This window comes from Festucalex cinctus, chromosome 12, assembly GCF_051991245.1.
Source record: "Festucalex cinctus isolate MCC-2025b chromosome 12, RoL_Fcin_1.0, whole genome shotgun sequence".
In the NCBI taxonomy this organism is placed as follows: Eukaryota; Metazoa; Chordata; class Actinopteri; order Syngnathiformes; family Syngnathidae; genus Festucalex; species Festucalex cinctus.
This window is the reverse complement of record NC_135422.1, coordinates 12,626,211-12,693,859: the sequence shown is the minus strand read 5'-3', so window position 1 is coordinate 12,693,859 and position 67,649 is coordinate 12,626,211. Positions and strand designations below refer to the sequence as shown.

The window sequence follows — 67,649 nt, the reverse complement described above, 5'->3', positions numbered from 1 at the left end:
AAATGTGGTCTCCAGACGATTGCAATGCTTTCTTTCCCAGCATACATTGTGAATCCCTTTCAGATGGTGGCATCTGGATCTGGATCAGTCCCGAAGAGTCGGGGGGAGTGGCACTGGCAAATTAAATTAGGACTTCCACAGATGGACCTCTGCGACTGCATGTTTCTTATTGTCGTTCGCCGTGTTCCTGCGAGGAATGTCGTCCGGCCTACCCCGCAATCAAGGCGATACGATTTCCGCTGTGTTTGATTTATCTGTCTGTCCGTCTTCTGGTCCTGTTCAGGGTTGTGGGAAAAGCCGAAGCCTATTCTAGATGACTGTGTGTACAAGGTAGGACTACACCCTGGATTGGTTGCCAGGAGTCACTCAAGTGGGAATCGTGTAGCATTACACTAACAGTGACATTCAACAAAACAAAGTCATACTTGGTCCTGCTGTTTTGTCCATGAACACCAAGTTAAAGTCCTAAACTTTAGTCAAGCAAGTCCCAAGCCCCAAAATACGCAACCCAAGTCTGACTCGAGACAACTTGAGTCCCGCACTTCTGGTTTCAGCACTTAGTTCTTTCCCCATCGCTTCCTTCCTTCTGCTCTGCACAGTTGAAAAGTTTGACATATTTGAGCATTCGTACAATCCGATGGACGCATCGATAGTTCGGGAAGGCATGTATTTGACCAAACCAGGTGGCGTAGACTTTTGGAATTGTTCCGTAAACCAAGTAGCGAGGCCTCTTGACCAGAACCCGCCTTTAATTCTTTCACCAAGTCCTTCCGCACAATCCGGGACAAAACCCAGACTCCTCATAGAAATACTTTGGAAAAGTCCCTGTTGGCTTTTTAGGGAGAGAGTGCTTTCCAAGGCGTATGTAAGGTCGTGTGTGCAATGGGTTTTTTTTGGCGGGGGGGTTTATGGCCTCTTTTGTGTCCTGTGATGAAACATCTGTGCGCAAGACTGCAGTTTGAGAGCAGCGGGTGCATGCTTGTCTCATGTGTACGAGGTGCGGCCCCAGCTGTTTACATCTTGCACCGAGCCTGCACTTGTGTTTTCTCATTCTGCAGTCCTCGCTGCTTTTGCCATTCTTGGGAGTAACGTGTCACCAAAGTGACTACAGTGAAAACGTTTTGGCAATTATGTCATCTCAGTAACGCATGTTATGATACTTCTTTTTTTTTTTCCAGACGTTCAATGATTGAATGTACTGTATAGGGGTCTCACAGGAATTTAAAATTAAATTGCCAAGGTCTCAGACAATTTTTAAAATTAGATTGAGGGCAGCAATAAAACGGCTGCTGCTGCAAAGTGGAGACTCTGGCATATTACTGCAGTATTATATTGCAGTGTTGGAGTTGAAACATACCATAACAACAGTGCTTTTTTATCCTAGAGGAGACTGAGGGCAGCAAGAAAATGTGAATCTATAGCAAAGTAGTGACTGTGGAGAATTCTACAGTAGTCTAGAATTAAGGACTTAATTATATGTGTTTATTTTGCGTAGATTCTACAAATCTTATCCACGAGGAGACTGAGGGCACATGGAAAAAAGGGTGCTGCAGCTCAGTGGAGAATGTCATCATATTCCAGTGTTGGAGTTGAAGCATGACCACAGTGCTTTTCTTTTCTTTTTTCTTTTTTTTTTTTTAATTACTTAAAATTTAATCCGAAATGAGACTGAGGGCAGCAAGAAAATTTGCTACTGCAGAAAAGTTGAGGCTGTGGAGAATTATACAGCAGTCTGGAACTATAGACTTTAGCATACATGTTTATTTTGCATCACTTATACAAATACTATCCATAAGGAGACTGAGGGCACAAAAAAAAAAAAGGTCAGCTGCAGCAAATTGGAGACTGTGGAGTATAATATCATAGTGTCTATTGCAAAAACGTAAGCATTTTTATTTATTTTAGTAAATTAAAAACTATACATCTGAGAGGAGACTGAGGGCAACAAAGGAACAGAACACTGCAGCCAAGGGGACATTAACACATTTTGGATTAGCATGCGCCTCCGCCTATAGGGAGTTGCGGCATCTCTGTGTGTGTGTGTGTATGATGAATCGCGAGCACCTGCACATCTCACGGAAAGATGGAAAGATGGCGAAAACGAGGGGAGAAGTGGGGGCTTGCGTTTTTGTGGAATTGGCAAGGACAGGACTCACCTGCTACAAGGCAGACCAATAAAAAAAATCCTCTCTTCCCTTTGTGCGGTCCATCCCTCACTCCCTATCAGCTGCTATCAGGTTTGCACTCAGACACACACACACACACACTACACAGCCAGCTGTACTGCCTTTACTCAACATGTTTGTCTCAATAATGTGGAAGATCTCTGGGAGAACGGGGAATGCTCTGCGATTGGTTGGATTTTTAGTCACTGATTGTGCAATCACGTCATTGATTCAAGCAACATCACTGATTGGGCGTTCTTACTTGCATTACCCAATGTTTGGTAAGAAGAAATGATAATCTTGCACGATTGAAGTTGTAATGTTCAGTAAAAAAAATAAAAATAAAAAAATGCTACGAGAATAAATTTGCAGTAAATTATAGCAAAAAGTCATAATTGTAAATAAGAAAAAAATGTAATGTTAAGTGAAATAAGACCATAATTTTTTTTTAAATCGATATCTTGAGAAAAAAAAGTGTAATATTACAGAGGGGCGCTTTAATATCACATGAGAAAAGTCATACCATTTCGAGAGCTGTCTTTTTGTTTAGAGAAAAAGTTATGATGTTATTAAAAAAAAAAACCCTAATGATGTGAGGAAAAACTCTTAACAGAAAGAAATCCTAATGTTGCATGAAATAAGTTAAGCACATTATAATGTTACGATAACAAAAAAAAGTGGAAGGACAGCTGTCAACACGTTAATATGTATAGGGGTGTGAATCTGTTCTCTAAAAGACGGTTTTATGGGTACGAATCGTATACGATTGAAGGACAGTTCATGTTAAAAGTTAGAAGCATTCAGTTTGATTCAATGGGATTCAGATTCAATTTGATATGGTACGGCACAGTTCGAGAGGGTATGATGCAACTAGAAAATTTTCCGTGGAAATTTTGGATGTGACTGCGGACTCTTGCAAGGTGGAAATCTGCATGCACTGAACAGTTTGCCAAATCCTGTTGAAATCAAGTCACTTCCTGTTGAAATCAGGGCACTTCCTGTTGAAATCAGGTCAGTTCTGGATCACTTCCTGTTGAAATCACATCACTGTTGAAATCAGGTCACTTCTGGGTCGCCTCCTGTTGAAACAGGTCACTTCCTGTTGATTTTAGGCCACTTCCGGGTCACTTCCTGTTGAAATCAGGTCACTTCCGGGTCACTTCCTTTTTGAAATCAAGTCACTTCCTGTTGAAATCAGGTCAGTTCCGTGTCACTTCCAGTTGAAATCAGGTAACTTCCTGTTGAAATCAGGTAACTTCCTGTTGAAATCAGGTCACTTCTGGGTCACTTCCTATAGAAATCAAGTCACTTCTTGTTGGAATCATGTCAATCTATAGGTGCTTGATTTGTGGAGCTTTCCCCCGCCCCTCTTCTCCATTCATTCTCATTGGACTTTTTGGTGTGTGTTTTTTTTTTTTAGAATGGTAACTCGGAATTTCGGAAAAAAATAATTCCCCGCCGAGTGAGATTTAGACGCATCTTTTAATACCTCATTTGTGCCGGTACGTTCAGTGGTTCGTGCCGCGTTTTGTCTGAAAATTTCCGGTAAATAAAGAAAAATTAATAAACGCTGTTTTCTAGGGTAGTAATATGTGCCGGCTTTGCTCCACAGCACCGCAGCAGTCACATAATGAGTTCTTGTCATTTTACAATAAGAAATAACTTATCAATGCGTTTCTCGATATATTTTAAAGTGGAACGACTTGGTTCGATTTGATACACCCCATCTACTAAACCAATTTTCCAATTCAAAGTGATTAATTTTTTTGTTACACTCCTACTAATATACTATGCTAATATGGACTTCAAACTCTGGATTCTAGACATACTCCGAAGCAAAGGTCAGACTGGATGGATGGTCCGACGGGAGCGGGAACTAAAACGAGAAGGAGACGAGGATGATGAAGGTAGAGCGTGAGACGGTGGAGAAAGCGCGAGAGGTCACGGATTGTTTTACAAACAGAATTCCTTTAATTAATCACCTTGTTTGAACAGCTGGACCGCTCAAGACAGGTCGTAACGAGATCCCGGCGTGGAAGTGCGGATTACCGACGCGCGTTGGCCGGAAAAATATTAGCTGTCAAACGCTGCGGCCCGAGACGCACGGGAGAAGGCCCCCGTTTCCTGGTGGTGAGAGAGCTGCAGACAAAAATGGAGGTGCGATGGAGGTGGGGTGCGCGAACATGGCTCCCAAGGGCGTCCCTCAGGGCGCAACCTGATGTAGCACTCTGGGAAAGGGGGTTCACACGCAGGGTCAGGCTTGGGATTGGAAAGTTGCGGAGACCCCCGTGGTAGCGTTCATGTACAGGGAGCATATAAACAACCTCCTGTCAACGGGACTTGAAGTATATGTTTATTATTGATGAGGATTGACATCATACTCGAGAAGCCGTCTCTGGAATACTTTGCTGCTTTTTTTGTTGTTGTATATATTCATTTGGTCATTTGGCACACTGGTTTCATTCACAAATCGCCTGAGTATTGACACGTTTTGTTGAGTGAATGTTGTTGGGCTGAAGAGAGAATGTGGGCAGCAAGAAGTGAAGACTGTGGCATAAACTGCAGCATTCAAAGCTTGATGTTTATTTCTATAAATTGTACCTGAGATTTGAGACAGGGCAGCTGCAGAGAATAATGTCGCAATTACCAATACTAATGATTTTAGCACATGATTATTTTCAGATTGTCTTCAATTTTTATCCAAGAAGAGACTTAGGGCAAAAGGAAAACGGACCATTTGTGTATGTATTTTTTTTTTGTCATTTCTTCAAATTTGATCAAAGAAGAAATTAAGGGCGACAGGAAAATCGACTATTGCAGCAAAGCGGAGACTGTGGAAGCGAATATTGCCGCATCAAGGGCTAAGGATGTGAGTGCGTGTTTATTTTTCATCATTTAATCAAATGTTGTCCAAGAAAAGACTAAGGGTAGCAAGAAACGGGGCAAATGTAGGGAAGTGGAGACTACAGAGTATAATGCCACAGTGTCCAGGAATAAGAATATTAGAGCATTACTATTTTTCATCCTCCTCCTCATATTTATCCAAGAGGAGACTAAGGGCAACAAGAAAATTCAGCACTGCAGCAAAGGATAGACTGTGGAGTTTAATACTGCCAGGCTCAGGATCTGTGTGCATTTTTTATGTTTTTAATTTTTCAAAATTTTATCCAAAAGGAGACTGTGGGTAACAAGAAAATTGACCACTGCAATAAAACATAGACTGTGGATATAAATATATGTATTTAATACTTTGCGGTGGACTACTGGTTCGCACATCTGCCTCAGAGTTCTGAGGTCGTGGGTTTGAATCCGGGCTTGTCTGTGTGGAGTTTTCATGTTTTCCCTGTGATTGTGTGAGTTTTCTCCGGGTAGTACGGTTTCCCGCCACATTCCAAACATTCATAGGTTTAATTGAACCCTCTAAATTGTCCAAAGGTGTGATTGTGAGTGTGAACGGTTGTTCAGCCAATGTTGCATCAAGTGTTTGATTGTCAAAGTGTATTTACACATACATTTAAGAAGATAACCACACGCCCAACACACACACCACTAATATGTCAGAAGGGTTAGGGTTAGGGTTGACCTTGCACTTCATTCCCCTTGACCATGATGTCATTACTAAAGCACTTAATTTGTCAGTGAATGGAGCACAACCGCAACAATGACAGCAGTCTGATTTTCTGAAAAACAAGACCTCGTCTTCTCAACATCTGCTGCTTGAGGAGTCGAGGGCCATAAAGTTTGGATGCTGACTTGTTCTGTCTGTTTCTCTCTCTCTCTCTCTCTCTCTCTCTCTCTCTCTCTCTCTCTCTCTCTCTCTCTCTCTCACTCGCCGCGTGTCTCCGAGCAGCGGGATAGCGACCGCTCGCTCGCTGAACCGTGATCCACTTCAAAGTGAATGCGAACGAGTTGAAGGAGTGTTTTAGAAGCGTGATGTATAGCGGGCCGGACCACAGGGGTCACACCTTAGTGTGCCCACTGAGGGCTTTAAAGGACCCATGTCTTCCTCACACAGAAACACAGACAGACGCACATACACAAATCAAATTTACTCAACAGTAGATGGGTGAGGCTGCAACGCATTTTTGGACGCACACAATGTGATGGATGTTTTTTTTTTTTTTTTTTTTTTTTTTGGGGTGTTTGGCCCCATTTTAAATCCATCTACGTTACTAGCCTCATCCTAGCTAAGTGCTAAGCTAGTTCAAGGTCCAGCGTTCAAGTTTGCAAAATTCTTTTCGTTTGTTGCTAGCACAGCACATTGGGGGGGGGGTGTTTCTCTATTGAGCTTCTTTTTTTTTTGTAGTGCTATCTTTAATATGTGCAGCACTTTGGGCAGAGTTTACTGTATTTTAAATGTTCTATTTAAAATAAAGCTTGACCTATCCACCTACGTACCTATCTATGACAAGTAAGAGTGACTAAATAAACAAAATAACAAATGAATATGTAAATTAAAAATAAATAAACAAATAAAATCAATATCCATCTATTTTCTTGAGCGCTTATTCCTCACAAGGGTCGCGAGGAGTGCTGGAGCCTATCTCAGCTGGCTTTGGGCAGTAGGCAGGGTACACCCTGAACTGGTTGCCAGCCAATCGCAGTAAAATCAATATAATTAAGTAAAAAAAAAAAAAAAGACTAAATAATTAACTGGAGAAAAAAAAAAAGACTAGTTTTATCGACCAAATTAAAAATGAAAATAAACGGATACTTGACTCAGTGAACAACTTACAGCAGTGAAAAGTTAATATTTTGTCCAGAATGAATTTTCTAGCTTCATTATTTTTCATGTGCAATTAATACCTTTAAAAAGTAATTTTTCTACTTGCTGTCGACTGATGATGACATCACCAGTGCTGAGGAAGTAGGTAACGGCCAATCATGGCTCAGCTGTTTTCTGGGTTTGGTCAGTAAACTGAGCCATGATTGGTCATCAACTACTTAGCACAGGTGATGTCATCATCAGTCGACAGCAAGTAGAAAAATTACTTTTTAAAGGTATTAATTGTACATGAAAAACAATGAAGTTACTACATTAATTCTAGACAAAAGTTTAACTTTTTACTGCTGAAAATGGCTCATTGAGTCAAGTATCCCTTTAAATAACCAGCAAAAAAGGCTCTTTTAAAAAGCTTAATATGTACAAGAAATGATTAGTACTATCGACTCGTATAATTGACAAACCAAAAATAAAAAATAACTTTAAATAATCTAATAAGTCCAAAAAATAACTAGTACTATTGACTAAATACAAATGAAAAAAATAACCTCTAAATAACTTAATAGGTTAAAAAAAAAGAAAAAAAAAAGAGAGAGACTCGTATAACTGACTAAATAAATAAGTAAAAAAAAGTGAGGAAATTGACTAAATAAATTAATACAGCATATAAATAACTGTAATTTTCAATCTAGCTCAATTTTTACTTCTTTTTTTTGTGTGTGAAGTTGTTCGCGATTTCCCATCAAAGTCACACATCTACTGCTAAAAATGTTGTATCTGCAGCAGTCGAGGTGTATCGGACCATCTAATCAGGCCTCCAAATGTTCTGTGGGAAAAATCGTAAACCTCATAACAAGTGCAATTTCGCCTGATGTGTTTGTTTGTATACGCGAATCTCACTCACTGCTGCTGCATGCACTTAGCAAGCATGTTTCTTGCACATGTTGTTGCAATGCACTAAAAGTATATGATCGGTATAGACTTACACAGCCGGGCGGTCCCTCCGGGCTCATGACTGCAGGTCTTAACTACCCGGGACCACATGTTCATGAGCTCACTCTGCAATGTGCCCGCACCGTTGGCTAAATTGGCTAAACGTATGCAGTTGTGTATGGCCATGCCAAAAGCAACACACAGCCTCTTGACAATCATTCAACTGGAAGAGGTTGATTCAAGCTTATAGGATACGAAATCTGGACCAAATGAGCTGGAATATTTGTACTCTCTGCTTGCTGGCTTAAACTGGGAAAATACACAATACAAGTGACTGGAATATTGCCCACTGGAATGACCATTTGCCGTGAAAAAAACATCACCAGAAGAGTGATGCCATTACAGTTATCCTCCACTTATTTGCAGTTCAACATTCACAAATTTACCTATTGGTGTTTTTTTCCCTCCTACGAAAACAACCCTCAGCATATTTTTAGTGCTCTTTCTGAAATGCCCAAGATGTTACCAAAGCCAAGTATGCTGCCAAGAAATGAAATAAATTATGTTGAAATGAGACATCTGGACTTACGGAAAGTTTGTTTTTTTTCCCCAAAAATGAAATAATCTTTATACTGTTTAACTTTATGAGAAATGTAAAATGAATTTAAAATGATGTTACAGTAAACTGATTTTGGTTTAGATTTTTATTAGCTATTAATAAAGGCAATTATGAGCAATTTTATGGAACAATACCACAATATCAACAATGAGTTTATTTTATAGCACATTAAGTACTGAGCATTTTGTCAATGATGACTGAGCCACAGCTCTCTTTGTGACGTTGACACTTTTATTTTGGTAACTTCCTCTTTTATTTGTTCCTTTTCCGTTCAGTTAAGAACGTTCTGTCACTCGTACAGTACAGACACGTTTCTTTTCCATTTTTTATTTATTTTCCTATGACTAGAAGCTACACTTTTAATACATAAAATCTATGTAAGGTGGAGCTCACTATAAATTTGACAAATAATGGGCTGTGGCAAGGGAGCATTTGTGGACTAAAGTGACTTCCATTTGCTGTTTTTGTGAGTGATGTCGTACATTTAAGTCCACCTGTGTGCGCTGTTTGACTAGTAGTAACCTCGGATGAAGCTGTAGTTGCTACGCTAGTGTTAGCGCTAGCTAAGCGAGTGAGACTGGCTACTTCCGCTTGTCACCTGATCAAAAGGTGCGTTTTCATATTTCGTTTTCCACATGACATTTGATAATGAAGAAAAACATGTTACAGTAGCAAATGTATGTTTGTATGACAGTTAGTCATTGGCTAAATAATGCTAAAATATGTGTTAATGTTTGACTGTGACAAAGCTTCACTTTCCAGCAAATCTCATGAGATTTCAGTAATTGTTCCACTCAAAAAATGTTCGATTAAAATGGCTGTATTCTTTTTTTTAAATAATTTTTAATTCATTTTTAATTGTTAAATACATTTTAATTAATCCCTGTCCATTATCTGTCTGTCACTGTTTTACTTTATTCTAGTCTTATTATACAGACAATAGATAACGTTTGACTATTTGTTGCGAATTTGACACACGCCTGATTATTGTATGTTTAGTGCCTCTTTTCTTTCTCCATTACCAGGTGGTTAAAACAGGACTTCACTGCTTCGCTCCAAACACCCGTAAGTGGCGGCCATTTCCTCCTATGCTGCTTTTGTACATCACTCATATCTCACTCACCTGAAACACATGCTTTGATTGTCCCCCTCAACCCAGATCCAGACGCACAAAAGCTGTGCTGTTGCATCCGGCCACCAGAGGAGGCAGACAATGTGCCCCCATCACCACCTGGTTACCTCCACTGGCTTGGGACCAAAGCCTCCGGATGTTGCATGGACACAATGAGGCAAGCAGGCAAACTGATGTGATGATAGCATGCAAAGCCTCCTCTTTCATTTGGATGATGCATTTGGGAGATACAAAGAGAATTATTTTATTATTTCTACCTACATTGAAATGCACGGAAGACGTCAATGAATGAGCTCATTGGAGGAAACTTTGTATGAAAGAATTATTCTGTTTGGAGGAACTAAACATGAAATACATTTCTGGATGTTGTTAGGGGTAGAACGGCACACCAAAAACACTAGTTTGGCACATATCTTGTATTTAAGGTTCGGTACATTTTTAGTGCAGCAAAGTAACAAAATGCAAATAATAAAATATTTGGTGGAAACAGAAACAGAGTAATATGTAAAAAAAAAAATAGTAGTGATGGGGTGGTGTTGTTTGGGGGTTGCAGAAGGAACAATTTGACGGTTGATGGACTTTGTCTGAAATGAATGCCCCTTCAGAAACGATCATCCATTTGCGGAAGAAAGATTTTTTTTTTTTTTGTGTCTGCCCATTGAATCTTTTTTTTTTGTCTGTAGATGGAGGGAGGCTGTGATTAAGGCCCAAGCCCCCCATCTCGTCAGCTCCCCTTTTGCACACCACTGCTTCAATGTCAATTTGCCAAAACCTGGAAAGCCACTTTTGTCTCCACAAGGGGGCGTAAATTCCCCACGCATATTCCAATGATCTGCAAATTACGCCAATATAAAACCAAATCACACACCATTTTTTCGGAGGGATTGGTGCGTTGCCAGCCCTGAGAACGTCACCCTGTGTGGCCCAACAAAACGCATATATCAAAAACCGCTACTGCCTGTGAATTTTTATTTGCTAACAGAAATGCAAATATCATGCAAGTAGCCTTTCCAGTGGCATTTGTTGCATCAGAATAACCTTCAGGCCTCAAATTATTTCCGAGAAGAACCAGCCTTGAAAAACACACACACAGAGAGTTCCCACCCCCAGCAGAGCAGGCCCCGGTCCCTAACAAGCGGCTGACACATCAAAGCGGCTCGTCCAGGAGGGAAGTCCGTCCGGGAGGGTCTGGGGGAATCACGGGAGACAAAGGAAGCGATTAAGAGATAAGGATCACTCCAAGATATGACATTTCATCCTGGCCAGATCCGGTAGACATGTTGTATTCAGGGAGCAGAAGGAGGAGGAGGAGGAGGAGGAGGGGAGGGTGCCATCGCTTCCCCCTTCCATCCACATGCTTTTAGACAACACTAGCCAAGAAGACCCAAACTAAAACCTCAACTTTTTCCCTTAGATAGAATTTAACTACACACAATAGGGGTGAATTTGAGTAAAAAACAAACAAACAAAAAAAACCAAACGTTCCTCTGTGGGCCTAATTGCCTCGGCGTCGGCTTACGTCTCCGGTTTCACGCTGTCGCTTTCAGCCAGGGGCGCAACCCACCTGAGATCCTCACACAAAAGGGTCGGGCTCGGAACACAGAGGGAGTTTGTTTGCAAATAAACACGGCTGCGCCCCAAACATCGCCTCACCTCTTTTGTTATATGAATAGCTGTCGGCCTGTGTCAATCATTAGTTGAATGTGTCACACTGTATCACAAATTCCATCTTGTTTGACACTTATTACGACTTACAGCTTGTCTCATTAGGGGTCATCACAGTGAGTCACAAGTTTATTGACCACCCATTTTGTTTTGTTTTTGTTTTTTTATTCAGGCAGTGGCTGATTATTGGGGCGCTGGTTGTGAATTGAACCTGCACCGTTTCCACAAAAGCCAACTGCATGTAAGTCTATCATTACATAACAGTATCGTTAGTCTTCTTCAGTTTTGTTCTTCAGTAAGTATGCAAAAACATTTTTTGCAATTCTGAAACTCATTTCTAGTTTCATGATTTTGCGTTGTTAGTTTTATTTATTTATTTTTGTTATAATATTTATTTATTTTTAAGCTGTAGTTCCATTATTTCGATGGGGAAAATATATTATATTTAAAATATAAAATATATTATGTGGTACTTAGACAGCCTTAGATAAATCAAAAGACGAGGATAAATAGTGTTGAGTATGCTCGAGTAAGTGCTGAGGGGTCCGTCGCAGGTCCACACCTGTCGAGTGGGCGAGGCCAACGCTCTATATAGAGCTTCGTAGCGCCCTTCATCTTTTCATAAGCCGTATCTAATGAAACCACGCGGTGTCCGAGCAAAGAAGAATAGAAAGACCCACCGCGGGGGGACACCCTGCCCTGCCCAAAATTACACCTCGCGCCCGTCCGCACAAAAGAAGCGAATTCCGTCGGCGCAGCGATAGAAACACTTGACATCAAATTTTCAACTGCCGCCGCAGTGGAAATTTCCACTACGGGGTCCTTGTGTGGGGTGTGTGTGTGGGGTGTGTGTGTGTGTGGGGGGGGGGGATAATCACACACAATCAAGCACCCCCCCTCTCCCTGCCAGCGCTTCCTTTTTGAACTTTATTTGGGAACAGTTGTCAAGATGGAAATATCTAATACTCTTCCTAATCACTCAGACAGCAATTACGGTTATTAAGCTTTCATTGAAAGCCCCCAACCCCCCCACACACCCCAAGTCTTGTGTGTGTGTTTTCTCACACATTTTGACAGGCCCCATTACAGTTTACACTTGCTTTTTGTACAGTGTAACCTTGTAACTTGACCACCATGTGTTCCAGGATATTCCACTTCACCGCCATCACTAAGTTATATACGCTCTACGGAAGCGATTTCCAACATCTAAGGGAAATGATCCAATTTTATTTAATTGGTCCAAAAATTATTAGATATTTTCCACATGCCACATTAATGGTGGAAAAAGTTTTGAATTGATCTATCTTGGTCTTTTTTTTAAATTTTTTAAATTTTTTTTACTGTATATCATAGAGACCTGGCATTTGGAAAAGGGGTGTGGAGGCTTTTTATATCCACTCTAGGCACTAAATATAACAAACAATATCAACAGTAACTTCGATTTTGCGTGAGATAACCCACTCAGCCAGGTCAAACGTTTATGAGAACCCCCCCGTGGCTGCCATGTGCTGGTGTGTGTGTGTGTGTGTGTGTGTGTGTGTGTGTGTGTGTGTGTATGATGACTGGCTGGGGGTTAGATGAGCGTAGGGGGTGTTGTCACAATCAAAGGTGCCACCCAGGTAACCCCTACAGACGGACAACGAGATGGCTCTAAAGTTTCAGGCCTGTGCCCGAGTGCGTTTCTGTGAAAACGATACACGGATTAGTGTAGTTGTTTTGTTTTGTTTTTTTGTTTTTTTGTGCGTGAAGTCTGAGCGGGTTGAAGAGCAGCCGTTTGTTGTCTTGTTTTGCATTCTGTACGCTTGGTAACATGAATCGAATGTGATAATTGATGGTGGCATTTTGCGGTTGCTTGTGTCCAGGGCAGGATTTATAATAGTTTTGAAATTTTCATTTTAGTTAGTTTTTCTTTCATTTTGAGGTTTTTTTTTTTTTTTTGGTTGGTTGGTTTTAATTAGTTTTCTGGGTGGTTCTGTTCGTGTTTTATTAGTTTGAGTTATTTAAAAAAAAAAATGCTTAATTTTAGTTTTACAACGGCTTCTCTTTAGTGCTTCAACTTCCTCAATGGATTTTTCCACTATTCTAGTACTAATGTTTAGTATCATAAGCTATGTAAATTGTTGCCCATTCGGCATCCACTGCAGCCTGGTCATCCTGGGAGGGGGATTACCACATCTGCGGCCCCTTCTCAAGGTTTCTTTTTTTTTTTTTTTTTTTTTTCCCCTGATTTTTATTTTTTTGGGGGGAGTTTTTCCTTGCCCTTTTGTGGTTTGATCAGGGGATGTCGTTACTATTTGTCAACTGTGGGCATGTGAAGCCCTGTGAGACCTTTGTGTGATTAAGGGCTATATAAATAAACTTGACTTGACTTTTAGTGAGTTTCAGCATTAGTTTCTTTGTTTTAAGTGTATTACTTATGCACAATATTTGATAAACACAATGGTAAAACAGGTTAACAACTAGGCTAAGTGCAATTTCTGGAGAAATTGCATAGGAATGCTGAAAGCTGAATGCAAGATTTGAATGCATGTGGAATGCTAATGAAGTAAATTGGGGGATAAATTATGAAATTGTAACCTCCCGGTTACTGGACAATGCACTTTACCAACTATGCCACCGAGCAGTATCAGACACCTGGTAATGATGATAAGTTATATGTATGGAAGTGGGCGTGGAAAGTGATACTTGGGAAAAAGTTCAATGTCTGTCCCATTGAAAATGAATGGGGAAAAGCTGATATTAAACATTAAATTGTGCAAATACTGTAAGTCATGTGGAATCAGACGATATATATATAGCCCGGGAGGCCTGAATTTTTTAAGCTAGTTGAAATTTGAACAGTGTAAATTGGAAGCATTATGTGGGAGTTGTTACACGCCAAAAAAAGTGTGGAGAATAAAAATCACAATAAAAAAATCACAATAACATATGTGGGAATGCTTCAGCATTCCCACATATGTTATTGTGAAATCTTACCTAGTGTTGCATTTTGTCTGAGTTAAATAAAAAAAGCATGCGAGCCGAGCCATTGGAGCCAAAATTATTATTCCAATTAATATCAAAATAAATATGCTTAAAGTCACATTTAAAATCATCCTCAAAGGCTTATGTATTAAATTAATTACCAAACACTAAAATGAAGGATGTTTTCACTGTAATTATAGTGAAGCATATTAATGGTCCAGGGGCGGAGTTAATGGTGGCCACCCAGGAGAAGATTGTAATAGATGTGATATTGTGGTGTAGAGTAGAAACATTTTAGAATTGTGAACAATTAAGACATTGTTGTGTCATTTTGTTTCTTAGATATGATTCAAATTGGCCATATGCAAAAAGGCGTCGGATGTCGGCGACAATTGATCACTCTGATTGGCTGTTAGCTAGCCAATCTGTGCATGACAGAGAACTACGGGAATACAAAAAGCAAATCAGGCAAAATCTGCAAATAATTTATGCCCATTCAATCTCAAGTACCTCAAGGTACCGCTGTACGTTTTTCATTTACTATACTCTGAAAAAACACAATTTTGTGCCATGACGTTTTTACCCCAAATAGTTGCACATTTGTCATCAGACGAAACACTTGACTGAAACCACTTAGTGGTGTTGTGTCACCATATCAAGAGGACAATCACGTGACTCATGGCTTGTGCCCCCCGGCTCAAACCAGGTCAGTCCGGATCATCTCCCTTTGTTCCTGTCGGGAGGTTTACTATCGAATAAACACTCGGCTTTTTACGGTGGGACGTCCCAAGTCAAAAAGCTTTTTGAAGACTTCACCCGGTCAATTAGGTGAGCAGTGTCAATAGACCCCGCTGCATAATGACTCACCCGTTATGGCGTGCGAACGAGCAATTACAGGAGACTGAGGGCCACGTCACAAAGGAATGACAAAGCCCTCGATCTGTTTTGAAGGACTCCTACTGCAATCAAGCCCCCCACCCTCTTAATTCTCCCCACACACACTGTCGTGCTCGTCTTTCGAGTTCCTGAATTCTTGGCAATCACGTGGCTGATGACACTTTGGGACTGGAGCCGTCATGTTGCTAAATGTGATGAATGTTCCGTGGGTGCTTTTAAATGCAACAAGGGCAGTGTTTGAAAGCACGTTTTGGCCTCCAAAACAACAGGTGGCGCTAGAAGATCCTAACTATGTGACCGTTTCAAATAACTAATAAGTCTGAAGAAAGTAAAATAGCAAAATATCAGCACCAATAGAAATAAATACCTCTGGAAAAAAAAGCGAAAAATCATACAATGCCATGTCGTTGTATCCATTTGTTAACGAGAACGCTCCTTTCTTGTTTTTGGAGAATTGACTCAAATAGGGCTGCAACTAGCAGTTATTTTTTCAATTAATTGATGGATTGGATAAAAAGACTTTACCCTCCATTCCTTTATTCAAAACAGGACATCATTTCAAATTGACAAAATAGAAAACGTCGTACATAAATTGATTATGATTCAGTTGTTGGATCGGTCTGTAAAATGTCATGAAATAGGCAAAGAAAAATGTTGATGGTTTTCCAAAGTAAAAGCAGATTGTTCTTTTTTAATTGAAAAGATTAGAGATCAAAGATCAGTCTGCTTTCAGCTACAGCAATCTGGAACTATTTGCTGGTGAAAGACTGAAATTCGACTCTACATTTGCTTTTCGGACCTGCGGACTGGTTTTGAATCATGGAGCCCCGTATTAGTGTTTGTTCGCTTTCTTGTATCTGAAATAAGTGATGTCAGGAAAAAAACATTTGAACATGATTGGAAGGAGCACACCTCTAGTAATTTCTTTATCAGGATTTGGACTAAAATGTAATAATTTGGGTGATTATCTCATTTGCTCCCAAAAACGTATAAATACGTTCTATTTTAAATTTTGCCATGCTCCCAAAGACATATTTATACGTTTTGTTTTTTAATTATGCTAGAGCATACAGAAGGCTTTGATGCAGCCTCTGAACTGAACGGTTGAAGCAATGGTAATTATTACAAAATCGGCCAGCAGGCGGCAGCAGAGTATAAGAGATCAACCAGGGCCACATTTCCCCCACAGTTTTAAACAGATTTGTGAATAATAATGAAACTTAGCTATATTCTAATGCTAATTGCTGCAAAACGGAAACAGATAGAAATATACTTTTTCCTGATTAAAGAAGAGACGCTAATCTTTCTGTTGGTAGGTTCCCTGTTTTTATACTAATAGAATACAATGTTTTGTGTTCCTTGCAAAGTCAGTCAAAATCCAGTAAAACAGCTGGGAGTGAAGGTGGTTGCTTCAGTGAAAATGGCTGAGAGTGAATTGAGTTAATTGAGTTATTGATTAATTTGTATTTACTTGTCAGAATGATTTATTTTTATTTTTTTCTTGCCCGAGTGTGTCCCCGCTGCTAAAACTAAGCTAATTACTGAACCATAAGGTTTTTGTTTTGTTTTGGGGGGGTTTTTCAGCGTACCATGACACGTCATAGTTTTTAGGGATGAAAAACAGACATTTTGGGTGGACGGAAACCCAAAGCACATTTGAAACATACCTGCATTTGGTAAACTCAATGATCTTACATAAACTTCCCACTCCGGGCTTTGAAATGAACATGCATGTCGTCTTTGTGTGCGGAGTAGCAGGATAATGAACAGGCAGACAATTACCATAACTAGCTGATGTTATCGCCACTTCAGGGGTTGGAGGGCTTGGGGGGAGCATTTGAAATGTTGTAATTGCACTGTCAACCACCCAACTGCTCCAAATGCCGAGCTTGTTCCCGGACACATTACCATGTATGTTCCTCCTCCCACTTTTTTTTTTCCTTCCTTCGGCCTTTAGCCACTTCAAAATGAAATTCTTCTTCTTCTTCTCCCTCCTTTTTCTCTCATTTTGACACTGATATGCAAGGCATCAAAGGGACGCCCAGTGGCCATTAGATGCCCCCCGCCCCCAGCCCCCACCCTAGAGACTCCCTGCATGTGCTCTAGGTGTAAAATCTAACAAACATAGCTTGGTATTAGCAAAACTCAACTCATTGACAAAAGCCTGTCAGTGAAATAATTTGCATCTCTCTAGTGACAGGAGAAAACATGGATGTGCGACGTTAAATGCACTTTGCAACTTAATGTGGAGCAAAATTCTTTTTTTTTTTTCTCTCTCAAACCCACCACAAAAGTACTCAAACAAAAAAAGGACAAACCGTCTACTGAATAAAACCATTAAAAAAAAAAGAAGAAAAAAAAGAGAGAGCGACGATGATGACGTTGACGTGGGAATGCTGCAGAATAAAAAATACTGAGCTCTCATTAAAAAATCTAATAAAATAAAATGAAAATGTTTCAGTGTTCAATAAATTTTAGTACATGTAAAGATTGAGATGTATGCTTTTAATGTTTTAAATTGTGTGTGTTTTTATTTTACCAAAGCACAATGTTATGTTGCTTTTGGAATTTGGAGATACTGTACATTGTTTCCATGCTTTAAATGTTGTCAATTTACATTTTTTTACCTAAAACTCAACATATTTTGTTGCTTTTGACAAAAATATCTTTTTAACATGTCTAAAATGTATGTGACTCCTGTGGGGTCACTTGTATTTTTCATAAATTCATCATCACATGTTAGTTGCAACAAGAGAAAAATACTGTCTGCTTAAGATCATACCACACAAATAATTATGTCTTCATGTTTTTATTATACACACAATTTTCACAGCACACTGCAATAATCAGCTAACCTTGGCGCTCTTATATCAAGCCATACAGTCTTAATGATCTTGTTTTGAGAATAATATAATATGCAAGAGCAGAATTTCCAAGATTATTAATATTGTTTTAAGATAATTTGTCTCTTATTTCTCACTTAGTTTGTAAATCCTAAACTTTGTAGATTTTCATCCACAATAAGGCAAAGTGCTGTAAGAGTCTCTGTTTGATCCCATAGTTATACGTTTTAAGAGAATTTTTAGCTGTAAAAACTTATTTTAAGACCTCCTCGTAACAAGTTTTTGTGACATTCACGGTGTTGTGTGGAAAAAGCGTATGCATCTTTGGATGTGAGCCTCTTAACAGCAATTACCTCAACCAAATGTTTTCTGTAGTTGCAGATCCAAACTGCACAACTGTCAGAAAGAATGTTGAACCTTTTACATTTTTGACAAAACTTTCTCAGTTCGGTCATATTCTTGTGTACTTTCTTCTGCTGAAGTCATTCAGTTGTTGATTTAATTCTGTCCTTTGGTTTCGGGCCTGCTGCATCACTTACTGTATCTTCTGCCAACCTTCAACTGGCAATCAGATGTTATGAACAACTGAGAAATTTTCAGTTGTTGATCCAGTCCAGGTCCTGAAGTGACAAAGCGTCCCCAAACCATCTTGTACTGCCATACTGCAGAGTTGGGAGACTTGAGTCGGTATGTAACAAATTCTATGACTTGCTTGGCAAAAACTTCGATTCAAAGGCTGATTCGTTGAGCAAGTGTCACAGAGTAAGATTCCAGCATTATATTTTGATGAATCCAATAAATATACAAGAGCAACTTGAAAGGTTTAAAACTCAATGATAAGAAACACAGCAGCTATGACATTTGCCATCATCTGTCAGATGCAGGTAAGCTAGCCGAGTGAACTGTGAAGATAAGCTAGCTAAATTAGCTTGACATCCATCAATAGTTCGTCACGTATTAACTAAATTTAATGTCAGTAATGCATTTAATGTAGAAGACAGTAAAGTGGTAGATTAGATATCATTGAGAATAATCTTGGAATCTTTTTTTTTTTTTTTTTTTTTTACATCGTTACAGAGATTCCACTTTAATTATGCAATCATTTCATACTGTTAAGTTGCTGTTTGTTTTAATTTTTAGATATTTAAATGTTCATGTAGAATGTTCCTCCATGTACTGTGATATATATTTTTTAAAGTCTTTCGCCGACACGCTTGGGGATTCTTCATCTCATTGAACAGTCTTTTCACGACTACCAGCGTAGCAAGACTGTTGAACTTCCTCCATTTGTAGAAATTCTTCTGAGAGCTCTTTGGTGTGCAACAGACAATGCTTATTGAGCATCGCAAACTGAGGTTTGCTTTTATTGGGTAGGACAGCTTTAACCAACACCTCCAATCTTGTCACATTGATTGCACTCTAGGTTGGCTGACGCCAATTAGCTCTTGCAGAAGTCATTAGTTCAGCGGCCCGCATACATTTTTTAACCTGCTAAAATAAAATGAAAACATAATTATTTCTGTGGTATTTATTTAAGACCGATACGTTTTTCTATTGCTGTAACTTGAAGATCACATCACATTTTTATGACCAATTTATGCAGAAATCCAGGTTATTATTAAGGGTTCACATACAGTACTTGATTTAAAAGAAAGCCCCGCAAACTTTCCACAGATTCTGCTTTTCTTGGGCAATGGCATGTGTTCACATTAAGATGTTGTTATCTAATGAAAATCTAGTATTAACATATTTTGTGAGTTCATATTTTTATCCAATTTCAGCACAAAAAAAAGAAAGAAAACTTCAAATCATAAATTTTGGAGAGATTATCGTTATCTTTTCACTGCAGTAATACCAGGACTTCCTTACGTTTTATTTGGATTTCAGCAACTCATTGCTGTATTTTAATTGACAGTATCGGGAGCGGCATGGCTCAGTGGTAGAGTGGTCTCCCAACCATGAGATTGTGACTTCGATCTTCAGCCCTTGTGAACATGTCGACGTGTCCTTGAGCAAGTCACTGAACTCAGATTTGCATCACAGCACCCAACCACTGGTATGTGAATGCGAGGCTTTGTACGGCTTTGGGCACCAGATGGTGTAGATAAAGCACTATTGTATTATTTTTAGACATTTTTATAAAATAGTTTTTGTAAATTTAATGTATTATTCTTAACATTTTGTCCTCTCTCTCAAATGCTCCAGTAGTGTGTTCAAAATAAAACTTGTGAACATTATTAATGGTAATTATGCAAATTTTGTTTCAAAAGTTCTGTAAAAAGTGTTGAGTATGTATTGGTATTCTCACGCATTTCAGTGAGTGGTTGGTTGGTGATCAAAACAAAGTGAAGCGGTGGCCGATGACATGATGTACACGACCCCACTTCAAAACAATGCAGAGCTGCCGGCAGTGTACCACCCCCCCAACCCCATTAGCCCCCCCTTTTCCAGCAGCAGTTCAAAGGAGCTGCTCTCTGCAAACATTATCATATAATTTGGGCCAGCCGTCGGCTTGTAAATAAGTGATGTCGAGGGCCCATTGTGTGATGGGGGCACAGGTTGGAGACAGGCGTCTTTGCTGTTGCCGGCACGAGACAAAGGCAGGAGACAGAGCGTCTAACCTTTTGATTCTTCAGAGGATCACGTCAGCCCGGGACACATCGTCCGCAATCATGTCCCTAACGCGGGGATTGGAGTAGGAAGAGAGTGGGGGGCGGGTACAATGTCGATAAGGGAAGGAAAAATGGGACTTCATGAAATGTGAATTATTGAAGAGGGGATAGGAAATAAAAAAGTAGCTGTAAGCGATCATCAAACAGGCACACAATTTCTTGGCAAATCGCTTTTTGATTGTTTTCTTTAGCATTCAATCATATACAGTATAATAAAATATATTGTCACAGCACAAGGAAAAAATTAGGGATGTTAGAAGATTAACATTTTTAATCGTAATTAATTGCATGACGTAGTGAACTCACAATTAATCGCAAATTTTATATCGAAGTATAAGAATTTCTAAGTTGTCACTCTTGTTAACATAAACGTGGGACAAATGTGAAACTAATAGAAATATGGCTGCATCTTTTAATCATTGATACAGTAAATCATAAAATTGAGCTAAAATTAAAAAAGATGTACTGTACTGTACTGTAAAAAATAAGTGTAATATTAATTTGAGTTTAGATTATTTGTCTGCCACTAGATAGCATAATTGCATTTGTAAGATGTTGGTGACAGCTCAGTGCATTTTTCTTTTCATATTAAGAGCTAGCTAATCTTTAACATGAAGTAACTTGTGAAGTTCTGCACATTTTTAAAATTGTAAGATACAACTTGACCCCAGTCTCCACAAATATATGCATTAGTATTAAATGTATTACTGCTAAATTTTTACATGGACATATGTGCTGCATTGTGACTGGAAGTTCCCCAGTACAGGCTTTCCAAATAAGGGGCGGTCATCATGTGTTGAAAGAATTGCCACTAAATTAAAGGAACTTTAAATTAACTCATAATTAACGCACTAATTTTGACACCCCTAGAAAAAATAAATGTCAATCTCCAAATATGTGATTTTTAAAAAAACAAAACAAAAAACTTTCCTTTGTGTTTTGGATCAAAATTCACAAAATTTGGCATGTCAGGTTTTTCAGTGCAGTGCCACATTTTTTAGTATGTTTTTAAAAGAAAAAAAATGAATAAATTCGGAAATATGTTTTTCATTGTAGGATTCTAATATGGGTCTTCTCAAAATGTTCTTTAGGAAAAAAATGCACATGATGGTGAAAACAATAAATATTACCAGTAAATAAACTCCTTTGATTCTTTTTTTTCATCTTTACTATTTTATCAATAAAAAACGTATACAATCTAATGTACATGATGAAAAGTTGTACAGCTTTTTTTTCAATGTTAAAATAAGGACTCAATTTATTTTTTAATATGTCGATATAAATATATATATATTTTGTCAAAATATATGATCATATTATCAAAGAAACAAAAAAAGTGAGACAAACGTACACCTCAACGTAAAAGTTATAAATAAGCGTCCACGTGAATTTTTTTTGTAGCGATTTGTTTTGTCCAAGTTAGCCGGGTTAGCTTGCGCTTTAGCGGCAGCCGCAGCCCTCCACCACCATTTCCTGGTAGTTTTTCAGCACCACCTTGTCGTTTTCATCCAAGTAGAGCATGGAGATGGCGCTGAGCTCGGTGGGCACGCAGCAGGCTTTGGGAATGTTGTTGTTCACAGAGTTCACTAGTGTCTGAACAATGGCGTGGTTGGTGGAGTTGAGGTGGTCCGCCAGCGGGAAGGGACACTCCCCGTGGCAATAGTAGGCCTGGTAGCCAGGGGGCGCCACTATCCAGTCATTCCAGCCCACGTCGCTGAAGTCGACGTAGAGCGCGTGGCGCCGGCAGTTGCGGTTGCGCTTCCGTCCCCGCGGCTTGGGGCTGCGCTTGGTCCGCTTGGTCAACGGGTGACCTTTGCCGTCGTGGCCGAACGTCACCAAGAGGGGGCGCAGCTGCTCCCAGTCCTCGCCGGGCTCCCGGTGGAGCGAGCGGCTGACGCGGACGTGCTCCCCCCTGTGGCGCGGCGTCTCGTCTAGGTGCAGGACCTCGACGGCCAGTCCGTGGTTGGGGCGGCGCTCGCGAGTCCAGCGCAAAACGGCGGGGCTGACGTCGAAGCTCTCCCAGCGCGACGTGTTGTGCCGCACCAGCCGCGTGTCCAGGAGCTGCGTAATGAGCTGGCCGGGCCGCGGCGCCTTCAGCACCTCGTACACGTTGATCCGATGGAGGCCCGTCTTGTCGTCGTCGCCGCCGACCGCTTCGGCTATCTGATGTCGGTAGATGCGCAGTTCAGCCGAGGAGAGCAGCTCGTCCTCGGGAATGCTGCTGAGGTTGAACAGGAAACGAAAGGGCGTGGCCTCACCGTCATCCAACTCGTGCACTCTCTCCATGTGCTCTGAAAGGGAACAAGATGAAAGTTGTTAGGAATTTAAAGTCGACTCCCGCTATTCGCATGTGTTAGGGACTAGGAGTGACGTTATAAAGATATTGCGATAAATCGTGATACTTTGTCTCCTGATAGATTATCGATACGTCTATGCAAGTATCGCGATATTTGTAATTAATATTCAGCCACTATAATGGCTCCATTGTTCATTACTTATTGAGCAATTACTTGGCGGGCCACTAAGGGGAGCGATTCATAAGAGCGGCGGGTAAATGTATGGAAGTCTTCAGGCGAAGAAGACTCATGAGCTTACTTTTACTTGTGTTCATCTATCCAGCAACTGACTCAGTTTTGCATACGTTTCTATGAAAAATTTGTATTTATATCTTCAATTTTAACATTTAAAAAACAATCAATTTCTGGAAAATAGTAAGATACAAAAAATTTGGCTTGTAAAAATCTGTTTTCTTAAGAATGTATGGGAAAATGAGATATTAAAATAATCGATTCATGTTTTTTTAATCGATATCAGGCTCAAAGGAAAATCGATTCAATATCACTACGCCTTTTTAATGTTTTATTTTGTAGACAGGGTTTAATATAGTTACAGTACAGTGCTGTTGTTTCTCTATGTCTACTTGTCTTTGCATGGTAGTAGTAATACATTTGTACAATACGTGATAGTAATCGTGGATGCACTATATTTGCAGATTTCAAAATGGATCGTTGGGCTTTCGGTAATAGTGACCCGGGTAGTCCATATAGCACCCTGGCCCAGCGGGAATTCACCACAATTTGTCGATTACTCACTCTAGGCCTGAATCTATAGGCAGTTATGAACATTTTTTCAGTTACAACAGTTCATAGTTAGCATTAACTCCAATCCTCTCTGTGTTTTGTACATTGAAAAGTTATTGACAGCTGCCAAACAAGAAATAGCACTCGCACAAACATAAAGCACTTGACAATGTGAATGTTCCAAAATAAGCTTTGATAATGTTCCACTCCACACCTCTAGGTGGCAACAATGCACATTATAAGTGGTTGACAACTAACAAAGAAGAAGTAACGATCGTATTCCGTCAGTTTTTAAAATTTCCAAGTGCATGTAGGCTAATGACTCAAATCCCGTTCATTTCAAAGGAGAAACTTGATTAAAAATGCAAACAAACTTTGTTATGAGCTTGCTCACCGAAATGAATTCAACTTGCAAGCCAAGCTAACAACTGTGTAGGCTACTTCTTTTCCCAAAGTAACTCGTGGACTCGTTTGCCTTTCTCTGGGCACTTTGCTGAAACACGCATCCCGAAGAGGGTGGTGATTAACGTACCACAGCTACAGTATAAACACAGTGGAGGCTCCCTGTTCCGCGCTCACTCTGCACATTTCTGGCGAGATCGCCGTTGTTGAGGTGGGGGGTGGGGAAGGAATGTTGTGTCTACTATTTTCCTGCGCAATCCACGCCTGTTATTTCGCACCCAGAACCTAATCTTACCCAGGTGGTTCTGATTATTAAAACTCGCTGTGGTTCTGATTAGCTCTGCACTGCTGGTTGTTCGCTTGAAATGTATTTGTCAGTGTATTATTATTATTATTATTTATTTATTTTAAATCAGCTGAGTCGGATGTTCCCGGAGAATGAAGTGGATGGATGAAATGAAAAATCGCACAATGAAGGAGACCTGAAAGTGAGCACTCCCAATCAAATAAACTCCAAGCATGTTATGAACATAGTTTAGAGCCTTAAAATAAATAAATAAATAAATAAATAAATAAATAAATTCTTAGACTGTGTAGTATAAACTCTTCTGACATGCATTACATTACATGTACATATATTTTCACCTGATATCCATTGAATTTCAAATTCAATTTCCGCTAAATATTATATATACCTGATTATTTTCTATAGCTAAAGTTTACCTGCCTTATTTTGGTAGAAGTTAGCATATTTTCTCAGGGAGATTTGCATACTTTTTACTATCTTTTTATTAGGGGTGTTAAAAAAAAATCGATTCGGCGATATATCGCGATACTACATCGCGCGATTCTCGAATCGATTCAATAATAGGCAAAATCGATTTTTTTATTTTTTTATTTTTTATTTTTTTATTTTTTTTTTTAGGATTCACACCTTAAGCATGGAAGAATGTTATATGAACGGAACATTAAGCCTTAATATTTTATTTTAATGCTGTTTAAACATGAAACAGATTACAACCTCTATAAGACTGAAATTTCAGATAAATAAATAATACATTTTCATATAAATCTTACACTCTACAAGCTTACTGATTAGTATTTTCTAAATTTGAATGAAAAAAAATCGCAACAATCGACTTATAAATCCGTATCGGGATTAATCGGTATCGAATCGAATCGTGACCTGTGAATCGTGATACGAATCGAATCGTCAGGTACGAGGCAATTCACACCCCTACTTTTTATACTTACACAGTATCTCAAAAAGTGAGTAAACCCGGCATATTTCTATCACACTAACGAGTCACATGACACTGGTGAGGGAAAACTTAAAAACGACTAACTGCTCAATTTGGACATTTTCACTTTTGTTGCCAGGGGTTTTGCTATAAACGGCTATATTTTGAGTTATTTTGATAGACCAATAAATTTTCACAGTTATATAAGCTATACACTACTTTTCATTGCGTCAAAGTGTCATCTCTTCAGCGTTGTCCCATGAAAACGTATAATTAAATATCTGCAGAACTGTGAGAGGTGTTCTCACTTTTGTATGTGCAGTACACGTTTATGTTTCTAAGATCAACACACTTGTTTCCCCTTTGGATCATTCGTTCCTTGACCCTTAAGGATTTACCCGACTGGTTTAAAGCTTTCCAACCACAGTTTACCTCCAGCAGCTCAGTCAACCACGAGTGCCTTCAACATTAATCGAAAGCCGCCCGCCTTGGTCACCGCAACTACGTCCCGTCCCCTGCGTCGCACGGGCCTCTGAAGCACTTTTTTCCATCCCTCTGCTCTCGGGCACCCACATTGTTAGCAGTGGCTGTCTTTATTTAGAACGCGGCAGAGTAGCATTAAAGATAATTGCATGTTGAGGAAGGTCCTTTTTTTTTTCTAGAGGGAAAAAAAAAAAAAAAAGTCCATCGCCACATAAACTGGAGAGTTGCAGTCCAGTTTTCCGAGTTGCTCCCTGCAGGATGCGGTTAGACGTAGACGTCGGTAATATGAAGGTAGGCTTTTTGCTAAAGCTGTTAACCAAACCGTTTAGTCCAATGAGGTTCTTGAGTTTTTCAAGCAGGTTTTCGCAGCTCATCTGGCAGCGTTTGGTGACTTTCACATTCAAATCTGGGTGAATGCCAGGTAGGGGGTTAATCTTTTGCGCATATTTTAGGCGGCACTCAAGCATACTTTCGGCAAACTGTCTTACTTTCTGGACCAGATTCATTTTGAGAATTTTCTTTTTTTTCCCATTCAGCCACTGTATTATACCTTTCATTTACAAATTTATTCCTAAAATACTTAGCTTTTTTTTTTTTTTTTATCTGAGCATCAAAACAAAGGCAAACAAATCTTGTTAATGGGTAGTGAACAGAAAGTAGCTGAAAGTTTGTTTTGTGAGATTAAAAAGAATACATCGCAACATTTGGAGATACTAAAATGATTTTACAACAAGTCAGGGAATGTTTGGTGACTTTTAAGTTCAACTTTGAATGAATGTTATTTTCCTCCACATATTTTAGGTGGCACCCGTTTATACCTTGAACAAACTGTAGTATAGACTTATATGTACCATTATTCATGACTCGTTATCGCCATAAGGCACCTTTGAGATTTAACCAAAAAAAAGGTCTTTTCTTTTTTTCTTTTTTTCTTTTTTTTCTTGCCCACACAAAAATTGGTCAAGCTCCTACACTCTTTTTCAATGAATTACCAAGGCAATGAAGTTACACAAATCAAAATAAGTGAGCTTGCGACAGGGTTGACAATCACAGTGTGGACATATCTGGCTAATGTTAGCATTTAATGAACACACGGTGGACCTTCACTTAAAAAACGAGGCACTGTTTCAGCCTCCACTGCAGAATGACACTAAATGTCATTAAATGTCAGTAAAAAGATAAGAGGGTTTCTTAAAATGACAGTTCCCCCATAATGACAGGGTGGACAGCAACTCCAGGGACACGTGCAAAATGTTCTGTATGTTTATTAAAATAGAATTACTGATCAAGATTACTTGTTTTTTATCAAATAACTTTGTGTGCACATTAAAACCATGTTTAACAATTTAGCAGAGCAGTGTGTGGAAAAAGCCAAACTAACCTACATTCGATAAAAAAGAATTGTATAAAAAGAAGAAAACACATCTTAAGAAACTTATCTTTATACTGGTATGCATGCAAACGTTTAGCCACTTATGATAAGACCTCAGAGTTTCATACTCTACTACATTCTCATGATGACTCAGTAATCCTGATAAGGACACCAAATGCACTTTATAGTCATATTGACTCTGTTACATTTATTAAAACAAAATGAGATCTTTAAAGCAGACCAAACCTTGAGGTAAAGACAACAAATGGAACAAAAAATGGTGTCTTTACACCAAAAATGTACAAAATAACTTTTTGGTTTGAAAAAGTGAGGGAAAAAATGCTAAATTTGGATATACTTTTTAAAAAATAAAGTAATGGATCACAAAACACCGGTGATATACATTTAAGATGAGGCCGAGCCCATCTCCTTTTAAGATGGAATGCTGATCTTTCTGGGCGTGGTTTTGCCATTAAAAAAACGGATAATATGAAGATGATATGGATTTTCCTGAAGATTTTAACCAAGCACTTTATTCTAGGACCTTGTTTTGAGATTTTCTAGCACATTTTTGTAGCTTGTCAGGCATTGTTTGATGATTACATCCTGAAAGATCTTTGCTTATAGTGAGACAGGTGGAGCCCTCATCCTCCAATTGTTTATTTATTTATTTATTTATTTATTTATTTATTTTTACTGCTACAGCGCTAGCCAACTCTGAGGAAATCCCAACTCCCTACTACACAGTAAATTCTGTAGAGTATATTTGACTCTAGAGTGGGACTAAATCGACTCAGTTTTAGAGTAATATTTATACTTGGAAGAGATTAAAATAAAGAATAAAAAAAAAAAAAAAGTCACTCAAGTGTTGAGGAACAAACTCACAACCTTCATCTTGGATGACTGCCACACTGCCACCTGAGCTATGCCCCTCCTACTGTTTGCTTATATCCAAGATGAGACCAAAAATATTTTTGCTTTTGGAGTTCTGAAGACTCCAGCTTACACAAGCAATATAAAAACACGCAGCAGGAGATGCGTGGCTCAAGGAGTAGATGGGGTGTCTCCCAAGCTGAAGGTCGTGGGTTCGTTCCTCAACCCTGGAGTGAGTTTTATTTTAGTTATTTTTCTTCAATTCTTTATTTTACCCTCTTCCGTGTAATTATTACTCCAAAACAGAGTTTATTTGGCCCGATTCTAAATAGAGTCAAATTTACTCTCCAGAATTAACACATTCCACAACCATCCTTACCCTCATGGTGGAAGCCCCTCACAGTGTTGGCTCGGCTTGCCGACCTTTCCGGGTACTCGAAGGCGATTCCGTCGCCGGCCCCGGACTCCTCTCCCTCGCCGGACTGCAGCCGATACAGGTCCAGCAGGTATCGCGGCACGGCGGCGGCCGAGCGGCTGGGCCGGGGCCGCCTCTTGAGGCCGAACATGTGCAGCAGGGTGGCCTCAAAGTCCCGCAGCATTTCATGGCTCTGAGCGTCCGAACGACCCTGCAGGCCCGGCACTTTCTTTTTTCCTTCTTCAGGTATCAGACTGGCATGGTTGCTCTCTCCCAGCAGGACTTGGCATATGAAAAGGACCATCAGCATTCGATTACCAGGAATCATGATGTCTCTGGCGGGACACAGGTTAGAAGATTAGAAATCGAACTTTGACCCGCCCAGGACTTCATAAACGCCCACTTAATTGGCTTGAATGATCCAGTCTGGCTTGTTTACAGTAAAGAAGACCCTCTCATATCACTTGCATTTTATCTTTGTGACATACTTCATATGTAAGCTCAAATCTAATTTTAGATGGGATTTTTTTCATATTTTTTTTGGAATGGGATACTTCTACCAAAGGTTGGGTTAATTATTTGGCTCAGCAGTTTTGGTTGAAGATTGGTATTGGGCGGGCTGAAGAGTAGTGTTAATTTTATCAACCATTTTTTTAAATTTAGTCTCAGTTCAGTCAACCTCATCCCGTTTTTATTTAGTCAACTTTTAAGTCAAGCATTTTAGTCTTCATTTTAGCCCAAAGAATACATACTGTAATAATATTTGTCTAGTTTTAGTCAGGGCGGCACGGTAGTCGAGTGGTTAGCACGTCCGCTTCCCAGTTCTGAGGTCTCCGGTTCGAGTCCAGGCTCGGACCTTCCTGGGTGGAGTTTGCATGTTCTCCCCGTGCCCGCGTGGGTCTTCTCCGGGTACTCCGGTCTCCTCCCACATTCCAAAGACATGCATGGCAGGTTAATTGGGCGCTCCGAATTGTCCTGAGGTGTGCGTGTGAGTGTGGATGGTTGTTCGTCTCTGTGTGCCCTGCGATTGGTTGGCAACCAGTCCAGGGTGTCCCCCGCCTACTGCCCAGAGCCAGCTGAGATAGGCGCCAGCAGCCCCCGCGACTCTTGTGAGGAATAAGCGGTCAAGAAAATGGATGGATGGATGGATAGTTTTAGTCAACAAAAACGTTAGTATAATTTTAGTCAGGACATTCATTTTATCCTTTTACAAAGAAAATTTCCATCTGATCTAAAACTATTTCACATGAAATTAATTTAATTTCCTCTCACATTTTTGTTGAAAAACAACTTCAACACACAATTTCAGTATATCAACAAGTGGTGACTATGGCTCCATGCTACGAGTTAGTAAATTAGCCAGCCTTAGTTAGTGGTCAGGTTAACGTAATTGTTGGAATATTATAGCTTTTAGAGCCACAAATTTTTTCCCAAATTTTTTGTTATAAAATCATAGCATTTTTATGTCGTCTTTGTTCATGAACTAAAATGTCCATAGATTTTAGTCTAGTCTGAGTTAAGTGGATGACATTTTTGTCATCCACTTAATTCTGGATGGTTTGTCAGGACCGGATTTCACGTCTTGAACTTTAGACAAATGAAGGACCAATTTTTAACTTCTTGCCACTAGCCAAACTAAAAATAGATTCATGCACATTTTAAATGGGTGACTTTAACAAAGGCACATGGCACTTGCTTACCGAGAGAAAATAAAGCATGGGAAAACAGTCCATGTTTGTTGGGAGCAGGCAGCGGACGCGTTCTTCCAGGAAATGTTAGGTGGCGTTGGGCGGCTGCAGGAGAACGTAGGAGTGAGCCTGTTCCTGGAAGAGACAGACGCACAAAGAACTTGTAAACTTAATTACAGCACATAATTGCAGACATTTATCACATTTTTTTGAATGTCCTTGTGCATCTGTTAAATAATCAGAGGTGGTAAATAGTAAAAACCCTGCCACAGTTTGGCTTTTGCCCCAGGTGCTATAGCGCCATGGTTGCTCGGGTATCTGCTAGGGAGCTAGCTAGCTAGCACAAAGAGCTCTAAAGCCAAACTGTGGCAGTTTTTTTTTTTTTTTTTTTTTTTTAAACTTTACTTGGTTTGCCACCTCTGGTTAAATTCCAAAGAACAAGAATAAAAAGTAACTTTTGCTTTTTCCAGTGAGGGGTCGCCAGTGAGTCAAAGGTAAAACTTTCTACTTTGTACCAGGTTGATATGCAGTCATTGTTACAATTGCTAATGATCAGAAATACATAAAAACTGAGTCGTCTAGGTGTAAATCTTAAAAGCACAAAATTAAAATGATCCTGCTTCGTCTGTTCTTGTTCATAAAGCTAATGACTAATTAAAATGAAAAACTGCCAAAATAAAAATGCAAACAATTCACGTTTGTACTAGCCTTGTGAATCTTAATGGTCCAGTTTAAGGCCCAAATCAAACAGCTGACTGTGAAATGCAGAGATAAAACCATCCTGTTTATACGAGGCTGTGGGCAAGTGCCCATTCTGGCACCAATTCAACATAATAATACAAATTTTTGGTCAAAATTAGATTCACATGAGCACATTCAACCTTATTATCCCTTCCAGACCAGGCACAGAATCCACCAATCAGTACGGTTTGGTTGACTTTATTTTCATTTCATTTTAATCATCTATATTTATGAAGTATACCAAAGCAACTGATCCATTCTGTATTGAAGTGGTACGATACCTCAATGCTAGGCTCATTAGTAGTGACGCAGAGAATTTACATATCTACAAAACATTACACCATCCGCTTTTCCCCCAAACAAGTCACTTCTTTTGACATCATTTCGCACTGCTATGATCCCTTGCTGTTTGAAAACTTAGCGTAGCAAAGCTTGGGCATCATCTACAAATCAAACATGAATCTCCAGGGTGTGAAATTAATCAAAAGCATGACACGTCTAGGAGCAGGCCTCTCTGAGAGAAAAATTGAAAACAAATCTGCTGTGGTATTAATAGACTTGTCAAGTGAGGCAACGCGCGTGAAACTATGTCGTAAGGTGGAATACTGGTTTTGATTTACCGTCTGGCACAGAGGAGAAAAGCAGTGTTGGGTGTGTTTCTCGTTTTTTTTTTTTCTTTTTTTTTTTCGTTTTTTTTTTAAAATGTATTTTATTTTGGTGGGGGGGGTAATTAAATGCACCACTGTTGAATCACAATCGTAAAATAGTTTATTAAGGTTACAGTCACGAGTGACGTTAGTGTTTGGTCACCATTTTAGATGCTGAAGCCAAATACATGGATAAAAAGAATATATTTGTATGAACCAGGGATGCAAATTTGACTACATTTTTTTTAATACATGTTGTTGGTCTTTACTTGCACAAAGCTAATAATAGTAGTAAATAAATGCGTAAAATCGGATTATTTTGTGTGCGAAACCTAAAAACGCAAAGATACAACAATCACTTTTTATATATTTTTTTTCTTTTTCTGTTCTTGCACAAAGGTGTCAGCCAAAACCAAACAGTTTGCAGGAAAGTGAATGATTATTTGATTGTTTTAAAATGTATTGAAAAAATAGATGGCATGAAATAGCTCAATATTTTCAACATTTTGATTTACAGTAACATCACACACAGTGACAATCCACTTATTTTAATCATCATCATCATCATCATCATCATCATAAAATGTAACCGTTATTTATTGCCTTACCTTTATCCAGGTAAGGCAATTGAGATGTCGACCTGGCTGCAGACAATTTTATGTAAAATCCAGTAGGTTCTTTGGTTTTCTAATAATTTCAGATTTGTAATTTTGTGAATGAAAATTAAGTACTCACAAAATGTTCACAAAAAGTCCCTTTGCTGATGTTGTCTTTTTTTGGACAACACACGAAATTAGTCGAAACAGCACCTCTGCTGGTAGCAGCAAAGCAGTGCATACCATTTTTTCCCTGAACTTTTATTACTAGTTCAACGGTATAGCCAATGAATATCAAGTTTAGCTGAAACATAAAGAAAAAACAATTTTCTTTGTCTTTCAGATGTTAATCGAGTTATATTTTCAGTTTATTACCAGCTTTATTTGGCAGGAACACTTTTATGTAAAACTTTTTGTTTTACAGAAGTTGCTTTCTGAGCCAAACACAGCAGTTGTCTGTTACTATAAAGAATAGACGTTGAGACCACATCAACAAGAGTGAACGACATTTTGCTTTAAGACACCACAAATTGATGGAATCGTGTAATGGAATCTTTTTCATATAATTTCACATTTGTCTATTGAAATGTTTTCCCCACACTTTTAGAATCTCCAAATGTTCTAAACTACGGTTTCATGCAAAAGAATGCTACTGAGTCGCTCAAGATCACAGCCCACATTACATTCTTTTTTTTTATTTTTATTTTTTTTTGGGACATCAAACCTGCTGAGATTGATCAACCAAGTCACGTCATCGCTGAAATTCTTTTCGAATATCGTTTATTGTACTCTTGCATGTACAGTGTCAAGTTGACTTACAAGCGTCCCAATTTACGAGCGTTTTGTCTAATGACTGTCACTTAGCAGATTAATTATTATTTTTATGCTTCTTGTTGTGAGTCAAAATTTTATTTTACAAGCTGGCTTCAGTGAAAGTGGAAAAAAAGGAGCCAGAAAGTCACTAATGCACTTTCACTTGCACTTTGAACAATAGAGTGAAACATAGAAAGCAAAATAAGAATATACATAAACAGCTAAAAACTTAAGATCTGGTCTAAGTGGCAATGTGCCTGATGTCACTCACTAGGCCACGCCCACATTACAGGGACACAGCTCTGGTACAGAGTTGATATCGTAATTTTCTTTACATTCTTGTGTTTTTATAATGTTACAGTTTTTCAATAAAAACATTGTGGGGTTGTTTTTTGGAGGGGGGAGCTGGAATTTCAATTCATTTCAATGGAGGATATCAATTTGATATGATCAATTCAGTTAACAAGCTTGCTCACGGAATGAAACAAACTTGTCAATTAAGGTTCCACTGTACATTCAAGGATACTTTTTTGTTTTTTTTTCATTTGTGTTTGACCCGCCATCGACCCTCGGCTTGCTCAGTCATGACACTAAATCCTGTGTGTGTGTTGGTGTTGCATACACACGCATGCACTGGCGGGAAATCGGCAGCCATTGCATGTTTGTGAGAACAGAGCGAGCGAGGACGGTTCGGAACATGATCAGCTCTATTACCCATGGGGTGGGAGGTGTGTGTGTGTGTGTATGTGGGAATAACGTGTGTGCGTGCATCAGTGACAACAAACGTTCATTGTACAGGGCGAGAGAGAGAGAGAGAGAGAGAGAGAGAGATGGGGGCCTCTCCCATCATTACAGTGAATTGAAAACAGCGACCATAAGAACATCTTGTAACCGTAACAAAGTGATGATGAAAGACCATTAGGTGCTTGGCTTCTATGCCATTTTATGACTTATGTGTTACCGAGTATTGTTATTTTTATGCCGTCAGCACACATGGCCCAGCTGCGGACATTTTGCGGCGACAAACCCAAGAGCAGGCCGCAATTAGGAGTCTCTCTCACTAAAGCAGAGATAATGCGTTTCTTGAGGAATTTGACTTTGGTGGGGCAAGCTGACCAATTGCTTAGCCTCTGATTTTTATCATTGCAGTTGTCCCTAATTGGTTTACAGTCACGGGAGCAGAAGTGGGTTGGGATAGGGCCGCAAATATTAACTACTTCTAGTACGGTAGTTGCACTGATGTCACTTTGGTTTTGTTGTTGTTCTGTTTCAGTAGTAATTGGACATCAAAGGGAAACTTCAAAGCCATTACAAGAAAGTCAAACATTGTTTGCTTTGATGTTGTTTATTGTTTTAGCTTTCAGATATCAGCAGCTAACGAGTAAAATATGGCCGACTGATTTTTAAAAATCACAAAATGTTCCATCTTCATGTTTTTTTGGCTTACGTTGCTAGTGAACCTTTGAAAAAAAAAAATCAAATGGACTCTGCTAGCCTTTCTGGGGCCATTTTAGTTTTCACAAATTCCTCTGAGGGCCGTATAGAATTTGTGAAAAAAATTCCAGCCCTGCTCTAAAACCAAACTATAAGCTGAATTGCATAGGTTGCAGAGCCAAAAAGATACAAATGTATCTAAAAGCAATGCATTGTAATAATTCTAAAGTAGAACAAAAATAATTAAACACTTGTTGGTGCTTGTTTTGAATTTCAGTACATATTGTATATAGGTATACAGGTGTATGTTTATAAAACCCAAGCTCCTCAAATTAGACAATATAATTAGAAAGTTTAAAAAAATAGAAAATAATATAACACATGCGCTAACATTTCAAAAATTATATAAATAAACAAACTAAATAACCCCGAAAAAAATATAAGCAAGACTGAGAAAAAACATGTTAAAATATATTTCTGAAATAATCGTAGTACATTTAGAAAAAAATAAATAAACAAATAAAAATACTGCCAGATCCCGGGAAAGAAAATTACACTTTCATACTCTTAAATTTAGAAGGAAAAAAAGATTTATATATGACTAAATAATATACTCCTTTTTTCCCCGTTTGTTCTAGACACAAATACTCAAAATGAAAATAAATTATAGACAGAAACAAGTAGTCCTTATTTCACATTTCTGCCCCTACCCACTATTATATAACAAAAATGCACAGGTTTAACCAACCCATGCTGGTTGTTAGTGCAACTTGCTTACACGTCATCATGTGTGTCTGTCAATGAATGTGTGCGTGTGTGTCCTTTGTCCTCACTCCACTCAATTGAGACATTTTACACACAGTCGCACACTCCACGATTCGTAAATGCATCCACACTTGGTGACGTAGAAGAAGAATTTAACAACCCTCATATGTTGCTCACAAAGAACAGATGTTGCACAACAGCTTCGCAATGTGCGCGACTTATGTGAACAATTAATGACGTTTCGCTGTCATTCGGACATCAATCCATGCGTAAAAAATGCCACTGATTAGTTTGTTAGTCATTTCAAATGGCAGATAACGTCACACTCAAATGTTGTCATATGAAACATTCACTTTGCATCACCAACTCCAAAGTTAAATTGGGCGTTTTCACTCATTTAGAAACACTCAAAGCAACAGGTTGGTTCGGTCCGTGAACGCCTCACCGTGGAGGACGCGTCAGCGTACAAGTAGCGAGACTCACCATCAGTAAGAGGTCCAGGTCCAAACAAGCAAGTATCAAGATTGACGCGATGCAGTCATAAAGTCCAGGAATGGTCAACAAGGGTATAAAAACTGCGCCTTAAAGTGAAATCGCGCGTCTTCGCAGCTCATTAAATCCCTTCCAAGGTGTCCGAGGGGCTCCGAGCGGGTCAGCCGGCGCGGCTCCTCGGCCGAAGGGAGGGATGGATGCGGGGTGGGACGGGAAAAAGAGAGTACGAGGCGGTGCGCAGGAGGGACGTGTCCGAAATGAGCCAGCATCCGAAGCCCCGTGCACTTTTTATGGATCCGCCCAATTTCAACCTTCCTGCCCACCTCTCCTCCTCCTCGTCCTCTCGCTTCTTCCATGCGACCCCCACCTCCTCCCTCATCTGTCTCAGACACCTTGAATAACCCCCCACCACCACCATCATCGCGACACACCCTTGCCCCTCCCCTAAAAGCGCACTAGTTTTTTTTTTGTTCTCATGTTAATTGTCCAAAACATAATTGTATTTAATGATCAACTATGTAAATTTTTTGGGGGTAAATATTTTATCTTTATAGCTGAATGTCCAGCACTCCATTTAATTGTCCATCTAACAACCTTTCTTCCATCCTTCAATTATCCAATAATATTCTGTCCATCCTTGCATGTAAATTATCATTCATCCAACAATCTCATTCAACAATATTTACTGTTAGCTATTCTGTCTGTCCGTCCATGCATCCAAAAATCATCCAGTCTGTCCGTTCATCCATTTGTTCAACCAACAGTCTGTCATCCATCCATCCATGTATCCTGTCATCCATTCATCCCCTCATATGTCATCCAGCAATCTGTTCATTCAACAATGTGTACAGTACATCCGGCGATCCAACTATTTGTTTCTGTCTATCTGTCCTTGCGTCCAATCTGTCTGTCCATCCAGTCTCCTGTCCATCCAATAGTCTGTCATCTATTCACATTTTCAACCATTTACATCCGTCCATCCATCCATCCATCCATCCATCCATCGAATTATCGTCCATCTATCATTCATCCATTGAACTATCCATTGAATTATCCATCATCCATCCATCCATCCATCCATCGAATTATCGTCCATCTATCATTCATCCATTGAACTATCCATTGAATTATCCATCATCCATCCATCCATCCATCCATCCATCCATCCATCCATCCATCCATCCATCCATCGAACTGTCCCTCCATTCATCCATCGAACTGTCCATCCATCCAACCACACACCCACCCATTAACCATTCTATTGAACTGTCCATCCATTCATCATCCATCCATCCATCCATCCATCCATCCATCCATCCATCGAATTGTCCATCCATCCAACCTTTGAACTGTCCATCCATCCATCCATCGAATTATCCGTCCATCTATCATTCATCCATTGAACTATCCATTGAATTATCCATCATCCATCCATCCATCCATCGAACTGTCCCTCCATTCATCCATCGAACTGTCCATCCATCCATCCATCCATCCAACCACACACCCACCCACCCATCAACCATTCTATTGAACTGTCCATCCATCCATTCATCATCCATCCATCCATCCATCCATCCATCCATCCATCCATCCAACCACACACCCACCCACCCATCAACCATTCTATTGAACTGTCCATCCATCCATTCATCATCCATCCATCCATCCATCCATCCATCCATCCATCCATCCATCCATCGAATTGTCCATCCATCCCATCCATCCAACCTTTGAACTGTCCATCCATCCATCCATTTTCCTGACTACTAAAAAGAGTTGCATCTTTCTGCTGAAATTAAAAAAGCGCCACATCCTCTCTCTATGCCACCGTCATTTGAGGTCCACTCATCCGTCCGACAACCCATCTGTCCATCCGTTCATTTTTACAAGCGCATTCTCACAACCTTTCATTCCCGATTGTCCGCATAAAATCTCAATGCTCGGTGATTTACAAGACCTCGTCGGCCAGAGAAAGATACTTTCCCCTTTCCCAATGCGAGGCGGACGTGTGCCAAACTATCACAACAGAAGGATGATGTGTGAAAGTCGCAGATTATTTACAGCTGTTGGCTCCACTTGTCGGGTTTGAATAAGCACTCCTGAGCAGGACCATGTTGACGGACGAGCCATTAAGGCTTGGAAGCGCTCTGGATGAAAACGCTATGAGCAGTACCCTCTGGCCTACTTTCATGTCATTATTCATTTTCATTGAATCATTTCGCATCTCAGTCAACCTGACAGGTGGGATTTTTTTTTTTGCTTTAGCCTCTGGGCTGAACCCTCGTGCCATGCAGATAATTGGAAGTGGTGTGAATGAGCAAATACTATGTATACTGAAGTAAATTCTTTAAGTAGAGTGGTGCCTTGAGACTCGTTTAATTTGTTCTGTGGTCACACTTGTAACTTAAAACATTAAAATCTCAAATCATCTTTTCCATTGAACTCGATGGAAATGCCATTAATCAGTTCCAGCCTTTCAAAAAACAACAACAAAAAATGTAATGTTTATTTTAATTATGAAAAATAACACTGCATAAGAGTGCGCTTTATAAAACACAATCATTTCATAATTAAATAGAATGAAAAATAATTAAACCGTTTGATTAAATGATGCTCCTTCTGACGTGCCTGCCTTGGCCACCTGGAGGCAGTTCAATAAGGCGTTAATATGAATTCCACTAGATTTCTAAGCAGTCCTTGCCTCTTTATAGTAGCCAATCATATTACAGTGGTGCAAGTCCTGCCTAGAGCTCAAGTGGGATAGCAAAACACCTCAACTCCTGGGAGCTTATTAGTGCGGAAGTACACTCATTAGTTTTTCTGTGCAGAGGATAAAGAATTTAAGCCTGAGTACTGTGATATTTCCTGTCTACATGTTGTTGAACCATTTCAGATACTTGTTTGAAGAAATGTTGTGGTAAAAGTCTAAGTACCGATTCAACTCCTTTACTTAAGTAAAAGTACAAAGGTGTAGCAGACAAGCCCTGCATGATCAAAACAACCTAACAAAAGATGGTAAATAAATTAATAATTATTCATTAAAAATGAATAAATAAATAAATTCTGAAAATATATATCTATTAGAAAAAAAAAGTCAGGTTGATTTCTATTTGTGTAGTTCTAGCACCCTCTGGTGGCTAGTTTTTTAGTGCAGTTTAATTTTCACAAGGCATGTTTTGGCCCTTCCTTTTAACATCCACGGTAATTGTTAAATGAAGTGGAACGTAATAAGCTTGTGAATCGAGTCAATCAATATGTGGAGGAACTCAATGTGTGCATGCATTAGCAAGTACAGTAAGTGCCTCAATTTTAAGTTTTATTAGAGCTTGTATGTTATTTATGTGCATTGCTGTTATGTACAAAAGCACAAGATTGTGTTTTTTTTTGTATGAGTTTTCTTATATCACCAACCTTCCCACAATAACGTGATAATTATCGTATTGTGACCTTCATATCGTGATATTGTATTGTAATGTTTGGATATGGTTACATCCCCAAGAGTGTGAGTACCTGTGCCATCACTTCGTGATGTTCTTTGTGACTCAGGGTTCTTCACCTTAGGACACATGCCTTCTGCATGACGCCTCATGGCAGAAATTGTCCTATTGGACGTCTTTGCCAAAAGTGTGTTCTTCCATGCTTATTTTTAGCGGTCCACACCTCGTTTTTCACTTTCAAGTCCCGACTTGGGGCCATCACAGCATGCCGACAGACCTCAGAGTCCACTGCCCTCACATTCAGATCCCCCCCCAAACCCCGCGCCTCAATTTTCGTCTTTCGTCACGCTCCCTGCGTGATTTCATATTGGAAGCAGAATGAAAAGCAGATGAAAATTGTGAAATAATCCAACGCTCGCTCTGGCCGATGTCAGAAATTAGAGCCGTTATAAACGTTTGGGTCGAATTGTTTTGACTGAAGGGGAGGCAATTTAACACATCGCTGACATGTACGAGCAAACAATGAGACGTAATCAAACCTTGTTATTGTAACACAAAGCAGAGGGCGCCGCCGATGCTTTACGGGATGAATCAGATGTGACGTCACCGCAGAAGCGTCAAAGACAAGCATCGAGACAACTTTCAGAGCAGCAGATGTAAAAGCCCTGATAAGACGTCACATAAAAATGATGGAGCTATTTGTTATAGCCTGATAAGTAAATGCTGGCATGTCGCATGGGGAACTGTTGCAGCTTGCCCTCATCAAACAGGATACAGTACTGGCAGTAGACTAATGTCTTACATTCGGATAAAGTTAGACAATAAAATGCAATGTTAATACAGATACAGTATTACATGGTATTTTGCATATTTTAACAACACTGGAATAAAGCAGATAAAGTGGAAATGCAATACGCCTGAAGGGGGAAAAAAAGTGATTTTGGCCAATACATTTTGTCAAATACATGTCTAAATCTTTATCTACATCAATTTGAGAATAAAAATGGCACCGCCACCTCTAACGCGAGAATTGCGATGATGTCCCTAATATTTATGGACCAGACCCTATAAGAACCATGAAGTGTTGATATGTGATAACCAGTATGTATAGGCATTTTTTTTTAGGTGTGCATGTCTGTACAGTATACTTGGGGTGTCAAAATTAGTTTGTTAATTTTGAGTTAATGAAAGTTCCTTTAACGTCACTAATTTTTTCCAACGCACGAGTAATGACCGTCACAATGCAGCAGACACATCCACAATGCATATATTTTTGGAGACTGGAGTCAAGTTGTATTTTACTATTTTAAAAATGTGCAGAAGTTCAGAAGTGAATGTGCAGAACTTACTTCATGTTAAAGATTAGATAGCTCTTAACATGTGCACTGAGCTGTCATCAATGTCTTGCAAATGCAATTATGCCATCTAATGGCAGAAAAAAAATGACCAACGCAATATCACACGCATTTTTTTGTTTTTTTTTTACAGTTCAGTACATCTTTTTAATTTTAACTCATCCATCCATCCATTTTCTTGACCGCTTATTCCTCATAAGGGTCGCGGGGGGTGCTGGAGCCTATCTCAGCTGGCTTTGGGCAGTAGGCGGGGTACAACCTGGACCGGTTGCCAGCCAATCGCAGTAATTTTGACTCTATTTTCTGAATTATTCTGAAAGTACTGTATCAATGACTATAAAAGATGCAGCCATATTTGTATTTAACATTTTTTCCACTTTTATGTTAACAAAAGTATGAAAACTTATTGTACATTTTATTGTACATTTAGAACGATATAAAATTTGTGATTAATCGTGAGTTAACTATTGAAGTCATGTGATTAATTACGATACAAACATTTCAATCGCCTGACACGCCTATATACGTTTTGGATTGGACTTCTTGGTGAATAATGTATCTTAGGTAATAGTAAGGGGAACTGGAATTAAAGGCTGTACAGCATAAAGGCTACATTGCATTCACGAGTCATTTTTCCAATCTCACTGGCGTGGAGACTAATTGGCGACCTGATGGCAACTTGAGTTGCTAGTTGCGGCGACGTCTCCTAGACTAGCTGTGTCGCTAGGGAGTCATGGGAAATTCAAATATTTGATTGTTGAGGAGACCTTTTGGAGGTTTTTTTCTTCTCAAGTGGTGCATCTCTGTCACGGCAAGCACGGGGAGGAGAGAGAACCAGAATGCACCTCGGTCGTTGTTGCTTTGAATCGGGTGACTTCACTTCCACGCGACTCTTCACTAAACCTCTCTCAAAGCCGCTCACCTGTAGCACACCTCTTAATCAAAGGAGCCCTGGAGAGACGTCACAACACACCTTTTAGTCCCGCCCAGCTGGGTTGGTGTTTGCAAGGCTTGTCCTCTAATCCATCCTCTGCGAGTCGTGCTCAGGACAAGAGAGGAGGGGTATAAAAAAAATAAAAAAACGGACAAGAAAAGTTTACGGACGGAACGGACAAACTATTTTAATCCCTGTAATGGAATTGGCATGTAAACTCAAGAGGCTGGAAGTAAACAGAAGGAAAATGGAGAGGGATGGATGTGCTTTCCAGGGGAAAGGCTGTGTTGAAACTCACGGTTCGTAACCCCTCCTTCGCTTCTCCCTCCCAGCGAGAGCAGACCACAAGATACTTTAAAACCTTTTCCGGACCATCTCTTGTAAGCGCATTTCCCAGTTTGGATAAACACGGCAGCCTTCTGGCCACAAAGAATATTTATGCTCAAACTTGAGGTTTGTTTTTAAAGTAACAGTGAGGAAAAACATTTTTTTGCTCACGAGCTCCCCCTGCTGTCATGAATTATAATACACTTGCAAAAATGAGAACATGCATTTTGTTGACAAGCTAATGTAGGATGTCGTCTCATTTATAGCCTCTTAGCTAACATTACAGCCTGTTTTGAACAATCCATCCGTCTAATTCTGCCCCAAAAAAGGTTTCGTGATTTGAAAATATGAGCCCAATATAAATCATTGCGAAACATTTTCCACCATTAATGTGACTGTAACTCGTGCAATTCATTGAACAAAATATTTTTTCAACGGGAGGTTGAATATTGTGGTTGCACAAGTTCGCATACCCTCAGAATGTGGCTGTGTTCAGAATTAACCAATTACATTCAAATTCATGTTAAATGGGTTGAAAGTGTTAACTCATGGATATTTGATATTTATCTGTAACAGTGGCATTGAATTAATCGAGTGTCTTTGATTGAACCCAACTCAGCCTGTTCCTCAAGTTACAGCTATTTAAAGGATTTAAATATCTTGGTGTCATTTTGTAGATCACAAAAACCTGATATTTGACAGGGGTGTGTAGACTTTTTATGGCCACTGTTAATAGTATTGACGATGAAGAGCAGCATTATTTGTCAGGCTGTCATCTCACGCGACACCATGGCTTTTGGGTGGAGTGGGGGTGACGGTGGGACCCATTAGAAGGAGCGACCATCAACCGGCACTCGGCGGCTACGAGTTTGCCAAGAGAGTGATGCGGCTTTAATGTCTTTCCATGTGCTTCTTATGCTTCTGCGAAGCTGCTCCCTGCCAGATATTATCAGCAGGCGCTGGTCAAGTGGTGGTGGTGGTAATAGTGCGGGGCTCCTTTTTTTAGGTCTTCCTTTGGTTTCAACACTGTCCAGACGCAGCCTGAGTGGGCCAAAGTGTGGGACTTTGGCAGTGGGGGATACTTTGTCAATGGATTAAAAAGCTTTTTTATCACCATGTGGATTGTCACTTGACACTTGAAGATAATGTCGTCATCGGAGCGAGGGGGTGGAAGGAGGGTGTTGTTGTTTGACCACTACCACCAAACTGATGTAGGATACCATATTGTCTCATTTTTTGAATGCTATTACCTTTAGCAAACATCACAGGACGTTACCACTAATTCATATTTTATTCTTAATTTTTTGCCCAAAAAATTCTGGAAAAATATTTTTGCAAATGTCAATTATTTTACCAAAACAAAATGTAAAGAAAAATCCCAGTTTTGTTTAATATTTGCCTGAAAACTAGTTGTCATTTCTGCCCATATTCCTCAGTAACAGCAATGTATAATGCCAGACAAAATATTCAATAATTGCAGCCAAAGCGTTACTTCTTGTGTTCCTTGTTTATTAACGCAACATGTGACTCTGTTTGTGATTTGCATTTATTCAATAAAATTGCTCAAAAAATAAAAATGCCTGCCTGCCGAGGTGGATAAAATCGGTGCATTTTGCTGCTTCATTCATTTTTCACAAAGGCAATATTAATAAAAATGCCGTGATTAGACTAGTATAGGAAATTTTTGACTTGACGTCATCCTTTAAACGTTGAACATCGATGAGTATAAAGTCAACTCATCGACTAGGTGAAAAATCAATTGAACTCTTGTAAGAGAATAAACCTCTTTTGACTCAATTTTGCTGTAGTGTGGACTTATAAAATCAAGACCAAAATAGTATAGTTTTTTACACCAAAAAGATTTAGGCAATTTTTTTTGACAAGAAATTTGGCCAAAAATCTAGCGTGACGATACTATTCTTTCAGACAGAACATAATCCATCCTCAGAAAGGCCATTCACTCGGTTTCAACTATGTGATTTAACCCTCGACAGGATAGTGACCAGACACATTTGCAGGACACATATAGACAAACAAGCTTTCAAACTCACATTCAAATCGATCCACAATTTCCATTCTACAATTCACTGAACATGCATTGTTTTGGAATGTGGGCAGAAGCCAGGGTACAAAATAAAATAAAATAAAATACACAAACATGATAAATGGCTGAATCGTGAGACCATTTGAGAAAGGAAAGCCATTCAAATGCCTTGACGCAGTAAATCATCAACTGCAAAAAGAGACATCAACACAAAATTTTTACACGGCAGTCAGAACATCGATTATAATTCTCAACACACCACCCGTGTATAACATTTCTATCACCCCCCCCCCGGAGATGTAGCGGCATTTCAGTGGATTATCAACGCCACTCTTAAATGCTGTCCGAGTGTCGACAGTACTGTATTTTTTTCAACCGTGACATTTAATACGGTGAGTAAATCACTCCAGAGACCTGTTATTCAGCCAAGAATGCAATTACATACTTTCAAATAAAAACTTGAAAGGGCCCAACAAGTTTTAAAACGCAGTGTGCGCTCGCGGGACGGCGGGCCAGGAATTCCAAGCAGTTGGAATATGCTAACATCCCTTGTGTGGGCAAAGGGGGAGTGAGGAGGGGGAGTGTGTTTGAAAGGAGACTAAACTAAAATGTCTAGTGACGGCCTATAGCTTTTGAAGTTAGCAGGGAGGCTCTCCATATTAGCTTGAAGGAAAGTGAGGGTAACATGGAGGTGAGCAAATTTAGCACTAAGGTTAAATCACAAGGGTTCACCATTTTTGCACACAAGCTAGCAAAATCAACATGGAGCCTTGTTTTGTTACAACAGAAGCCGGTGTTAGCACAGGCTCTGATAAGCTAAGCTAGGTTTGCCATGTTAGCACAGAGGCTAGCGAGGCTAGCACAGAAGTTGTCAACATTAGCATGCAGGTTTGCACGGACTCTATTGAAGTTTGTTGATTCTTTGCGAAGTTAGCATGTGTCCACCATGTTAGCATGGAGATTAGTAAAGTTAATGTGCAGCACATGAACACAGAGGCTAGTGAAGCTAGCATGTTAGCCAGCAAAGTTAGCAGGCAGGCTCACCATGTTAGCACAAAGGTTGAAGTCTGTAGGTCTGTTCAGTACAATCTCCTCTTCCTCACCAGAAATAAATTATAAAGACAACAAGGTGTAAAAGCAGTGACTCACGCCTGATGTAATACTTCAAGGCGTATTTTGGGATTTAACTCCCCGCGGGCCGTTTCCTGAGATTTTGGCAGCGGACGTCTGATTAGCTCACCCCTCAAAGATCCAGGAATGCTGTCACCCAGGTTTTAAGGATCGGTTGCTGATCCGACGTGTTGCCCTGTTTTACACATGGAAAAATGCTTAAGCATGTGCCGCCTCTGGGTTGCACCTTTAACGAATGGAGCCACGGTCAAAGTAACCTGGCAAAGCTGAGGAGTTTACAGGCCCCTTGTTATACTAAATTTCAATCAGAATGACAATCATTTTATTGGCCAAGTATGTAAAAAGGAATTTGTCTCTGGTAGTATGAGCTACTAACCTTGCTCTCGCAAGATGAATTCTCACGTTTCACAACCCTGGAGAATACTGCAGACAGCCGCCGTTCCAAACCACTGGTGGTTCGGACCAATCACAGAGCGACATTGTGTTTGGGGGCGGGATATACAACTGCGACGAAACCAGGAAGCCAGCGCCAATGCCGGACCTAACAAACAAACCTAACATGGACGAATGGACGCTACAATTAATCCTGTTCTCGCAGAATTACTCACCGTTTCCTTGTTGAAGGTTGAACAGCGAGATGCGCTTCGTGCATTTCTATCTGGTAAGATGTTTGTGCTTTTCCCCCCTTCGACAAGAACGAACATGAAATTTTCACCCGTGGCCATGATTGGTTAAAACAAACGTGCAATGTCGCATCGTCCAATCAGCTTGAATTATTGTACAGAATCTCCCGCCTTTTCCCAACGAAATTACCGTGGAGAGGTACCAGATGGATATGCTTCACAATATTGCCAGGCTATTGCCATGTTACTGAGCTACACTAGTATTGTGGAAACAACTATGACAAACCAACAAATACAGTAATACTGTCATACAGGGATCTGGAAAATGTTCAAAGTGGAATTTTGCATCAACTGTTTAGGGAATTGATTGCAAGAGGGCAGAAACTATTGGAATGTCTGCTGGTTTTACTGTGGTGACCCAGGTGTTGAGAGTCCGTGAGGATTTTGCCCGCCCTTGTCTTGTTTCCGTGCTTCCTCAGAAGCCACAGGAAGCACGTCTTCTGCTGGGCCTTTTTCAGGAAGGCGCTGATGTTAGTCATGACCTAGCAACAATAAGAGAAGGAAATAAATTAGAAAGTAAGGCTCGGTTGCTACTGAGCTATTCAGACACAAATACTGGTTAAACATTTTTGTGTAGCTACCTGACAACGATAATAACGGGGACAAAGAGAACCAGGTATCTTTAGCAGTCTTAGAACGCAGACTTTGACCAACTGATGGGAAGCTCGTAAAAATGCTGAGTCATGTTACCTGTGCAACCAATACATCCATTACACAAAAATGCAGGACAGCTGGACTTTTTTTGTTTTTTGGAACTGGAAACAGATCTGGCTAACTGGAGCCACATTTCCCTCTGCTCGCCGGTGCGGCCCCAGGGGGATCCATTTGTGACATGACACAAATTTTCCGCTGACAGCGAAACGAATAAATAAGCAAACAATTCCGAAAAAAGGGCTTTAAGGCTGATTGTGTGTATTCCTGCTCACAAGCAAAGGCCCTAGAGGCTTCTGGCCAGGCTAAGCGGAGCAAATGGCACCACTAAATGGATATTCAGGATCCGGTGTCACTTTATTTTTTTCTGGGAGAAAATTACTCAATTGGTCGTGTTAACACATTGGATGTTGTGTCGAAAATCATGCGTTTTTTTTTTTTTTTTGGTTTGTAGTTAAACATGTCACTTTATTGTTGTTTTTGGTTTGGCTCACTTTTAATTGTTTCTGAGAGGAATGTTTGGTTTATCCGTTGGGGAAAAAATAAATAAATAAGGTGTTCTTCCTCATGATTTTTTTCTTCCACACGGAGTAACCATCTTCCGTTCCGAGGAAGACCCCTGAGACTCCTCCGCTTCGCCATGACGACCGCTCAAACATGCCGTTGGTTGGCATTGGGTCGGCTGCCAAAATGTGTTTCCTTGCGCTGCTGTTTTCCCTCAAGTACCTTGTGCCCTACCCTCAGGGAGCTTCGTGATCAGCAGGGGAATCGGTGCAGGGAATAACAAGGAAACTAGGGCAACACAGTGGTTTTACTCATATTCCCATCTGTCTTTGGTAGCAGCTGTGTTTAGAAATTGTAAAATAGGGAATGGAACAGAGTTTGTGTGCATAGATTGACATGCAGTGTTCCCATTTCCTCCACCAACAAAACAACAAGACCATTTACAGGAGACAGGCTTGATTGTACTTTGATACGTGGTGGTCCAAAGCTTCTACAAGCACTCCTAGGAACGTCTCAAATAGGATGTTTCTGTTTTGTAGTACGGGATGAGTGAGGTCCAAATTTTAAAGTAGTCCCCACTAACAAGCTTTAATATTTCCCAATATGGGAGTAGCCGGGAGAGAGGAGTTATTTTAAGATTTACTGGTGAGGGTAAGGTTTTGGGGTTGCAAATTAGGATTAGTGGTTATGGGTTGCATTTTGGGGTCAGATGAGTTTAATGTTAGGTCTATAGGTTAGGTTTAGTGGTTGCAGGTTTGGATTAAGGGGTTGTTTCAGGGTTATTGTTCACGGTTAGGATTAGTTCCGTTTAGGGATTAGGGTTCGGTTTACAGGTTAGGGTGTAGGGATAGAATCTGGCATGGTTAAGGTAAAGGTTAGGTTAACGGGTTATGATTATGATTAGCAACTAGTTGCTGTAGGTTTAAGGTTTTGGGTTTACAATTAGGGGTTATGGTTATGTTTAGGATCACAGATCGTACACATTTATGTTTATGGGTTATGTTTCAGGAGAATGGAAAGGCTTAGTTGCACCACTTGGGTGAATTGTATTACTTGAACTCTGTAGTGGGAATCCAGCCCAAGACGGATTGAGGCTTGGATTGGTGGCTCATAAAATGTTGGCAGTCAAAGATCTCCCCACTGTGGCACTTTACTCCGACCATCTCCTGAGGGAAATGTTTGCATTTTGTGAATTCAATGCGTTACTTTCTTAGGAAATCCAACTAAATTGTCAGCTGGTAGTTCAGCTGGATATGACTGACCAAAAGGACAACAAACACGTACAGAAGCTGCCTCACCTCCTCCCCAGAACAAGCATGACATCAGCCGACAGCCGTTCCGCTGTTTACGCGCTTTATTTTCAGGGCTCCATTATGCTTGTTTCTGCAGTGCTTTTAGTCGCTCGGGAGGAAGAGCGCAGCGCGAGCAGCCGTTGTTAATATTGGCTGCATCTGCTGAAAACCAAATAACAGCGGGTGGTCACCTTTCATCATAGAATGACGGGAATCGGGGGCAGGGATAGTGGGGTTGAAGTGAGGTGGGTGGGTTGTAAGGTGAAACCGTACAATGTATGCATGTCCGTGACATCGGCGCCAAAATTCGGCCCTGTGTCCAGTGAGAAGAAACCATCAGGAAAAATGCTAATGCCACATAGAAGGAATGTTAGGTTTCTTGACCTTAGTGGTGGGATCGAAACGGATATCGACAGTCCTGATTACAACATTGGTATTGATATTGATTGATACCAGTGTGATGATGATGATGATGATGATGAATTTTCAAGAATGGCCGCACCTATGAAACCAAACTTCACCTACTGCTTGAGGTTTGGAAATTGATAGAACATTCAGAACATAGTAAATAGTAGCAAGTGGTGCTTATGCTATGTGCACGTTAGTACAAGTGAATGCTATTTATCATTTTACACGAAATGTTGATAGATTTGATGGATGTTTGGAATGAGCTAATATCTGAAGAAAACCACAATTTCTGTAACAACAAGTATCCAAAAGTAATCATCACTGTTATATAAATCAAGACATAAATCTGTCAGATGTTCCTGCAAGTCATAAAGCTTTAACTCACTCTCCTGCAAAATGATGAAAATGGCGTTAGCCTAGTCTTCTGTGGGGAAATTTATATGAGCGATATGTATTTACTTGCTATCAGATCCGTGTCGAAAAATGTCCTATCATGCTCTATATCAGTCTGGACAGTATCCATCCAGACACCACATGCACCACCGCATTCGCGGCACTGTGTCTCGATTCTGACAGAGCGGAGGTCGCCAGGGCGTAGCCATCCACGAGATGTAGCTTGCCGATAATTTTTTCACTGAGTACTGAAAAATCCTACTCACGTAACTATTTGAGAAATACCTTCATACCAGTACTTGAGTCAATTTTTTGTCAAGTAACAGTACTCCTGTCTGATTTAAGTTCCTTTCTATTAAAGGTAACGAATATTAGCCTGAACAAAAAAAAAAAAAAATCCCATTTAGGGGTGCACATGGTAGTTATGTTTAATTGGCAAAACCCATCGGCTAGAGGATGGGAAGGGTTGGGGGGTGGTCAGTGGGGCTGTGTGTGTTGGGATGTTGGGGGAGGTGGGTGTTTTGTAGTGCTATCTCGCAGCTGTTTGACTCTGGACGGCGAGGTCTCCCGGCATAAATTTCACTGATATCACCTCCATCAGAGGCCCATAAACCTGATTTATTATAAATAGAACTCTCGTGTGTTTACGGCACACATTCTTGAGTCCGCAACATCTTTCAAAGTGAGCATTTGCAGGTGCTCTGGCTCAGCCTCCGTGGGGCAGGAAGAACAAGGAAGGAGAGAGGGGGGCAATGGAAGAAAAGGGCAGGATAAACGATGGTGATGAGCTTGGGAAAACATGGCAGCTATTACAACAAGGATTTTACTGAGCATCAAAGTATTTACTGAAGTTTATAAATGTAGTCATTTTCAAGGCACTCCCTAATCATAATATGCAGGTGGTATTCCACAAGGCTACAGATGCAATGTTCTCAATATCTCTATCTCAATCTAGGTATTTAGCTAGCTGCCTGTTGATTGTTATTAGCATGCTAGCTGGGTACACAGTGCGGTTTGCTGAAGTCAGAAGCGTATTCTCAACCAGAATTTAGTTGAATTGCGAATTGGAAAACCTCAGGGAGTTTGGCTGAACAATGAAATGGTTTTCTCTGACTAATGCTGTTCTTTCTATTTATTTATTTGGCCACATTGGACATCTTGTGGCTTTTCACTGATTCACACATTAAGCAGCATGACAAACCGCACATTTCCTTTTTTGAGACTTTCCCTGTGTAGTATTTCAGGAAAACTAATAAGTAATAGATGTCCAAACCAGCCCTAAACACTTGACAGTGGAAATGGCAGCTTTGTGAAATAACAGCTTTAAAGCTTACTAAATTCCCTTCTCAAACAGCTGTGTTAGAAAAGTGGTTAGTCGTTAGCAAATTTATTGATCTGCATTGAGCTTTTTTTGCCACCGTGTAAAAAAATAAATCTTTAACCGTAGTGTTGCACAATTGTTCCAGAAGCACCTGCTATGACATGCAACGTGGCTAGGATTGGTATTTATTTACAACGGATAACACACACGCACACGCACACACACACAAAGCCATCATGTAAACAAATACCCACGATCGTCCACAATCTGGCTTGTGTTTGCTTTCTGGCTTTTTTCTTACACAGGGTGGAAATATTTAGCCCTGATGAAACCTGCATCTGGACGACCACAACCCCTCAAATCAAATAAACCAGGGAGCTCTATTCTTTTCTCTTTTTCCCACTCCCTCTTCCATAAAACCCATCAAGAGGAATGCTGGTAATCCATGTCAACTCCTCCATCATGTCTCTCATTACCAGCCATATTGTTCCCATTAGGCCTCAATATCCTCAGCTCCTATCAAGGGAACGGAACAAAAAGTTCAGCCTTTAGGGGTACAATGCCTTGTCACTGGGCTAGGATTCTCAAACTACTTAGCTAACCTTTTGAAACTGGGTACATGGTTGTAGACGGCATCTACTACTGTACCCTGGTTTCTGGTAGTGTTGGGTTGCACCATCATAAATACTGTGGTGTTACTCTAGAAACTAAACATTTGCCACAATTGCTTCTTTTATGTAAGATGCAAATGATTGTCCATGGGGTAGAGTGACATAGCCAACTCCTTAGGGGTCAGATATGTTGTCCAACTGTACCCCTTTTTCAGAGAGTCTGTACCCGAAAAAAGAAAAAAAAAAAAAAAAGTAAAATGTAGCTCTTTTCAATATTTGCCGTCCACAGACATACACGCTCAGATATGGGTTTGGCCACCAAAGCTTTTGGTCAATGTTAAGGAAATATCTACATAATTGCAGGGCTGGACGGGACGTGAACTTTGCTACCACATGAACGTGAGTCGGCTTTGCATGTGCAACAGCCCTGACCTCCTCACCACTTCACTCCGTTGACTTCGAGCCGCTGCCTGCATTTTGCATCGGAACTTGTAACAACAGGGAGTTTCATGGTGTGGTTTTGGGAAAATCCCCAGATAGTCTTCTGATGTGGAAGCTGTCATATCTTATTTTAAGCCTCCGAGGCACATTGGCCATGCTCGTTGTTATGGCAATCTGTCACGTACGACGTCGATGCCGTTCTATGGTAAATGTTGGTACGATCCAAGTCTCTGAGGCTTCCATCTTTGTAAACAAGCCCGTAAGTTCAATGGAAAGCGCTACGTCTCAGCCATTCAGCAAATTGGTTCAGTGCATTGTCCCGTGCTTCAGCAGACTGTAATCAAGATTAGGGGGACCACATAATTTTTTTTGTGAAGACTGACCTAGTAGATTTTGAGATACAAGGGTTCTAAGGAAAGTCGCCGCGGAAAATGTCAAAATTCGGCAGGCCGTAGCTCTGAAACCCGTGCTCCGATCGACATGAAATTTGAGATTGTTTTGTGCCATCACCATCAAAAGGTACATTACAATAAACATCTTCTTGGTTTAAATTTTCAGATTTTTTTTGGTGATTTCTCATGGAGTGACCTTCAAGGTTCAGTGGTACAACTTGTCAGGTGGTCTAATCCTAACAACATCAGTTAAGAAGGGCAAACCCACTATGGAATCTGCACCAAGCAGCCCTCACACATGCCCACACGACTCTTCCCACATCTGGACTGACATGGCAAAGCTCTTAAGATCGTGAGTAACTGTGGCTTGCCATTTTATTTTGAAAGTTACCACATGTGTCTCTTCTAATGGAACCACACCACTTGATCTGGTTTTAGAGTGGCCCGGCAACAATTTTAAGGATGCGTAAACACAGAAATATACGAAACGAAGAAGAAGAAGTGCACATTGACAACATTGTAATTTTGTAACGGTTCAAGACAAATTGGGAAAAAAGTGACATTTTGGGGTGACTCCAGGACCTCTGGAATGGGGTGTGGGAGATTTGCAGCACTTCTTTGGCCAAAAAAGGTCAGTGGCAGCCATGTGAATAATTTTGTAAAAGGTCTGAACCTGATAAAATGGACAAAACAATATGTGATTTTTTTTTTTTTTTTAAGAAAAAGGTGCATCCACTGTTGCTGGTGTGCTTATGGAAGGTTTTCCTGACATCCTGGCATAAACACGTGGCATTAGAAGGAACTTCTAAAATTCTCAGTTTGAAGATGCTAAAACAGATGCCAAAACAAAATCCTCTTGTTTTTTTGTAAATTATGAGTGAGTCCAGGGTCTCTGTTGTGGGTATGGAAGGTGTCCCCGGACCACTTAGCTCAAAAAGGGTTTGTGGCAGCAACGTCCAAAAAAGCCGCCAACTCTAAAATCCAATTTGGTCGAAAAAGGTTCTTTTGCCAAAGTGCATTTTTTTTGCCCTTTCTGAGTTGCAGCAATTGTGTGTAAACTTTCCCAGACCTCTGGCCCCAAATAAGGGCTGCAGTAAACCTGAAGAATGAAGATTTTGCAAACGTTCTTACCAATTCGGAAAATTTTAGGGTCTGTTTCTAGGGGAGAAGACCTGAGCCTCTCACAGGAGTGCGGAGGAGAATTTAGCTTTAGTGTGTGAACGAGCGCTTGTTTATTGACTTGAGGTGTGCGTGTGTGGTAGTGGTGGTCGTGGTGTGGGGCACTGGGAGTAAACTTTATTAACCTGGCCTGCCTTGAATGGAAGACACCTGCTGTTGGCACTTAGGCTGTCATTACTGCTGTAGAGAACTGCAGGGAGGGCCCTGGCCATGCCCAATCCCGCCTGCTGCTCCTTTGTCCCACCGTCCTTCAGCCAACAATCAAGTGCCACGATGTTTACAATGAGATTGCTTCTCATCGGCTATCGTTGCTACGATGACAAAACCTCGCTTGTCAGCAATCAAAATTGCAAAGCGGAAATCAACTGACTCTGGTTTAGCCCCCTTTTGTCCACGTATAAACAGGGGCACTGCCTTCGATTGACTTTTTTTTTTTTCTTTTTTCTTTTTTTTTTTTAACGTTGCCACGTTGCAGCAGGCGTCGTCGAAAGAATGAAACGGACTATTCAATGCGGACAAAAAAGCAGCAGCGCTCTGGACGGATAAGGAGCGCAGATGGGGAGTTATTGTCAGCTTGAAGTGAGTCCGGTTGGACGCAGCAGATAAGCGCTGCCCTCCTGATTTCACTCACATCCCTGTCAGCCAGGAATTCACGCTCGCTACTTCCTGTCACTTACAGACCCTTGGTCGAGGGGCAGCTGTGGGAAGCTTAGGGATTATCCCAATTAAATGCAATTTAGATCCTATTCTACCAGAAGTGAAAATCTCTGATACTGGAAACAGACATAAGATCCTTTAATGTCACCAATATTTCAGTGAAGCAACAAAAAAATTAAGGCTGGTGTTGGAAGTTTTTTTTTGTCTCAACTTCTCAAGTGTTTCGAGACCCAAAAATGAGAACTCCAATTTGCAAGGGAGGAGTATTTTTAACCATTTAGTCAGGTCCTAATCTCTCCAAGTTTTTTTATTTGCTGCTATTTCCTGTTTTTGGGCCAGGAGTTTTCAAAAACCCATATCCATACCAGGGATCCTAGATGCATCCACAAAGCTAAATAAACCCCAATTGTAAATAAACCCCTTTTCCATTTTCTCATCCTTTTTGAGCCCGAGGTCCGGGAAACCTTCCACAGTCACACCAAGGAACCATGGACTCACCTGTGTAAAGGGGTTTTGGTAAGTGGACTGCTTTTTATATGGCGCTTTAGCTACACCATATGGTGCCCAGGGCGCTTTACAGTGCCTCACATTCACCCATTCACACATACATTCACACACTAATGGCCGACTGCTGCCATGCAGGGCACTTCCAGGTCCATTGGGAGCAAATCAGGGTTCAAGGACACTTCGACATGGTCACCAGGGGTGAGGATCGAACCCACAATCTCACAGATCGGAGTTGACCACTCTACCACTGAGCCATGCTGCCCCAGTTTTGAGGATTTTTGCTTGTCATGAAATGAACATTTTGGGGAATTTTAATTTTGGGCCCAGGAAGTCTAGGAAGCCTTCCACATCCATGCCAGAGATCCCAGACGAATCCAGAAATTGAAAAAAATTAGTAACTTTTTTTCAGAGAGGTTGATCATTTTACCATTCTGTAAATTTTTCAACTTTGCCCCTTTTCGGGGCCCAAAGTCTGGGAAACCTTCAGAAACACCAGGGAACTGTCGACACACCTGGAGGGTTGATGATTTTGGGCCAATTTGTCTGGTCTGGACCTGTCAAGAAATTACAATTTAGTGAATCTGCTAACACAGCCAACTCTTTGGGCCAGGAGGTGAGAAACTTAAAATACTCGCACCAGGGCCCTTGGACCAATGCAGAAATGGTGGGGAGGGGGGAAAAAAAAGAGGCATTTTTCCAGTGTGTTGATTTGTGTGCATGTGTGTCTGTGTTTATCAAGACTGTCGTGAAATCTCAAGTTCTTAAAGTTGTTGATGCCACCTCCCTTCTGGGCCAGGAAACCTTTCTTAACCACACCAGGGCTCCTGGACCCATTATAAACAGCAAAAAAAAAAAAAAAAAACATAATGGCATCTTTATTGGACCATTTTGTTGTTCAGACTTTTGAATGAGTTTTGGAATTTGCTGCTACACTCCTCTTTTGGCCTGGGAAACTTGCCAGGTTAGGGTTAAATAATGCACTTTTGCATTGGGTGTATTATTGGTCATTTTGTTCATACCTGTGAGAAATGTCAAGTTTTTCAACTTGCTATGCTTTATGGGGCCAAAAGTGCCAAGAAGTGCAGGAAACATTCTTTGAAAAATGAGGAAAAAAGTAAGTTTTAGTTGCAGGCCTAATTTTGGATGCAAGCAAGTCTGGGAAGTCTTCAATAACTTTGATTCCTCGGGCAAAAACAAAACAAAAACATTGAAACTTTCAACACCCACACCAGGGTCACACAGAAAAAAAAATGCAGACATAGACTTATGAATGACAACAAAATACACTCGCCTTTCGAGGGGTTCCATTTTTTGGCCATTTTGTCACCTGTAGTGTAATTAGAAATACTATAGTGTATTTCCAAACACGGACCACTTTTAAACCCTGGAGGTCCGGGAGACTTGCAAAACCGTACCAGGTTCCCGGTCACAACTAGAAAAGACCATTACAAAAAAATAAATAAATAAACGGTCACTTTTCTGTCGATTTTGGGCTATTTTGTCAAGTTCTTTTCCTCACCAACCATATTTTTCCCATTCGTAAAATTAAAGTGTCGCTGTCGGTGAAGGTCCAAGAGGGGACGGATGGGTCCCCATACTGAGTGACACATCCTCTAAAGTGCATGGTGTCAATGGCTGACTTTCAGCAGAGCAGATAAAGACCCAGCTATCCCCGGCTCTTTATCATCCTTTCTGCCATTACGCCGACAGCAGAGAGGCGAGCCTGGATGCTTGAGCGCGTCCGTAGCTAAAAGGAGTATCTGCGCGCCCGAGCGGGATAAGGAAGGGTGGGAGAGTTTCGCCAAACACGAGCGCGTATTTATTTATTTGCTCCAGTTCAGGAAATTGGGTAACTAGAAACTCCCTGAGTAGTTTACAACCAAACATCTATAAATATACAAGACTCAGCAACAAGCTATTTATTTATTTACAGCAGTGGTTAATTCTCAAACTTGCGTTAGGCAATACAGTTCGATACAACTATTCGCAGGGGATAAGGATCGAACCCTGCAGCAAAAAATGAAAAATTACGAGAAGTTGACATCCACCCTCAAGGATTGTAATTGCCTATATTAACCACTGCATGAAGCCAAAACAATCTAATACATTACCTTTAAAAATGAATGATTAAAAAAAATAAATGCACAGGAAGTGTGCATGTACACCAACAAGTTTAATTTCCCACCTTAGCTAAATTTTCCATTGTCGAGCAAACTCCCTCAATATTACCAACCCGCTAACGACTATAGGTCAGTCCTGCCTCTGCCTTCAGAAAGGTAAACAAGTCAAAGCATGACATAAGCACGTTTTGATCCCCACCTTGCATTCTACTGCACACTCAAAACAAGCCGGAAGCATATGGGCCAGTTAATTCACTGTGGGATGACAACCTTGAAGCTTCCTTCATTGGCCATTGAGTGAGTCATAGTTGTTGCCAAGCAACGGGAGCTTCTCCTCTGAAAACACCCTTCAAAAAGTAGAAAACAAACCTCGTTTATAGCCAATAATTAAGAAAATATGGTTTGAAAAAAAAACACATGAAAGTAAAATCACTCTTTATACAGTGTACTTCAAGTCTACATACCCGTACCTGTTTTTTATTTTTTGAAAAGCGAGATCAAGCTAACTTGCAAAACCTTTTCCACCATTAATGTAACCTGCACATCACAACTGATTTTTTTTTTTTTTCCCAAGAGGCAAAGTGAAAATAATCAACTGTAATAAAGTGGTTGCACAAGTGTGCACACCCTCTTATAACTGGGGATACAGTTGTGTTCAGAATGAACCTATCATAGTCATACTTGTGTTAAATTGTGGTGAAGGGGGGCACACCCCTGCCAGTATCTTAAATACCTTTGATTAACACCAAATAAAGTTCTGATGTTGTAGTATAGAGTGTAGTTAATAATCATGCAAATGTGATCAAAATGTGGAAAAAACGGACATTTTAAACACATTGTTGTTAGTTGTATAATGTTTACGTGATCAATGGCTCCAAAAGCACTTTTTTTTGGTGCATGTATGAATGTGAGGGGGGTGCGCCAACAATGGTGTGGTTTTTTTTTTTCTTCTTTTTTTGCAGCAACTTTTTTGGGACATTAGAGGTCATTTTTTGTGATCATGTTTGAATGAGTATTAGTTTTTAAAAGGCTTTATTTGGACAATTTTGACAGTGTGTGATGTTAGGATGTTGAAGGTAGCTTATAAAGTTTCAAAACTAATGGCAAATAGCCTCAGTTGTTCCCCTGTCTGTGTGCGTGCGTTTAATTTGCCTAAAAGGCGTGATGTCACCACTGAGTCCCTCCCCCTTTCAAGATGATCTGAGACGGGAGCAAATTAGAGGGCAACTTTTACATAAAAGGGGAAAAAGAAGACGGCTTGGCTGCTTTCAAAGTGAGTCAGGTTAATGCAAAGGAAAACAGATAGCGATGCGTCGGCTTTTTTTGACAGTGATGAATACAATTTTAATGGTGAAGTCGGATTAAAGAGCAGGCTTAATGGCGGAGCCACCCACTGGTTCTTGTGAGGAAAAAAAAAGGAAAAGGCATCATACTCTTAGGTAATAATCTCATACAGCTGATGTTGCAAACCTCTTTTTAAAGATGATGTTCCATAGAATTAGAATAAAAGGTCAGAGTAGTTCTAATAGATGGAGGAGGAAGAAGCGTCACCTATAAGCAAGTCCTAAATCTCAAGAATATTGTGTAACTGTTCACTGCAGCTGCCTTTCAGCTCAAGATGCAGGCGAGACATTAGTGTGCAGGACAAATTACAGTGAAGAATACAACTAGATTAAGAAAATTATGTCCTGTTTGCGAATGGCGCAAAACTAACGAATTTTGGAACGATTAACATTAATGCAATTAAATAAGACAAGAAGAACTTGAAACCTTTGTCATCGACATTGCTCCTTAAGAGGCAGGACTGATTTTTCTGTGTTTCTGTGTTTCTAACGAAAAACCTCTTTGTGTGATTCTGTGACATTATACACCTTAAATGAAGATTTTTAGAAAATTTTGAGCACACTTTTCGCTCTCTTTCTGACATACATCTGCCAAGCTTGTCTCCCTTCCTATTCCACGTCTAATGATAGCCGTCTTCCACGATGATTACATGTTTACTCTGGAAGCGCGGCACGTCTGCTGCTGCCTAACCCACTGGGAGCTGCCTCTCAATGAGACTCGAACACACGAGCGAGACAGACGGACACATCACGCTTTGATATGATACTAACTTGAATAGTTGAAGAGAAAAACGCACCCAAAATACTGTGAAATGTGGTTTCTTTAAGGAAGCTTTCAAAATGGATGTAGTTATTTTCACAGTGGAGGACAGGTAACTGGATATTCTAGTGTTTCTGTAACAAAGTATAGTGTTGGCGCACCCCCTGTTTTTACCCGGTTTCTATGCAAACATGATGAAAACACTGCTATCAACATGCTGAGTTGGCGCACCCTCTCCACAAAAGTTAATGATCGCACAAACATCATCAAAATACAGAACTTTTTATTTTTTGTTTTAAACACTCAAATGTTGGGATTTTATTTGAAACAAATTCTGGAATAGGAATGATCTGAACAGTCTGAAACTGGAATGTTTGAATTGGTCAATGAATTTAAAATTAGAAGTAAATAAAAAAAAATAAAATCTTAATTTTGACATTTTTTAAGAGAAATAGTTTCAATTTATATGAATGAGCTGAACGATTTAAATTGGATTTGTTTGGATCTGTCAAGGAATGTGGAAATTGGAGGTTAATATAAAACTACAAAAAAAATCCTTCAAAGAGATAACGATAAAAGCCAATAATTGTGTGGATGAAAATGCACAATACCTAGAAAAGTGCTCTTAAATTGTAGAATTAACTTTTTATTTTTGGAGGAATAAAAATAATTTGAACAGTCTGAAGTTGGAGTGGTTTGAATTTGTCAATAATACAATAATAACAATATATTATGTTATATAATAATAACAATAATCATGCAGACATGATCGAGATTAAGAAATACTAAAAATATATATATTTTTTTTAAAAAGTACCCTTAAGTTTTATTTGGGGGAAAAATGTTTTGAATAGGTGGAAATTAGACTTCAAATAAATAAATAAATAAATAAATAAATATTAAAATTTTTGGCTTTTATTTTGAAAAACATGATGGAATAAGGATGACCTGAACAGTTTGAACTTGGAATGTGCAATTAGAGGTGTAATAATATTTTTATGCATATAATAGATAAATAAACTTAAACTTAAAAAAAATCAAAACAAAAAACAATAACTCATGCAGACATGATGACAATGCGCAAATAACTAAAAAAAAAAAAAAGTGTTCTTTAACATCCCAGCAACGTTGTCCTGATTATAAATTGTATAAATACAGTATCGGATGCGTTAATTAAGCAAGCTAAACAAAAACCCTTGTCAAAAAACCCATGGAGGCTGTCTCCAAGATTGAGAAAGAGGAGGGGTCGCCGTATACGGAGGAGGCACAAATGCTACAGCTGGGTTAGGGAGAAGGCATGTTAATCAACGCTATTCTGTCAACAACAAAGCGTGTCTCAGTCTTCGTAATGATAGCGCACCTATCTCCCTGAGTCACGGCAGAGGTATCACCCAAGCGGTGAGGGATAGGATGTGAAGGCATGGCGAAATGATGCAAGGGAGGTGTAAACGGTCGAAAAAATACCTTAGTGCTTTAATGGGATATCTCGTGCACCCATTCGGCCTCCTAATGTGGAGTATAACCCGTCGTGATTTTCCATTGTCTTTAGGTCTTGGTTCTGGGTGGGGCCATTCCCATGGGGGCCACATGATGTTGATTCGTATGTATGTGTGCTTTCTTTTAGCAAAGGGCTTTATTTCATTTGGGTTCAAGTTACTCCTCTCAAAGAAAACCCCAAAAGGATGTGAGATCTCCCTCGTGTCCTGTCCATGCACCTCACCGGTAACAGCCCCTGTACCCCGAGAATGCTGCCACCTTTAGACCTGACCTTCCACCTCCCGCCTCCAAAGACACTCACTTGAATTTCACAAAAAAGCACTCAAAAGCCGTCCACCCCACCATTCCGTCTGGAGTGTGTCGATCCAGGCAAGCCGTCTGATCTGACACCCATCCTGATAATCGCGCCACGCCAAAGTGAAAGCAGAAAGGATTTTGTTTTTGCTCGCAGCTATCGTTCAGTTTCTCCATCTCCCTTCTCTTTGGATGTGTTGCCAAGAACTGAAAGGCTCCAGTGGAGACAACGTTACATGACGCAGCTGCTCGGCAACATCCCTCAACATTCACGTTACTCAACTGCAAATAGGGCGTTTTTGTGGATAACCTTAAACACGCTCAAAATGTGTCTATTCTGTACAGTATGTTTCAAAGTCTGTTAGTTCTAGCATTGGCTGCAATTCGCCACAGTGCCAGTAAACGGTGCTATGGTGCCATCAACAGAAAGAGCCTGGCCACATTCTTCCGGAACTAGAGCTGCAGGCTTAAAAAACAACACGTGTCAATACGGTGGCCATGTTAGCAAGGGTGACTGCCCCATCAAAAGTAATGGAAAGCATAGACATTAGCTTAGCATTGCTGTATGCAAGTAGTGCAACAGAGCATGTTGTATCTACTTCACATCTATAACTGTTTTTTACCGAGGCACTAGTCGTGTCTTTTTGAACATGCTATCTTTGGTACAGTACACACTTCTTAGGTGCTGCCGTTTTGGTTACCAATCGGATTGAAATGTCTACTGGAACATTACAAATAAACTTCACTCTTGGTGAGACTGTTTGCTCACTGTGTGGTGCTGTTTTGGTTAACAAATTCAAATGGTCTCACCAGTTGAAAGTTTTAATATCTGCAGATGAACAGTAGTGAGTAATTGAGACACGGTGTGTGATACGGCACGTTATCTTGGTACGGATAGCATCCGATCCTCTGGAATAACTCGGGGCAGGAAGTGACATCCACTCAACGACGTTAGGCAGTTGTTTTGAAATGGCCGAGTGAGGAGACAGCGAGAGAAGGGGGAACAAAAGTAATTAGATTAAAGTCCTACTTGCCTCCGGCGGTATTTCCACTGGTAAACATGTCTGCCCCGAAGCTGCCCATGTAAACACACCGTGCTCTTTGACCTCAACGGTAAACACGTGCCTCGGGGATAATCTTTCTCGGCCGGTCCGACACAACGCTGACAAATATGCTTTTAATCAGCAAAAGCAACACTTGACATGAATCTTCATTATCTGCTTAAACCGGCAAGTAAACGTACCTTCGGCTTAGTCATACACAACAACATAATGCTTGTCTGTCCTTTTTGGCTTTCAAGTAGACATTTTGCTTTTGGAGACTTTTCAAACTTTTCCCATGTTTTTTAATGGTCCAGAATTTGAGATATATTGTACAGCAAATTTCTTGCCATGGTGAAATTGCCTCATTTTTTAGGCTGATCTGTCCCATGCAGTGTGCCAGGCCTCATCCGGCCAACTGCTTTCGGTAGATAGAGGCTGGATCTTACCTTCTTGTTCTTGCTGTGCTGCCGCTGTATTTAACCGTATAGTCTTCCGCATCACTCACGACGAGTGTCATAGGCTGCTTGCTTCTACTTGCGGAAGACAGACAAAGAACATTATTTTATCAAATTAAGTTGAGACGAAATTTGTGTCAGCCAGCTCCACTGTAAGAGTATTTATGATAATACCAGCTTGTTTCTTGGAAGCTTCGCTGTCTCATCATGTCCTCTATCACATCTTCCATCTGCTGCTACACATCCTGCATCTTTGCATGAGATTCAGTGCCTCGGGAGACAGAGAGAGAAATGATTGGGAAGAGATTGAAGAAAAAGGGCCGAACAGCAGCAGCCGGTGGGTCCAAGGCCTGGGTCTCGTAAAACGTCTGCAGCCGGCCGGGCTGAGGGGGGCAGCAAGGAAGGAGGCAATTAAAGATCCATGAGAGGGCCTGACGGTGGCCACTAGAACTGACTTTTATCTTGCAGTGATATACAGTATACAGATACACTGTACTGTACTGTACTGCACTGTAGTAAATGAGACAGTAGGGAAAGACAGAATGAAAAGTGGGTCAGTTGTATGGAAGTGGGAGTTTGGGTGATGCATTTGGGACCACCGCTGAGGCAGGGGGCAAGCTATCAAGACAGACGACTTCCTACTGTAGTCTGATTAGTCCCTGGAGGTCCCTCTGTAAAAGATTCCTCATTAAGACCAGACCCTTTATGGAGGGTGTAATGAGTCTAGGCTACTACAAGCAAAGACTGCTAAAGACAATGTCCACTTTTTTCCTACTTTTTGGGGGTTACTGTTTCAGCACCTCCTTGCACTCAGAGATCCCAACAAAGGCGCCCCAAGGAACCGAGCGAGGACTTAAAACCAAAACTTAGATTAATTGAGACCGAGACTTAGAGGTGTTGAGTCCAAGTCAAGACAATTACTAAGTCAGATCGAGACCACAATTATAAGGATTTGAGACCTTGTCAAGGTTAAGAACAAGTCAATAGCAGGGTGACCATGTCAAGAACAAGACCAAGATGGCTGAACTCAAGACTTGAGGGATTGATACTAAGTCAAGACCAAGACTATGGGGGCTGAAACAAAGACCAAGGTCCAAGAAACAAAGAGTTTGAGGTTTAAGACCATGTCAAGAGCAATACTTTGAGTGGTTATGAAGAAAGATTGGCCAAACATTTGGGGAGTTTAGACAAAGCTTAGTACAAGACAGAGAGGTAAGTTCAGACTTTGAGGTCTCCGGAACAAATATGAGGAGTTCTGACTATGTCAAGACCAATACTCTGAGAGGTTAAGGCCGAGTAAGCTCAACATTTTAAGGCTTTTAAAACCAAATCAAGATCAAGACTAACTCAATGAGTTAAAACTGAATCAAGACCAAGGCTGACCATTTGAGACTGTCGAAACCAAGAAAATGAGGAGTAAAACACCAAGCCAGGGCAGCCTTTTGGCAGTTGACACCAAATAAAGACCAAGACTGTGTGTTGGGAATAAGCCAAGACCAAGATTTGTGGAGTTGATTGAAAGACTATAAAGTCTTAAGACAAAGTCAAGACTAAAATTTGAAAGACTTGAGACCAAATAAAGAACAAGACTAACAGGTTGTCACCAAGAATTCTAGAACTTCAGGCCTCGCCAAGATTTTAAGAAGTTTAGACAAAGTCAAGACTGTGTGATATGGATCCCAAGAATTGGAGGAGTTGAGTCCAACCCCCCCCCCAAAAAAAACAAAAGAAGACTTTTAGACTCCTAAAAATGACTCCTCATTAAGACCAGACCGTTTATGGAGGGTCTAACGAGTCCAGGCTGTTGCAAGCAAAGACAGATAAAGACATCTTATTACTTCCTACCTCTTAGCACTTCACTCCTCTCGGAGGTCTGGACAAAAAAACCCCAAGGACCTAAGCAAGGACTAAGGACATCAACTCGAAGTTGTCATTGGGTTGTGTTTTTTTTTTTTTTTTTTTTTGTCCATTAGTGTTGTAGGCAAGACCATAAAATACCTTGACTTTAAGGAGTAGAGAGCATATCAATACCTAGACGTGGAGGTGTCAAAACTGATATGAGACTGAAGATTGAGTATGTCTGAGTTTCCACCATGTTTATTTTTGAAACAACGTACCTGTTGAAATGTAAATTACTGTGGGTGTTCCATTTTCTTTCCAAGCAATTTACCTCATGCCATATATTATTTGTGTTTGTTTCAAGCTATGGAGGAAGAGAAGAAGCACAAAAAAAATAAAAATAAATCAATTGAGCCAATATCGTTGTTTGTTTGTTTGTTTGTTTTCCACAGTTGCCTTGGTTAATTGGCGTGTTTATTTACTAGTGGTGCAATCGTAGCTATTGCCACCCGGAAGTACGTTTGATGTCATGCTTGGAAAGGTGTATTGTGTCTGTGCATGCATCCAGCACCCGGGAAAGACAAGTTCCTGGCAAGAAGAGAAGGAGGAGGAGGACCTGGTGAGTAGTGGGAGGGGATGCTGTGTTGGGAATGCCAGGAATGTCCACCCATGTTTACAGCCCGGGCCGGTTCACACCTGCAGGTCAGGCTGCTATCACCGGCCCCGCGGCCCCCTTCCCCTTCTTCTTCTTCCTCTCCTTCTTTTTCTTCTCCTCAGTCCTCTCATTCATTACAAGAGGGTCAAGCTCAGAGGTGACCTAATTAGAAGCTCATTACATCACCGACAATCTTCATTAGCATGCCAGGCCGGCCCGTTAATCCATTAGCACAGCCGAGGCCTCCCCGGTGCAGCCTTTGCATTCCTGCCCCTGTGGCCCTACAACAGGGCCCCAAACACATACATATAAAAATAACTTTTTAAAATATTAAGGCCACAGACATGAAATATTGTCTGTACCTTCATGCCCAAACAACTTTGTGTCGCAGTAGAACATGTTTTTACTTTGGAAAAATTGTTGAAATATTGTGAGAGTAAAGTTGTCAATTAACAAGGATTCTACAAGAATGCTTTTTTTAAAATCTTCCTGACATCATCAATCAGGTTTTTCAAAAGTAAAAAGTTACAAGGTGGGAGCGTAGAGCTCAACTTTGTTTTTCACCAAGTCTTTGTTGGATGCCCCCGGGTGCAGATGGCGGGGGGTTCGGTGCTTGTGCTGGGTATCCATCGCCTCGCTGGGGAGAACCTCTCCCGGCTTGCCTTTGAAACCTCTCCCGTCTGGTGACTCGCGAGCCATACGAGCGCTCAGAGCTTTGTAAGTGACTCCATTGTCGGGGGCAGATTGAGAGGAAAAAGAGGGTGAGGTGGGAGGGGGAGCAGCAAGCCCTCGGGACAGAGGAGCAAGGTGAAACAAAAGGACTGTTTCTGTGGTCTGAAGAGGCCAGGAGCCCATCAAAGGCCCATGTGCTGACCTGCGGCCTTTGTCCGGCAGACAGCCCTGGCTTCGTTTAACCTCTCTCCGGAGGCCGTCAAAGCCTGCCGGAATATCGAGCAACACGCAATCCACCCTTGTGCCCTATGGGAACATCCCATCCCATCCACCCACCCCCATCCCCACCCCCCCTGCAACCACAGGTGAAAGTGGATGGGTGGGAGTCCGTCTGTTCATCGTCCCGACCTGTCAGGTATCTGTCACAAAAGTAGCTGAGCCCTCTGTGTCCCCCTCACCCGGATGCCTGGCGGCCAAGTCTTACCTTATGACAACGGCCTCCGTCGCCTCTACTTCGGCAGGGAAACGCTTCGCGGAAGGACGCTAAACCTCAGCTATGTGGCAGACAAAGGTGAACTTAGTGGAGATCTCCACCATTGTTACGTTCTGGGAATGTGAATCTTTTAGCTATAATGAGTTGCTGAATAGAGTGGATTTGGGTGCAATGTGGGACCACCAGTCTGCCTTTTGAACCACACGCATACAGGAACGTGCCTGTTTTCTGTAAATCTCTTCTTTACAGGGGTAGTTAGTAGAGTCTATCCCAACTGGTTTAGGGTAAGAGACAGGGAAGCTGAACCCTGAACAGAAAATTCAATTCGTGGCCCTATTCAGGGCAACACCATTTGGAAGACATAAGTGCAACTCTTTCAATGTACCCCAACAGTCTTTACCCTGAAAACTGTATCAAACCTTGACACAATGTGACGGTTAAGCCTTTGGAAGATTCCTGCTTGCCTCAATTGACCTAACCGAGTAAGCCTGATCAAATGTGATCATCCATTCATTTTCAACCTCTATCCTGTTCATGGTCACTGGGAAAGCTTAGGGCTGTCCAAAATGACTTTGGGTGAAAGGTACACTAGGACTTCCTTTGTGTCTCGCAATACAGTGGTGACACCATCGGGGGCACCTCTGAAAGCTGCCTAAAACTTGTACAGTACAGCAACAATTTCAATAAACCCTATTGTTTTCAAATGTACTCTAGAAATATATTGGATTGGATTTGGTTGGAATGTGCTGCTTCATTGAGTTTTGTTTGAGATGCCAATTTACCAGGAAACCAGAGTGAAGGTGGCACTTGATGTTTGCCGCATGAACGTGCACATAGTTGCTGCAATATCCCATTTGAAATGCGACTGATCAATTCAACTAACTAAAGTGTACCACTGTATATGTCCCGCATTTGGCTAGCAATCAGTCCAGGGTGTACACCACCCTTGACCCAAAGTCAGTCTGGATTGACTCCAGGTCACCTGCACACCTGATGAGGACAAGTGCTATAGAAAATGGATGGATGGGATGCATGTTGATGGCATTTTTGTTTCAGAACAAAAAAGATATTCTGGTGGCAGGGGGTCAGGTGAGGATGAGGGAGTACCTGGTACTGGTACTGTGAGCAGGGAACGTGGACGGGGGATGAATGCGACCAAATTGCCCCACTTTCATTAGAGTGCTGAGTGAAGCCTCTGCCTTGCCGATGATTCCCAAGACTCTCAGATAACAAGTGGCTTCCCACACTGAGGCTTTCTGTTTTCTCTCTCCTCGCCAATAAAACCAGCTTGGGACGGATTTTAGAGGGAGACGACAGTGCAGCAAGAGTGATAGACGGCTGGGGAAAGGGGAGCCGTGCTGCGGTCTGCTGTTATCTGTCATTTTGAGGGTAGGGGGGCAGCACAATGAATGGCTGCCGACAAGGCATTTTGGGATGGCTGCGATAAGATATCCCACCCCTGGTGTCTGACCCCTCTAGCACCTTTCAAGAAAGCAGGTTAACTGTCCCTCTAAGAGCCGGTACTGAAAGACAAAGTTCTTGGGCCTAATGCGGCATAAGTGAAAGCGGACAAAAGAAAGAGCTGGACAAAAACATTTCATAGTGCCTGGTGGAGGCCATTTTAGTCCGCTGACGGCCATAGTCAAGTTTAAGGGTGACAGAAGTTTTTGGAAAAAATATGATCGACCAAATAGTGACTTTGCGATTGATGTTTTGGCCTGTTCTGGAAGTGGACATTTTAGAGCCATCAACTTCTAACATACTTAAAGACCACTTAAAACACATTTTAGACACAATGTAAACGTGACCACTAAAAATGATCTCAATTGAAGCTCCTGGATTTTGTTTAAAACTCATCCCCCATCACCAGTTTGATTTAGCAACCTGAGATTGAGGAAGCTTGTCTGTAATGAGCAGACCCAGAAATAAGTCTCAGGAACCCAGGCTTGAAAAGACACAGGAAGTCCGCCATTCTGGTCTGAAGTAGCCAATTTTTCAGGTGACCTTCAGAGAAAAACTTGAACTTCCTCCACTTCCTACCAAATTTAACATCATACACCAGACAGATGGGTGGCGCTAAATTGCGAATAATTTGAGTTTTTGTCATTGCCTTTAGGAGCATGGTGGTGAAGTTTGGTGACTTGCCATAAAAATAAAACTCATAGCTTGAACGAATGTCATGTCTCACTGTAAGGCTGTAGATGCATATTCTGTCCAGCGTGAGGTTTTTTTCCGGTCGGTGCAGCTGTGTTGGGAATGTTGGGTTTGCGTGAGGAGGCCCAGTCGCGGTGGTCACGATGCAAACACGCGCACAACGAGGTCGGCCCATTTATTTAGTTGCACTTGTTTAACCAGCTGCCCTCCATGCTGCACAAGAAATGTCTATTCTGTACAGCCATGGCAACTATAAAAACACAAAGAAGCACAGTCTGGCTTTGCTTTAAAAAAAAAAAAAAAAAAAAAAAAAAGGTGAATAGGGTCAATATGTTATAAGTCATCAGGAGGAATTAGCTTTATCAACATATATAATACATACATATATATATATATATA

General features: G+C 40.6%; 1 protein-coding gene and 1 long non-coding RNA gene across 3 annotated transcripts; one reads left to right on the top strand and one right to left on the bottom strand.

The window, feature by feature from the left end:
- Positions 1–8,716: 8,716 nt before the first annotated feature.
- On the top strand, positions 8,717–53,926 carry LOC144031996 (uncharacterized). 2 transcript variants are annotated; one of them, XR_013287649.1, is made up of 6 exons: positions 8,717–9,049; positions 9,466–9,505; positions 9,600–9,729; positions 11,410–11,478; positions 51,749–51,934; positions 53,866–53,926. It is a non-coding gene; the product is annotated as an uncharacterized LOC144031996 (long non-coding RNA). The 2 variants fall into 2 exon arrangements; XR_013287648.1 differs by lacking the exon at positions 53,866–53,926 and adding an exon at positions 52,021–52,122.
- Positions 21,892–35,907, bottom strand: bmp4 (bone morphogenetic protein 4). The gene is made up of 4 exons (XM_077539576.1): positions 35,647–35,907; positions 30,180–30,302; positions 28,444–28,814; positions 21,892–22,904 (listed from the first exon to the last, which is right to left on the bottom strand). The coding sequence occupies exons 3-4, from the start codon at positions 28,805–28,807 to the stop codon at positions 22,054–22,056; spliced, it is 1,215 nt and encodes a 404-aa protein (XP_077395702.1). The 5' UTR covers positions 28,808–28,814; positions 30,180–30,302; positions 35,647–35,907; the 3' UTR covers positions 21,892–22,053.
- Positions 53,927–67,649: the final 13,723 nt, after the last annotated feature.

Excerpts from the sequence above, each read along its gene's own strand:
- bmp4 (XM_077539576.1), bottom strand. The coding sequence starts at position 28,807 with ATGATTCCTGGTAATCGAATGCTGATGGTCCTTTTCATATGCCAAGTC. Across the intron at positions 22,905-28,443 it reads GAGGGGCTTCCACCATGAGG|AGCACATGGAGAGAGTGCAC; the intron begins GTAAGGATGGTT and ends GTTCCCTTTCAG.